General features: G+C 41.3%; 3 protein-coding genes and 1 long non-coding RNA gene across 4 annotated transcripts in view; 2 read left to right on the top strand and 2 right to left on the bottom strand.

Annotated features, from left to right (window-relative positions):
* Positions 1–4,024, bottom strand: part of LOC306927497 (trypsin-like) — a gene marked incomplete at its 3' end in the record, with an annotated part of 22,755 nt that extends 18,731 nt beyond the window's left edge. The window contains exons 1-2 of the mRNA XM_079507258.1: positions 3,914–4,024; positions 879–1,000 (exon numbers count right to left, since the gene is read on the bottom strand). Of these exons, the coding sequence (XP_079363384.1) occupies positions 879–918 (40 nt within the window). The 5' untranslated portion in view covers positions 919–1,000; positions 3,914–4,024. The remainder of the gene's footprint in view (positions 1–878; positions 1,001–3,913) is intronic.
* Positions 4,025–26,094: 22,070 nt separating this feature from the next.
* LOC306927487 (uncharacterized protein) lies at positions 26,095–30,109 on the top strand (the record flags this gene model as incomplete). Its single annotated transcript, XM_079507248.1, has 14 exons — positions 26,095–26,140; positions 26,218–26,301; positions 26,407–26,472; positions 27,984–28,035; positions 28,120–28,170; positions 28,266–28,310; positions 28,394–28,458; positions 28,542–28,620; positions 28,724–28,773; positions 29,071–29,214; positions 29,295–29,352; positions 29,440–29,571; positions 29,661–29,753; positions 30,026–30,109. Exons 2-14 carry the CDS (start codon positions 26,240–26,242, stop codon positions 30,107–30,109), a joined length of 981 nt encoding a protein of 326 aa, XP_079363374.1. The 5' UTR covers positions 26,095–26,140; positions 26,218–26,239.
* Positions 30,110–40,232: 10,123 nt separating this feature from the next.
* LOC306923065 lies at positions 40,233–42,991 on the top strand. Its single transcript, XR_013789998.1, has 3 exons — positions 40,233–40,434; positions 42,066–42,249; positions 42,780–42,991. It is a non-coding gene; the product is annotated as an uncharacterized lncRNA (long non-coding RNA).
* Positions 42,992–51,184: 8,193 nt separating this feature from the next.
* Positions 51,185–61,059, bottom strand: LOC306924082 (PWWP domain-containing DNA repair factor 3A-like). The gene is made up of 8 exons (XM_079502423.1): positions 61,004–61,059; positions 60,738–60,788; positions 59,160–59,204; positions 58,994–59,058; positions 58,681–58,876; positions 52,601–52,801; positions 52,033–52,121; positions 51,185–51,448 (listed from the first exon to the last, which is right to left on the bottom strand). Exons 2-8 carry the CDS (start codon positions 60,744–60,746, stop codon positions 51,361–51,363), a joined length of 693 nt encoding a protein of 230 aa, XP_079358549.1. The 5' UTR covers positions 60,747–60,788; positions 61,004–61,059; the 3' UTR covers positions 51,185–51,360.
* Between the last annotated feature and the right edge of the window lie 11,030 nt (positions 61,060–72,089).

Below are 72,089 nucleotides of genomic sequence, written 5' to 3'. Positions count from 1 at the left end.
CTCTATTCTAATAGAACTATATTCCTATAGAGATAGACACTATTCTAATAGAACTATATTCCTATAGAGATAGACTCTCTATTCAAATAGAACTATATTCCTATAGATAGACACTATTCTAATAGAACTATATTCCTATAGATAGACACTATTATAATAAAACTATATTCCTATAGAGATAGACACTATTCTAATATAACTATATTCCTATAGAGATAGACTCTCTATTCTAATAGAACTATATTCCTATAGATAGACACTATTATAATAGAACTATATTCCTATAGATAGACACTATTATAATAGAACTATATTCCTATAGAGATAGACTCACTATTCTAATAGAACTATATTCCTATAGAGATATACTCTCTATTCTAATAGAACTATATGCAGGATTGCATCTTTCTGGTTTCTCCTTGAGTTTCTCTTGAAATTGTCACTTAAAATTCAGATATAAGACCATTCTTTGATTATTATTTTTTGAACGGTTTAGTTCCTTTTTTCTTGGACTAGGTACTGTCATCTGGTGGGGGTCTGGGTGCCTTACTCATTAAAAATAAATTAATCCACAAATCTAGTGCATGCAACTTTCGTTCAACTTTGACCCCTCTGTCACATGTCCAATATCACTATGCCAGCAGCAGCACAGAAACGTAGACCCTCACCAAATGACCGGAACTACTCAATATTCACCAAAACCAGGGCAGAACTCCCACCACGGGACTCAGGGAATCAATTAATACCTTTGCAACCACTATATTAATGTCAAGTATTTCTTACAGCTTTAAGTCCAAATGTCTGAACCCTTTAAGAAAGCAAACTTTGTACAAAACAACCACATTAGAACCACATTAGAACCACATTAGTAAACGTACCTGTCAGCATAAAGAGTAGTAGAAGAGTGTGAGTCTTCATCGTGGCTTCCCTGAGTGACTGACGACTGCAGCTCTAATATTTAAACCCTTTACTATCTCCACTTTTAACTCTGAAGCAAATACTAGCAGTAGTCCACCAATCACATAGAAGAGCATCATCAGTAGTCGACCAATCACATAGAAGAGAATAATCAAAATATTGCACATGAATAAGGAGGGATCAAGACACTGACGTTATGTGTGCTAATCTAACTTCATTCATTCAAATGCGTTTCCAGGTAGAACAGGCACAGGAAGATAGTAAAATATTCAGTTACTGTTTCTTTATTTCTGTTAAGTGTCTATGTTACCTGTTCTTTATTTATAGAATCTTTATTTTATGTTATTTGAGCCTGTTAACAAGAAACAATAAATGGCTACTAAACACTGCATTTATATAGCGATTTCATCATCATCATCATCATCACCTTTATTTATACTCGGAAATACAGTTGAGGGCAAGCCCTTATTTTCAATGTAGCCGAGGTCATACATTCACGGTGGAGGAAACCATGCAAGGCACCAACCTGCACATAGGGAGCATTTAGGGGTTCAGAGTCTTACTCAAGGACACTTGGACACTAACTCTGGGGGAGCCCACAGGGATCGAACCAGGAACCTTGCGGCCAGGGAGTACTAGAGAGATACAACTGAGGTCGACTAAAGGCCTGTTCATAGTCCAGTTTTCGGTGAATAGGTGGTTCAAAACGGTGGTTAGTAAAAACAGAGAGATGTGTTGTGTGAGCGCTGACCACCGTGGCTCAGTGACATCATGTTGTAGTTTTAGTAAAAACAGAGAGATGTGTTGTGTGAGCGGTGACCACCGCGGCTCAGTGACATCATGTTGTAGTTTTAGTAAAAACAGAGAGATGTGTTGTGTGAGCGCTGACCACCGTAGCTCAGTGACATCATGTTGTAGTTTTAGTAAAACAGAGAGATGTGTTGTGTGAGCGCTGACCACCGCGGCTCAGTGACATCATGTTGTAGTTTTAGTAAAAACAGAGAGATGTGTTGTGTGAGCGCTGACCACCGCGGCTCAGTGACATCATGTTGTAGTTTTAGTAAAAACAGAGAGATGTGTTGTGTGAGCGCTGACCACCGCGGCTCAGTGACATCATGTTGTAGTTTTAGTAAAACAGAGAGATGTGTTGTGTGAGCGCTGACCACCGCGGCTCAGTGACATCATGTTGTAGTTTTAGTAAAAACAGAGAGATGTGTTGTGTGAGCGCCGACCACCGCGGCTCAGTGATGTCATGTTGTAGTTTTAGTAAAAACAGAGATGTGTTGTGTGAGCGCTGACCACCGCGGCTCAGTGACATCATGTTGTAGTTTTCGGTGGTCACCTCTTCAAAGGAAACTGGACTATAAATATACCTTTAAGGTCTGATATATAGCCTTCTAGCATCACTAGCACTGAGCCTTCTAGCATCACTAGCACTGAGCCCAGTCTACAATTTACAATTTACAATTTAGGCATTTAGCAGACGCTCTTAATCCGGGAACTACCCATAGATCCGAAGTCCCGTTAGTCCGAACATGCACTGCTCCCGTGCTTGCGGTTATGTTTAGGTTAGGATTAGAGATAGGGATAGTAATTTCGGAACAAGGAACCTTCTGACTAACGACACGGCACCCTTAATCCAGAGCGATTTACATTAAGCAAGAACAAAAACATGGGAATACATCACATTATGTAAAATGCATTTGTCAAGAAACATGCGTAAGCTAAGAACATACAGTAACTAGAACATATCTATATAATGACACTATAGGCTACATATAAACTATACATATATACTTTGCTGTACATATATACTATGAAGTGCTATGGCTACATACAATGCAATTATTGTGCTGTCTACATGACATGCTATAAGTCTGTTTCAAATGCTATCTAAGTCTAAAAAGTGCTGTCTAAGGGGGTAGGGTAAGTGCTATGGGCCATGATGGAGTCTGAAAAGGTGGGTTTTCAGACTACGGCGGAAGATCGGGAGTGATGCTGCAGTTCTGATTGCAACGGGAAGTGCATTCCACAGTTTTGGGACCAGAAGGGAGAAGAGTTTGGAACGTGTGGAGCGTTGTCCCGGCGTTTTTAGTGAGGGTACTTCCAGCTTCCCTGCGTTGGCTGATCTGAGTGCGCGGGAGGGTTTGTAGGGTTCAATCATGCTGGCAAGATATGGGGGAGCCATACCTTTGGTTGCTTTAAATGCCAGCATCAGAGTTTTGTATTCTGTGCGGGCAGCGAGAATACAAAACTCTGATGCTGGCATTTAAAGCAACCAAAGGTATGGCTCCCCCAGGTTTAGTCTCTGAGTCTCTTCCTCTGTTGTTTACTTAATAAACCTCTTATGTTGGACCTGCTACAAAAGACACTGCTATTTTGTGTCTTGTTTTGGTGAATATGAAGTAGTTATGGTCATTGTGTGGATATGTAGGGGCCTCGCCCTCTGCCTCTGTCCTGCATTGACACCTCTGACTCATTACATGTGTCCATACATGGACATTACTGCTGCCAATAGATAAGCGTTTGTACCTTTTGTGTGTCTCACACTGTATTATATTATTATTTCACTATATTTTTTTGCTTTAATGTCATTACATTACAATTCTAGAACAATTTCCCAACAAAATGTCACTATTAATTTTTACTCCTGCAGTTCCATTGTAAGTTCATTTCTCTCGTATCTGTCATAAAAATGCAAATGTTCGTCCTTCTGTAGAAGTGAACAAAGAGCCTCTGAAAATGTTTCAGTTACATTTCTGTATTATCTCCTTCTTGGTGATAATACAGTGTCAAAGCACGCCAACATGGAAATGCAGTATCAGTATCTATCTCACATGACTGCTGCTGCAGAGAGGAGCAGGCAGACACATGACTCTCCAACGCTGCTTGATGAAGTTTACATGACCGTAAAATGCATCCTGTCTGTTAGTTGAAAGTTATGGGGAATATTTATTATTTTTAGCCAATATAAAAAATACCACAATATCTGTACCATGTATCATCATCAATCTTGTTTGTCTGAAAATCAGAGGCAAGGAGGGAACCAGGTGCATCTTGGTGACTCCACCTCAGGTAGCCTCCATGTTTCTCTGTAAGGGATGTGTTGTGTAAAGCTGTGGTGTTCCTGCAATTCACTGAGCAGAAACACTTGAGGTTTGATAAACTTGAGGCTTGTGGGCAAATCTAGTGCCCACAATTGCCCGTTAAACGCTCTTTTCACGCAGTGCAAGGACTGTCACTATTAGGCTAATCGTCTCTATCTCAGGTTCACATCACTTCTACCATGGTGTGTATTCAACCACCTCACAGAGTGGACCGTCCAGAGAACTCTCCACCAACTCAGGTAACTTTCTTTCTTTGTAAAGGACGTGTTTGTATAAAGGTGAGTGGTGACCATACGACCTCTTTCTCCCGGACATGTCCTAAAATCCTTCAAACGTCCTGGGTTTTGCGTTTGGGCATCGCGTACGGTCTGTGTATCACTGACAGAGCAGCATTGTGTTCACAGATTGCTCATGGTTCATTTGAAGCAATGCACTCTGGGAGGTGGAGTTCCACCAGAATCCCAGAACGTGTATTCATTCATTATAAAGCAGCATGCTGTCAGCCGCGGTGCGCTCCGCCGCTCACACATCAAAACAACGGCTGCACACAGACGTGTCGAGGCGAGCCCTGCATGTCTGTGAGAGAGAGAAATATGTAGAAACGCAAATGCAATTCCACAGAAGAAATGCTGTAAATGTACCCGTGTTTTAGTCCTGGTCGTGACAAATGAGACGCAGATAGTGCACTGTGTCTGCAAAGCTGGAACGTAAAGTCTCATTAGAAATGTATAAAGTTTCCGAAGACCTGCATATCGACAATACTATACAGCACAAGATCGATAGCTGGGTGGGGTGAGATCGCTTCTACTAAATTGTATTTTTTATGACGTTGTACGACCTGGCAAAGCATTTATAAAGTACACGTGTGCATGTGTCCTCTTGTTGGTAATTCGGAATATGGTCGCCCTATACGTAAAGTAAAGGTGTTAAAATGTATTGTGTGATTTGTGCCCTTCTTCTTCTGCCGTATATGTCCTTAGACCGTCGGCTCTGTTGCAGTAAGCCAGTCCAGTGTGTCATTGTCTCTACTGTAGGTCAGTAAAGTTAACACACTATCACCATTTGGTGGCCGGTATACAGTATGTTTAGTTGGTCTGGACTGTTGGTCCAAAATGAATTATACAGCAATAACTACAGTAAACAAACAGGGGAAAACAGAAAAAATACAAACAAACAAAATACAGGAAAAAAAGAAAGAAAAAAATTAGAAAGAGAAAAAGAAGAAAGAGAAGAGAACACAAATTTGATCACTCAGAATTCACAATTGCACATGAAAATAAAGGTTATTCTACAGTTTTAGCATTACTATATCTGAACATAAAGGTTCCCGAGAAATTCCATCGCGTAAACAAGAGAGAACGAGCCTTCTCCATCCGTGCCCCTAAAATTTGGAATACCCTTCCCAAATCCATCCGACAAGCAGATACCATTGCATCTTTTAAATCTCTTCTCAAAACGTATTTGTTCAGATATTTGTCCCTGCCCCGTTAAATGTTTTTCCCTGAACTTTGTCGGTATTATTATCTATTGCATTGTTGTTTTTTATATTGCATCTTATTATGCTTTCTACTGTTGGCCAGCTGACTGTAAGTTGTTGATTTACTATGTTGCATCTATCTTATTTTGTTCGATTTTCCTGCTTTTATTGAATGTGTTGTACAGCACTTTGTGACTCCGTCCAGAAAAGTGCTATAAAATAAAGTTATTATTATTATTATTATTATTATTATTATTATTATAATGAGTATATACTTAATAAGTTATGATTTAAAGGTGGCAAACTATATTGTTAATGTTTTATACGTATCTATTATTTTTGATTTATACATTCTTTTAAATGTATAGATTGAACAGCACGTTTTTAGTACATTGTCCAGGCCGTTCCACAGAGTCACCCCTCTGTCAGTTATACATCTCCCTTTGTTTGTTCTTGCCTTTGTCCCCTTAAAGAGACGGTCACCTCTCCACTCCCTGGATTGGAACAAACTTATGGTGAGTCAACATGTTAATGTAGGATAATGCAAGTTTATTCTTGAAGATTATAAGCTTTAGACATCAGCTGTAGTTTATAATGTGGAGTCATTGTCCATCTTTCTATAATGTGTGTCTATAATGTGGAGTCATTGTCCATCTTTCTATAATGTGTCTCTATAATGTGGAGTCAGTGTCCATCTTTCTATAATGTGTCTCTATAATGTGGAGTCATTGTCCATCTTTCTATAATGTGTGTCTATAATGTGGAGTCATTGTCCATCTTTCTATAATGTGTTTCTATAATGTGGAGTCATTGTCCATCTTTCTATAATGTGTGTCTATAATGTGGAGTCATTGTCCATCTTTCTATAATGTGTCTCTATAATGTGGAGTCATTGTCCATCTTTCTATAATGTGTTTCTATAATGTGGAGTCATTGTCCATCTTTCTATAATGTGTGTCTATAATGTGGAGTCATTGTCCATCTTTCTATAATGTCTTCCACAGATGCATCGTTGCCTGATGCAGAGTCCATCTTCCACCTGCTGTGACTCCTGTGGCTTCAACGTCAGCTGTGGTATCCTGTATGGAAGAACATTCACACTTTGAAAACAAAGTAATGTTGATACTGTTTTACAAAAAGATACTGTTTTAGATACTCTGTTTTGTCTCTGTATTCTAGGCTATTGTCATTACAATGCTGATGGCCTGTGGTGGTAACTTGTCTTTGTCACATTAGAATGTTTGTCTGATGTCTTCAAAACACTATTCCTCCACTAATTAGTCTAATAGGCCTATGATATGATGAATTAGCCTATTATGCTTATTAGAATAACGTTATTGGGCTACATGCAGTGACTCATGTGACATTTTAAATGTCTTAACTATATATTAATAGTTTACATGACTCTTTATTTTAATTTTAGAAAACTGGAACAACTGAGCAATGCTAGAACAATCTCCCAACATCGTTTCACTATTCATTTTTACTCCTGCAGTTCCATTGTAACTGAATTTCTCTCGTATCTGTCATAAATATTCAAATGTTCTTCCTTCTGTGGAAGTGAACAAAGAGAATCTGAAAATGTTTCAGTTACATTTCTGTATTATCTCCTTCTTGGTGATAATACAGTGTGTCAAAGCACGCCAACATGGAAATGCAGTATCAGTATCTATCTCACATGACTACTGCTGCAGAGAGGAGCAGGCACACACACGGCTCTGCAACGCTGCTCGATGAAGTTTACATGACCGCAAAATGCATCCTGTCTGTTAGTTGAAAGTTATGGGGAATATTTATTTTTAGCCAATATAAAAAATACCACAAAATATCTGTAGCCTACCGTTTATCATTTCTGATTGGGTGGAAGAAGGTTTAGAGAAATGTAGACCCACCTGTTTGCCATTAGTGGTGTTAACCCACAGAGTGCTGAATGATGGAGACTGGGTTACTGTTGGTCACAGAAGGAGGAGATAGATAGATGGATGAACTGATATGATGATAGTATAGTTTATACATGTCGGAGGTTTACAGGGATTTGACCCCCCAGATGTCCAGATTAGAACCGGACCTGGATCAATCCGGTGTTAGTCTCGGAGACCGCGGGTGTTTTGTTTTCAAAATAAAATAAGAGTCAGCTGTTGGATAATAAAGCCTCCGGTTGAAACATTATGGAATCCTTACGAAGACTCTAGGCAAGGAGATCATCAATAATACTTTGGTTTCTTGTGCACACATCCGAATCTATTATTAAGATATTGTTATATGTTGTTGGAATGGACCTGTCACATGAGATGTGTCTAAAAACGGTTTTTGGAGCAAAGCAAAAGATTACATTCTGTTTCAAGTCAAAAGGTCAGACAGTCAGACGTGCGTGACGCCCCCTCCCCCCACGCACGTGCATGGGGGGGGGTTGGTGATAAAAGGTCCCCCCACCTTGGTAGCCACAGATACTTCGATGACTCTACCATGGTGTGCATTCAACCACCTCACACAGTCTACCATCCTAGCAGGCAGACGGAGAGCTCTCCATCAACTCAGGTAACCTTTTCTCTTTGTAAAGTAGGGTGACCATAGACCTCTTTTGGTGTCTGTCCGGCCTGTACGGTTTGGGGGGGGTTTCTAAAATCCTTCAAACGTCCTGGGTCCTGCGTTTGGGTAGCGCGTACGGTCTGTGTATCACTGACAGAGCAGCATTGTGTTCACAGAGCGCTCATGGTTCATTTGGCACTCTGGGAGGTGGAGTTCCACCAGAATCCCAGAACGTGTATTCATTCATTATAAAGCAGCATGCTGTTAGCCGCGGTGCGCTCCGCCGCTCACACATCAAAACAACGGCTGCACACAGACGTGTTGAGGCGAGACCTGCATGTCTGTGAGAGAGAGAAATATGTAGAAACGCAAATGCAATTCCACAGAAGAAATGCTGTAAATGTACCCGTGTTTTAGTCCTGGTCGTGACAAGTGAGAAGCAGAGTGAACGCTAGCTGGAACGTAAAGGTCTCTGTGGAAATAAAGTTTCCAACGACCTGCAAGTCCATATCGACGCTACTAAGAACAAGACAGTTGCGCAGGGTGAGATCTCTTCTAAATGTACTGAGTACTTTGTATGACTTTGTACGACCTGGCAAAGCATTTTTAAAGCATGCGTGTGCATGTGTCCTCTTTTTGGGAAATCGGAATATGGTCGCCCTAAAGGTGTTAAAATGTATTGTGTGTACAGAAAGCTTAAAGGAGAATTCCATGCTAGAAGGCTTTCTTACCTTTATTTGTAGTTGTTACGTCCCCAACAAAGACGTCCAGGTGTTAATTGTAGTTGTTACGTCCCCAACAAAGAGGTCCACGTGTTAATTGTAGTTGTTACGTCCCCAACAAAGAGGTCCAGGTGTTATTTGTAGTTGTTACGTCCCCAACAAAGAGGTCCAGGTGTTAATTGTAGTTGTTACGTCCCCAACAAAGAGGTCCACGTGTTAATTGTAGATGTTACGTCCCCAACAAAGAGGTCCAGGTGTTATTTGTAGTTGTTACGTCCCCAACAAAGAGGTCCAGGTGTTATTTTGTGCAAAAGTGCATTATTGGCTATTTCCGCTAATATAAGCCCTCAATGGGAGTTGGGTTTTTGTGCTAATTCGCTTATTTCCATCGAAATAAGTAGTAAAGTGTGCCGCTCGGGATACTATTTACATTATGAAGAGAGGATACAAAAAATATAGATTTTTGAGCGATGGAAATAAGCGAATTAGCATAACACCCCATAGCCCCATTCAATTCAATGCAATTCATTGAGGGCTTATGGTAGGGGAAATAGCCAATAATGCGCTTTTGCACAAAATAACACCTGGACCTCTTTGGTGGGGACGTAACAACTACAAATAAAGGTAAGAAAGCCTTCTAGCATGGAATTCTCTTTTAAAGTATGTGCGTAGTGTCCACGACGTGTCTTGATAAAAGGTTGCTTTTAACAAGTAAAATAAGCTAAGTCATTTGATTTGCAGAGCGTGTGTCACACGTTAATTTTAATAAATAATCTGACGATTCGAATAAACGGTTTCAACAAAGTTTTGTACGGGTCAGTGAAATTAAGTGCTAGGAACATCCCTAGTTTCTGGTAATATTATTGTCCGGTCATTTTGCATGTCCGTGGCAACCTTTTCAGTCAGCATGGCGATGACCCCTGTTTGTGACTGCTATACCTTTTAGTAGGTAGATAGTAAAAGTATATTTTCCTAAATCTGGAGGCAATCCATTATGTAAACTAGAGAAATATTCTCCTGCTCATTACTGTGCACAAAAGTACAAAAGTAATACATCTTCGTTTTTTTTAATCAATTTTGCACATGCGTGCAAAGCTGTGAGTCCTCCACACACAATCACTTGTGTCTAGGGCAGGGGTGCCCAAAAGGTAGATCGTGATCTACCAGTAGATCACACAGGCTGTGCAGGTAGAACACATGACATGGCCCCTAAACATATACAATTAAAAATAAATAATAAACTATTTTTGGCATCTGCCACACATTAAGGTGACTGCACTTGATTGATCGACATCAAAAAGGACAGCGCAAACCCACAATGCAACAGGCCTACCGTGTTTTCAAAAGTGTTCACACAAACATCAATATTACAAAAAAGGAAAAGAAGTGCATTTGTATTTTCAGCAATGGGATAATACATGTATATATTTTTGGTGGGTAGATCTGGTTGAGCTGGTCATTTTGAAAGTAGCTCTCAAGTCTAGAAAGTGTGGGCACCCCTGGTCTAGGGGAACACTGTTGGTGCAAAATTAATTATATAGAAATAAGAACTACTAAATAATCTGTGTCTCTCAGGTACACACGTCTATCAGGGAGAGACCAGAGCCTCCTAGCACAGGAGTGGTGGTCCTCACTCCTTCCCAGGGTCCTCCTAGCACAGGAGTGGTGGTCCTCACTCCTTCCCAGGGTCCTCCTAGCACGAGTGGTGGTCCTCAGGGTCTTTGGGATGAACCACTCCCTGGATTGGAACAAACTGATGGTGAGTCATTGTCCATCTTTCTATAATGTGTCTCTATAATGTGGAGTCAGTGTCCATCTTTCTATAATGTGTCTCTATAATGTGGAGTCATTGTCCATCTTTCTATAATGTGTGTCTATAATGTGGAGTCATTGTCCATCTTTCTATAATGTGTGTCTATAATGTGGAGTCAGTGTCCATCTTTCTATAATGTGTCTCTATAATGTGGAGTCAGTGTCCATCTTTCTATAATGTGTCTCTATAATGTGGAGTCATTGTCCATCTTTCTATAATGTGTGTCTATAATGTGGAGTCATTGTCCATCTTTCTATAATGTGTGTCTATAATGTGGAGTCATTGTCCATCTTTCTATAATGTGTGTATATAATGTGGAGTCATTGTCCATCTTTCTATAATGTCTTCCACAGATGCATCGTTGCCTGATGCAGAGTCCATCTTCCACCTGTGACTCCTGTGGCTTCAACGTCAGCTGTGGTATCCTGTATGGAAGAACATTCACACTTTGAAAACAAAGTAATGTTGATACTGTTTTACAAAAAGATACTGTTTTAGATACTCTGTTTTGTCTCTGTATTCTAGGCTATCGTCATTAAAATGCTGATGGCCTGTGGTGGTAACTTGTCTTTGTCACATTAGAATGTGTGTCTGATGTCTGCAAAACACTATTCCTCCACTAATTAGTCTAATAGGCCTATAAATAATAAAGAACCTTGAACCTATGATGTGATGAATTAGCCTCTATGCTTATTATAATAACGTTATTGGGCTACATGCAGTGACTCCTGTAACATTTAAAATGTCTTAACTATAATTAATAGTTTACGTGACATTATTTAAATTTAGAATAAGTCGAACTGACCAATGCTAGAACAATTCCCCAACATCATGCTCCTGCACTTCTATTGTAACTGAATTTCTCTCGTATCTGTCATAAATATTCAAATGTTCGTCCTTCTGTGGAAGTGAACAAAGAGACTCTGAAAATGTTTCAGTTACATTTCTGTATTATCTCCCTTCTTGGTGATAATACAGTGTGTCAAAGCACGCCAACATGGAAATGCAGTATCAGTATCTATCTCACATGACTGCTGCTGCAGAGAGGAGCAGGCACACACACGGCTCTGCAATGCTGCTCGATGAAGTTTACATGACCGCAAAATGCATCCTGTCTGTTAGTTGAAAGTTATGGGGAATATTTATTTTTAGCGAATCTAAAAAAATTAGATAGTTTATCATTTCTGATTGGGTGGCAGAATATTTAGAGAAATGTAGACCCACCTGAACACTGCTTGCCATCAGTGCCTAACAGGCAGTGCTGAATGATGGATACTGGGTTACTGTTGGTCACAGAAGAAGATAGATGGATGGATGGATAGATGGATGAACTGATATGATTATAGCATAGTTGTCTATGCATTCAGGGGGTTATGAGGATTTGAACCCCAGAAATGTTTTCACCCACACCGGCGCCGCTATGCAGCATTGTGCCTGAAACCCCCCAGATATCAGTCCTGCCCCCCCTAGTGGTCCAGACTAGAACTGGACCTGGATCAATCCGTTGATAAGGTCATTAATGACCTTTAGTCTCGGAGACCGCGGGCGTTTTGTTTTCAAAATAAATGACAAATCAGTTGTTGGATAATAAAGCCTCCGGTTTAATTATGGTTTAATTATGGAATGATTACAAAGATCAAAATGCTTGAGTTTCTTGTGCAAGTTTTTGGAGAGAGGCAAAATATTACATTTGTTTAAGTAAAACAGAGTCAGACAGTCAGACGTGCGTGACAAACCCACCTGCCGTGCATGTGGGGGGGGGGGGGCACATATAGGCTACATAAATGACTCCACCTCAGGTAGCCTCCATGTTTCTCTGTAAGGGATGTGTTGTGTAAAACTGTGGTGTTGTCAATGTATTGGTTTAGATATTGTGTGATTTGTGTTTGTGGCACAAAAATATTTTCTGCAATTTAGGACTGTCACTATTAGGCTACTCTATCTATCTCAGGTTAACACCTGCGATATTATATATTATTAATATTATATTATCCATGGTGTGCATTCAACCACCTCCACCAGTGGATCGTCCTAGCCGGGACACAGAGAACTCTCCACCAACTCAGGTAACTTTCTTTCTTTGTAAAGGACGTGTTTGTATAAAGGTGACCATATACGACCTCTTTCGCTCGGACATGTCCTCTTTTGGGGGTCTGTCCGGCCTGTATGGGTTGGGGGGGGTTCTAAAATCCTTCAAACGTCCTGGGTCCTGCGTTTGGGTAGTGCGTACGGTCTGTGTATCACTGTCAGAGCGAGAGGCACCCAGCTGCAGCCTCGCAGACGAGACGTGCTCCGTGAGCGGGCCGTGCTCCGTGAGGGGGCCGTGCTCCGTGAGCAAGAGCACACGCATGCATGCGCATGCGCAACATTATGCGCGTGCACGCCACGCACTTGCTGGTGTGCGCTTAAATGCCGGTTGGTAGTACCAGCTGTGCTTAATGACTGCTGCTAACTGCTGGAGGTGTGACCGTGTAAGAATGTATGCAACTTTCCTGCAATAAATCTAACTTTTCAGTTTGACGGGACGTTTTAGGGGGAGAGCTGTGTGAGGTGACGAGTGCGGAAGGCGGAGCCATTTGAGACAGCGCGTCTGTGAGAGGACTGAGGAGGAAGCTAAGCGTCTGAATCGTTTGTAGCGGGACAGTTAATTTGAGATTCAATTAGGAGTGAATGTGTGGTTGGATAGTTCAAGTCTAAAGATTATATTAGTGTGGTGGAAAGTAATTTTGGGGGGATAAGGGTACCGACCGTCGACCCTTATAGGTCCGGAGCGGTGCCCGTACATTTTCTTTAATTTTACTTTTTATTTACTCTTTCTCTACCTTTCTTTTCTATTCTTTACATTTAGTGAATAAAGATGACGAGGGGTAAAGCTAAAGGGGGGAAGAAAGGGGAAGCTAAGGAAAAGGATAGAGGGAGAGGGGGTGATGGGGTGGAAGGCAGGGGGAAAGAGGGGCTTGCTAAAGAAGGCAATAAGAGAGCTAGGACAATCAGCTCTAACAGTAATGATACTGAAGACATGCAGAGTGATTCTAGTGGGGGAGAGGAAACTGAGAAAGTGCTTAATCTGGTAGTAAGGTTTGCAGAGGAGGGAGGAGTGGGAAAAATGAACCCAATGCAGCTTACGAAGGAGTTGACAGGAAAATGTGGGGAGGTAAAGTTTGTAAGGGTGTTACGAGATGGCAACTTGCTAATAGGATGTGCAGATGAGCTCCAGTTGGCCCTGGCAAAACAACTCACAACGGTTGGGAAGAATAGAGTGGTGAGGGTGGTTCAAGTTGGAGAGCAGAGTGCTAAACGGTGTAAAGGAGTAATAACGGGAGTCGCTTTGGACATTGAGGAGCCTGAGCTAAAGGAGAACCTAGATGCCAGAGGGTTAGATATAGTAAGTATTAAGAGGATGACGAAGGGACCAGATAGGATAGCAAGTGAAACTGTGTTGTTGGAGTTTGGAGGGGAAAGAATTCCAGATCGGGTGTTCATGGGCTTCATGTGCTTCTACGTGAGAGCGTTTGTTCCCAAGCCGATGAGGTGCTTTAAGTGTCAAACTTTTGGGCACATTGCCAAGTTTTGTAAAGAAAGGAGGAGGTGCCCGCGATGTACAGGGGATCACGATTATGAGGAGTGTGCAGTCGGAGCTAAACTAAAGTGCTGCAGTTGTGGGGGCGCGCATAGTGTCACTTATGGAGGGTGTGCTACAATGAGGAGGGAAGTGGAGGTACAGAAGGTTAAAGTACTGGATAAACTGACATATGCAGATGCAGTGAAGGTGGTTCGCCAGAGGGACGTCAGTGAGATACAGAGAGGAGGGGCAGCGGGGGGAGGTGGTAGGATTGTTCCTAGGGAATCGTCCAGGTTAGAGCCACCAGACCAAGATAAAGTGTGGGTGGATAGGAAACAACTTGTTATCTTTGTAGCTACAGCAATAAATTCAACAATGTCCTCCACGTCCAAGACAACAAATATTCAGGTGATAGTTAGGGCAGCAGAAGAACATTTGGACATGGTGGGGCTAAAATGGGAGGAGATACAATCTAAGATGAGAAGTCTAGGTAGCAGCCAGGAGCCAGCAAGGAAACATCATACACATGTTAATTCTCCAGTGGAATGCTAGGAGCATGGTGGCAAACGGGCAGGAGTTCAAACACCATTTAAGAGAGTTGAAAGAAAAGCCGGATGTTGTATGTCTACAAGAAACATTTCTGAAACCAATTCTAGAGTTTGTGGTATATGGTTATGTAGTGATAAGAAGAGATAGGACTGAAGTTGAGGGGACATGTGGTGGAGGATGTGCAATTTTAGTTAAACAGGATATTGCGTATAGGGTGATAGAAAAAGGTTCAGAGCAGGAGTATATAGTGGTGGAAGTGTGGGAGGAGGGGGAAGAGGTGGTCGTAATAAATTATTACAACCCATGCAAAAGGTTAGAGCTAGATAGGTTAGCAAGAATCAAAGGGATAGACAGGCGTAAATTAATCTGGTGTGGCGATTTTAATGCCCATAATACACTGTGGGGGGGGGGGACACACTGATGCAAATGGCAAGGTAATTGAAGAATTAATGGAGGAGAGGGATTTAGTATGTTTGAATGATGGGAGGGGGACTAGAATAGATGTTAGAACAGGAAATGAGTCAGCATTGGACCTAACTCTAGTGTCAGTTAATTTGGCAGGAATAAGCAAGTGGGAGGTACTGACGGGCACATCACTAGGCAGTGACCATTATTTAGTATTATGTTCAGTGGGAGGAGGATTGGTAGGGAATGCTGGGAATGGGATTCAGAAGTGGGTGTATGGTAAGGCTAAGTGGGACAAATTCAAAAGGGTTAGTGAGGATATAATGGAGTCAGTTGAGTTGGTGGGGGATGTAGATGCAATAAATAACAGGGTCACGTCAGCAATCATTTCAGCAGCTAGTCAAGCTATCCCAAGGAGTAATAGGAGGAGAAACAGAAAATTAGTTCCGTGGTGGACAGAGGAGTGTTCCAAGGCAGTAAAGGCCCGGAATAAAGCATTCAAAGTATTAAAAAGACATCATAACTTGTGTAGTTTGATAGAATATAAGAGAGCTCAGGCAAAGGTGAGGAGAGTGGTTAGGCAAGCTAAGAGGGCAAGTTGGAGACAGTTCTGCAGTGGGATAGGGAGAACAACACCAGTGGGTGATGTGTGGGGCATGATAAGGAAGATGGGAGGAGATAAAAGGGAGTGGGACTACCCAGTAATCACACTAGAGGAGCAAACGGCAACCTGTGATAGAGATAAGGCTGAGCTAATGGCAAAAGCATTTGCAAAGGTGCATAGTGTTGAAAACCTGTCAGAAGAGGGGAAAAGGAGAAGAGAAGTGAATATGAGTCAGTATCCAGGAGTGCTAATTAGGAGGATAGGTGAAGGGCAGGCGATGGATGATAGGTTCACTATGGCAGAGCTTGAGAGAGCAATTAAAAGAGCTAAGCCCTCAGCCCCTGGGGCAGATCAGGTAAGCTATGTAATGTTAAAGAAGTTAGGGGAAGGGGGAATGTCTAAATTGTTGGGACTGTACAATAGAGTATGGGAGGAGGGTAGGTTGCCATGTGTTTGGAGGGAAGCGGTGGTGATTCCTATTAGGAAGCCAGGTAAGGACCCAGGTAAACCTTCTAGCTATAGGCCGATAGCTTTGACATCAAATGTATGTAAAATAATGGAAAGAATGGTAACAGACAGATTGACGTATGAACTTGAGAAGAGAGGAATGTTGGCTAGCTGCCAAAGTGGATTCAGGAAAGGGAGAAACACGATGGATGCAGTGGTTAGGCTAGAAATTGAGATCAGGAAAGCACAAGCTAACAAAGAGTCAGTAGTAGTGGTGTTTTTTGATATAGAAAAAGCTTATGATATGATGTGGAAGGAAGGACTGTTAATAAAGTTGCACAAGATGGGAGTTGGTGGTAGGGTCTTTAACTGGATTAAGAGTTTCTTGTTTGACAGGAAGATTCAAGTGCGAATTGGGTCTGATATGTCTGATAAGTATCTGGTAGGGAATGGTACTCCTCAAGGAAGTGTAATTAGCCCATTACTGTTTATTATTATGATTAATGACGTATTCTCAAAGGTGCCAGCAGATATAGGGAGGTCACTGTTTGCAGATGATGGGGCTTTGTGGAAAAGAGGTAGAAATTTGAAACATATAATCGGGAAAGTACAGGTAGCAATTGATGAGGTGACTGAGTGGGGGTTTGACTGGGGGTGTAGATTCTCAGTGGAAAAAACACAGACTGTATTCTTCACCAGGAAAATAATTGAGGAGGGGATGAAACTAAGGATGTATGGGAAAGAGTTAGAAAGAGTTGGAGCTTTTAAATACCTGGGAGTTGTTTTTGATTCCTGGTTAACATGGGCAGATCATATCAGGAGAATAGGAGATAAATGTAAGAAAGTAATTAATGTAATGAGATGTTTGTCGGGGAGGGATTGGGGAGCTAGCTGTTCATCACTGAGAACAATATATGTGGCCATGATTAGGTCAGTGATAGAATATGGAAGTATAGTCTATGGATCAGCAGCTGTTTCTCAGTTAAAAAAGTTGGATGTCATGCAGGCTCAGGCGTTAAGGGTGTGCAGTGGGGCTTTTAAATCTTCACCAGTGTCTGCCCTACAGGTAGAACTGGGGGAATTGCCTTTGGAACTGAGACGGAATCAGTTAATGTTGAACTATTGGGCTAATTTACAAGGTCATAGGGATTCCCACCCCACAAAAGCAGTGCTGCAGGAGTGCTGGGACTATGGGAAGTGTAAGAGGGATCATTTTGGTCGGGTAGGGAATAAATTAGCAAAAGAGTTTGGAGTGGTTGACATGAAAATATGTCCAACAGTGGTCTATCCGGAGGTGCCGCCATGGAGGTTGGTGTGGCCAGAGGTAGATTGGTTTGTGCTAGAGATAAAGAGGAAAGAGAGAGGAGAGGCTGACCTGGTTGGTGTATTTAACCAGCACGTGCTGAATGAGTATAGTGAATTTGTTCAAATATATATATTGTTTAGACGGATCTAAACAACCTGAGACAGGAGTGACGGGGTTTGGCGTGGCAGTTCCATCAAAGGGAATAGGAATCAATAGAAGGACAACTGATAGGCTAGGGGTGTACACAGTGGAAATGTTGGGGGTGCTGGTGGCATTAAAATGGGTGGAAGCAGCAAGAATGGCTAGGGTTGTAATTTGTACTGATTCGGCAGCAGTCCTAGCAAGTCTGAGATCATCCTATTCAAGTTGCCGTCAAGGTCTATTGTATGAAGTTCTACAGGTAATTACCAAGTTGGTGCAAAAGGGTGGTCAGATCAAATTTGTATGGGTACCAGCGCATGTAGGGGTGATCGGGAATGAGAAAGCAGATAAGTTGGCTAAGAAGGCCTTAGAGAAAGGGGAGGTAGAAATGAATGTAAGCATTAGCAAGGCAGAAGTTAAGTGTATAATTTGGGAGAAAGTTAATCTATTGTGGCAGGAACAGTGGGATAGTGAGGTGAAAGGGAGACATTTATATAATGCTCAAAAGAGTGTCAAAGTTAAAAGAGTGGGAAGTGGACAGAGAAGAGAAGAAGTAGTTTTAACTAGATTAAGGTTAGGGCACAGTGGACTAAATAATACATTGGCATTAATAGGGAAACATCAGTCTGGGTTATGTGAGGAGTGTCAGGAACAGGAGACCGTTGAACATGTTCTTTTGAAATGCAGAGGTTATGGGCCAGAGAGGGAGGCGATGAGGTCTCAGATGAGGGACATAGGGGTGCAGGATATTACATTAGAGGGACTCTTAAGAATGGGGGAAAGAAGACATGTTAAAATTCTATTAGAGTTCTTAAGGGAAACAGGAGTGTTTGACAGGATATAGTTTAGGTAAAGGGGTGTGAGAGAATGAGTGAGTGTGTGTGGGTATATGGGTTGGGAATCGGGAGAGGAGATAGAGGGAAAAGGATTCATAGTACGGTTGATCCAAGAAGATGGATCACTAGATGGCGGTAATGCACCATAATTTGGTTGCCAACTGCCGTAAAACTACAAAAAGAAGAAGAAGAAGCTGTGCTTAATCATAATTACGTGCTCCGTTTGGAAAAGTTTGCAATAGCACCCAGCTGCAGTCTCGCAGATATAGTATAGGAAGTTTATATATATAGTATATAGAAGTTTGATATCGTTTGTTTGAAATAGTTTCATTGAAAGCTTATTAGTTGGTAAGTGTGCATATTTGAAGACATGCAAATCTAACAATAACATTGTGCCCCTTAGCGCAGTTGAATGCAGAATTTAAGCTAACATTGTCAGTACAGCTAGTTTCAATAGACAAACGGTCTCCTGTAGGTAATGTATTGAATGTAGTGGCATAAATTATACCTCTTTACCTAATGATTTACCTAATGCTATTTTGAAGGCAGCGGTGGCCGAACGGATAGCGGCGCGGTCTAGATACCGGAAGGTTCCCAGTTCGAACCAGCCGTCCGACAAGTTAAAATTACCACCGCTGAAATGCCCTTGAACAAGGCATCAACCACTACGATGAAATGTGTTCTATGAGCAGGGCCTGGCTGGAAACAAGTTCTTGAGCTTAGCCCAGATACCCTGGGTAAATATAGATTTCATTTCATTTCATTTCATTTCAAGGCCTGATAATGGACTTCATTATTTATTCTACAAACTCATGTTGTACAACCAACATGTTTTGTTAACTTAATTACCTGCCAACTCATAATAATAATAAAACTATGTATAGCACCTTTCGTGACATGGAATGCAACTCAAAGTGCATTTACAGAGCAATGGAGAAAAAGAGAAGAAGCATAAAACATTAAAATAATAGCAGTAATGCAATACAGTGAGGGCATGAATAACAAGGAATTTAAAAGATCAGTTAAAAGCGAGAGTGTAGAAGTGGGTCTTGAGCTGTGCTTTAAAAGTGTACAGAGGCTGACTGTTGAAGGTATAGTGGGAATTTGTTCACGGACAAGTTGTAATCTGTCAATTTTCTATGGCAGTCCAGAAAAAAGTGCATTGCAGTAATCAAGCTGAGAAAAAAGGCATGGATCAGCAGTATTTGGTCTTACAAGTGGTTTTGGTGGTCTCTATTGTCAAACTTTCAGACTGATGGTTATGACAAATATTGCCTATTTTAACATACTCCTGAATATTGATTTAGCTCTTTTTTTCTTGTCTCATGCCACCATCCTCTCTGGACCCGCTCTCCGTCAAGAGTCCCGTGGACCCGCCCTCTGTCCAGCGCCCCGTGGACCCGCCCTCTGTCCAGCGTCCTGTGGACCCTCCCTCTGTCCAGAGTGCTGTGTACCTGCCCTCTGTCCAGCGTCCTGTGGACCCGCCCTCTGTCCAGCCTCCCGTGGACCCGCCCTCTTTCCAATGTCCTGTGGACCCTCCCTCTGTCCAGCGTCCCATGGACCCGCCCTCTGTCCAGCGCCCCATGGACCCGCCCTCTGTCCAGCGTCCAAATTTACGGTAAGCAAGAACAAAAACATGGTAATACATCAAAATAGTCATGTGAATCATACGTAAGCTAAGAACCTAACAGTGGAATATCTATATAATAATACTGCATATACAATATAGAGTGCTATGTCTCCAAAACAATATTAAACTGACTTAATAAATGTCTGCAACACAGTGTTTAACTATATGATGCTGTTTATTAGCTAGTCTATGGTAGTCTTAGTGATGGTGGTCTCTGTTGTCAAACTTTCAGTGTTCAGACTGATGGTTATGACAAATATTGCCTATTTTAACATACTCCTGAATATTGATTTAGCACTTTTTCTTTCCTTTTCAGAAACACATATCAGTTCTGAATTCTGGCGACCTGCCAGTGATGGAGAAGTGCGGCCAGAAGTACAGCTGCCCATTCTGCCCCACAGAGGTCTTTAAACCTTGCAAGCAAAGTGCTTGCAAGAAGCATCTGTCGTTGCACATCAACAGAGCTGTGTGTCACAAAGGTGTGTTGTATGGGAACAATAAAACAGAAGTTGTATGACAAGCTTACATTGTTTAGACCTGGCCGATTCTAAAAAATGCCTTCTAAATCCTGACCCAAGTTGTCCACTTCAGAAAGACCATTCCAAAACATTACATTTGTTGTTTTTCAGATTTGATCATCTGCAAGTGTGGCTTGAAGTGTCGCCCAACTACACACTTCCACTGTGCATACTGCACTTCAAGTTATGTTCGTCGAGATGACTTCATTAAACATATCAGACAATGTGAAGACCCAGAGCCGTCCTCTCTGCAGCGTCTCGTGGACCCACCCTATGTCCAGTGTCCCGTGGACCTGCCCTCTGTCCAGTGTCCTAAGCCATCCTCTCTGAAGCATCACCAACAGCTGTCTTCTTTGGAGTCTTCCTCTCTGGAGCCTCCACTGAAGCGTTCCTTGCAGCTGTCCTCTCTGGAGCCCTCCTCTGTCCAGTATCTTCTGCCGCTGCCTGTCCAGTGTCCGCCCTCCGATGTCCAGTATCCGCCGCCTGTCCAGTGTCCTCTGGTGCCCTCCGATGTCCAGTATCCGCCGCCTGTCCAGTGTCCTCTGGTGCCCTCCGATGTCCAGTATCCGCCGCCTGTCCAGTGTCCTCTGGTGCCCTCCGATGTCCAGTATCCGCCGCCTGTCCAGTGTCCTTTGGTGCCCTCTGATGTCCAGTATCCGCCGCCTGTCCAGTGTCCTCTGGTGCCCTCCGATGTCCAGTATCCGCCGCCTGTCCAGTGTCCTCTGGTGCCCTCCGATGTCCAGTATCCGCCGCCTGTCCAGTGTCCTCTGCTGCCGCCTGTCCAGTCTCCTCTGGAGCCCTCCTCTGTCCAGTCTCCTCTGCAGCCCCCCAATGTCCAGTCTCCTCTCGAGCCATCTGTCCAGTGTCCCATGCAGCCGTCATCTTTGAAGCGTCGCCATCAGCTGTCCTCCCTGGAGTCTTCCTCTCTGGAGCCTCCACTGAAGCGTTCCATGCAGCTGTCCTCTGTCCAGCCTCTCATGCAGCTGTCTTCTCTTGAACTGTCCTCTATGCAACAGTCTTCATCTTCCTCACATGTGTCATCCTCTGATCAGCCATCTTTGCCAGCCTCATGTGCAAAGGTCCCACAAGTAAGAAGGTCGAAGGTCAAGTTGGTTCGCTGTGGTCAGTGTAGTATGGTATTGAATAAAAAAAATCTCCGAAAACATTTGGAACGAAAACATTCAGTACATAGTGTCAAGGACATCACAGCAACATCCTACCTAAGAAGCGAGTGCATAGATGCCAAAAATGGCATGTTTGTTGTTCTCAAGACACTGCATGGATGCACTATTCCCTTGCATGTGCAACAGAGGTCCTGGGGAGGAGACCACAAGCTTCGTTGCGAGTCCCTCAGCTGTCGGCAGAATCAAGAAGTGGCCTTAAGAAGTGATCTCACAAGCTTCAGATGTGTTCACCTCCGCTCACTTGACTACTGTACAGTGACGGTTACAGCCCCAGAGTTGCTTCAAGACACCTTGCAGTTGATGGTGACGCAGAGATGGTTTGGGGAAGACAAGTTGAGGGAGTGCATGAAAAGAAAAGAGGCTGCCAGTGCACAGCAAGCTCCATTGTCTGTTTGTACCACCCTGATGTTTCCAAAATATTGTGTGTCTGTCTATGAGCCATCAGTCTCTTATTACAGTCGTCTTGGGCGGGTGATGGTCGTCTATAATAAGAAGGAGAACACCTGGCATTGTGGTTGCAACAGCTCTTGCAGGTCATGCGCTCACAAATACATTGCAAAGTGGCACCTCTTTCAGGAACATCGAGACCTCTTCAGGCGGGTGAGATCAACAGAGCATTCATTGCAAATGGAGGAAGAAGTTGGACAACATGGATCTTTGGACGGCAGGAGTGATGAATCGGTATACCCTCCTGAAGGTGAGATTCTGAAAAGGATGGTCGAATACATATTCAACCGAAAGAAGCTTCCAGCTGTACTGCAAGAGGACTTGCGGAAGAGGAAGACTAAGGAGGATTACCCGACACACTTGATTCCTCCCGAGTCCCAGTGCTCCATCTGTCCTGGAAGGGTGCCCCTGAGTGACTGCATTAAAATCACCTCTCATGCTAAAATTGTCACCACTGACGGCATTATTGAAGGTAAGTTTAAATCTAATTTGATTGGCGTAAATCTGATTTAAGTAATATATTAAATTTAAATCTTATTTTAAGAACTAATATACAGTATTATCTTTTAGACATAAGTACATACTGCAAGAGGTGTCCCATGTGTGGCATGTACTATCGGTACCAAGAGTTTGCAGATGGACTACATAACTTCAATGACAGCATACTTCTTAGTCTTCACTTCTGTCTCCATTTGAGGTCTAATCTGCAGGTTTGCATTTTTCTTTAATTATGCTGCAATTATCTACAGTGTAATTTTATTTCTTAATTGAGTTGGTCAACAAAATGGTTAAATATTGTTTCTTCGTTGGAATTTAATCCTAGGTATACATGCATAGGAGGCAGAGTGAATGCCTTACAATGCTTTGATGTTGCCTTCCCTTTCAGACCAACCAGTCTATTGGGAGTGCTATTCTGGCTCTAGAATATCTTACAGAGAAGAAGTTCCCCTTGGCTGATTCACTCCATCACGGGTACCTGCATTTTGAGGCTCTATCTGAGCATGACTACAGTTACAACTGTGTGCGTTGTGGGGACCATCCACCAGTTGTCGTCATGGATCTCCATAGAAAAGCTGTGTTCAACATGTCTGGTAAACATTTTGGCTTTCTCATAATCATAGATGGGGAGGGTGTTTATAGTATAAGGTAACTACTACACAACTTCCCTTCCTAAATTCATTTATTTCTAAATGTGCAGAAAATTATTGCTTTTATGTGATTGTAAGGTTCTCTGTGGTGGTCATAATATTGATACAAGTCTGTTATTTGTAGCCAGTGACCTCAAAATGCCACCTGAGGGCTACAAGGGAGAAGTGAATGTGGAAGAGTTCTGGGATTCTGTTGGCAAGCAAGAGATTGCCAGGGGGTTTCTTACTAGTAAGTACAAAAGATTTGCTGACTTGCACTCAACAATGGAGATGTAAAACTTTATTGAAAAGATTCCTATTGATAAAAGTTTACAGTACACTCTAGTGCATTTCTTTCTTCCATTAAGGTAATAAGGAGAATCCTTTCTCTGTGCCACCATCCTACGAGTACTGGGCTCCTTGGATTGGTCCCAAGACCAGGAAGTCTGCAGTTGTGTTGAACACTGAATTCCACAAAGTTCCTACAGCTAGAGTTTCTGTTAATGAGGCGGAACTGAGTGTAACTGAGAGTCGTCTTATTGATGAGCTCATGAATAAACGGGTATGGAATATTGTGCATGCCTGTTCAGATTTACACAATGGCAATTGCAACAGAAATTCATTACATTTAAAGTCTCTGCATTTATTATTACCCAGGCTGGGGTCATTCGAGACCTATGTAAAGAGTGTGGCCTGGATACTGTTGGCTCCAGAAACGACCTTATTCAGAGACTGAAGACTGAGATGTCATCGAGGGCTGGCTATGACAGGATCTTTGAAAAGATATGGGGTGCATCAGGTATTTCTTACATAATGCATGATTTATTTTCACATTTTGGTAACACTTTATAATAACTAGGTTCATTATAAGTTATAAGTACATAATTAATAAACCGTTAACTATTTAACAAGTCATTAATAACTAACAGTTAAGGACTTATAACGATGACTCATGGATAGTTAACTACTTATGATGGATAGTTATAAAAATGTTTGCTCCATTTATTAATAATTTATCTCTGTCCAGGTGGCTGGGCAGCTATACTTTGCCCATGTGGCATTGTGTACAGCTTGAAGGTTCTACTCAGGGGAGAGAGCCCAAGGGACTACGCAGATCTCCTTCTGTCATGGCAGCACATGCCTAATGTTAGTGTGTATGACTTTGCAAGAGGTTTGGCTAGGCACACCAACTTGAGGTCACCCATCACCTTCAGTCCACATGAGGGGCGGCTGTTGGATCCAACTCCTGAAAACATCAGAGATGCCAGAGAGGGTAGAATTCATGTTGATCTTCCTTGGCTGTCGGAAATGCAGAATCCTTCTGCTGTTGACTGTCATCCATACACAGGCTCCAAAGAGCATTATGCTCTGAGTGACAAATTCCACGAAGGCAATTCCACAGATCCAAAGGATGTTCTGCGACGTGTGGGTTTGGTGCCACAGCTGTCTGGGCTTCTCAACACACAAGTTGTAGAACAGTTCTTCGCACACATGAGGAAAGCTAATTATTTCCTCAACAACACGGCACCAGCAACCTACATCTTCATGTTAAGAAATATGTTGCATCACAGAAACGCCAGGCTGAATAAGGAGACTACAACACGCATTGAAAACACCTTTGGAAAAGCGGTCCAATTCAATGTATACAGCCAGGCAGTCATGGGTACTTATGTTTCTCTTTTTAATTAGAAAGATTTCATGTTAAATGCCTGTTAAATGTTAAATCTTTTTGTAAATGTGCAATTTCCCTCTGGCAGCCTCCTCTGCTGTAGACCCCCTGCCAGTTTCATCTGATGTACAAGACCACCTGCCAGTGTCCTCGGGACAAGACCCCGTGTCGTCTGATGATCTTGTCCAGGGGATTCTGCCAGAGGATCTTGTTCAAGGATCATGGGACATGGATCTGTCTCCACAGGATTCACTGATGGATCAGCCATACCATGCAGAACCAGGTGACAGATGCAGTGGTATTGGGCATGGTATCTCGGCTAATATGACACACTTTTTTTTCTGTAGCTGATGCAGTCCTTTTTGTCTTTCGGTTTTCATCTTGTTCTGTCAGTATGTGACGATGGCTGCCAGGCTCTAACATCACCTGAAAACATCCGGGGAAGAAGAGACTGGGACTTCGCTTTCCATGGGGGACAGCAGACACTGGTACAAAGAGAAAAAAAAGAAAACTGTCAGACTATGTGTTGTGACATTGCTACAATAATGTGTACAATTTCTTTCCTTGACTGTTAAAGCTTGACTATGTGCTGAATGGGCAACGTTCTCCTGAAGAGCACATTATTGATGTCGGCGCAATAACTTTAAAGCGCAAAGATTTCCTGACTTTGGGGTTGGAGAGGGAGGTGGAAGCCACGGTGAGTACTATATCTCTGCTGTCGGGAGGAAACCACCTAACTCCAAAATGTTCATTTTTCAGGAAATTAAAACCTTATATTTTGAAAACGAAGCAATACAGTCTCATCAAAGTTGGTGTTGTGACTTTCTATATTGTCAATGACTTCCATGAGAGGGGTAGAGGTGGTGGAGTCCAATGGCCTTAAGTGGTTTTGTCCAAAGTAATTTTTACTACTTTCCATTGGTTCAATATCTGCAAAACAACACACAGACATAAAGGGTGTTCAATAGCACTGATTTATGCAACAACAAATAAATCTAAAATGGACTTAGGAGGTTTCTTCCCGACAGCAACGATATCATGATCTCAAAAGGCAAAGATCAATTTTCTAAAACTCAACTTATGCTTCATGCAACTTTACAGATTGTCAACTGCTGTCTCACCATGATCTCTGAGATTGCCAGATGTCGAGTAAGTTGTGTTTCTAAGTTTCTTAAGAAATTATTTAAATGTTTTTGGACATATTGAAAGGTAGTATGTATTTACAGGGAAAGGATGTAGTCACCATAGATGCGTATGTGGTGGCGTCATGGAAGGCACCATATGATGACGATCCCTTTCTGTCCCTACCGGTAATTGATCATCAAACTTATCTGATCAATATAAATGAAAGCTCTAACTTCTAAAAACTTTGTATGCCAGTCTACATTAAAACTTTTTTTCCCTTATTCTCGTAGGATGATGCAGCTTCTAAAGACCTCATCCTATGCCCGACATGGAAACCAGGACACTGGATGCTCAGTGTAAGGCTTTTTGCATGTCAACAAATGTAGTCTTTATAACTTTGTAACGGGTGCAGTACTTAGTTTAGACTAGTCATTGGTTAGACCAGTCATTAGTCCTACAACTACAACCTATCTCAAACCCTCACCCTAAAACTAACCTCCCACGGGGCAGCACACCTAAACCTAACCTTAACCAATGTCTAACCAATGACTAGTCTAAACTAAGTATGCACCCCCTGTAACTACTTTAATAGAGTAATGTATACTTCTGTGATCAGTGTCAATATTGTTTTGACAATATTATTTTGGTCATGTAATTGAAAACCACATGTGTGTGTGTGTGTGTGAAGGTGAAGTGAGCGGTGCCTCTTATCATGATGTATGACACAGTAACGTGCTGCTACCGACAAATAGACACACATAGTCACATGCTGGAGTGGTTTGTACCGCTCAAAAATAATTTATTCGATTCAAAGGAGCTTTATTGGCATGAGAAAACAAACGTTTACATTGCCAAAGCAAGTGTCACAAACTCTCAATACAATAAAAACAGTTGAAAATGGAGAAAGTATATACAGTTGGACAGGGTACAGCATTTTGTAAATGGAGCTATGTCACATTGCATCGTTATGTACATGTTATAACGGGTTATAAAGCTTTTTTGAAACTAATAGCAGCACTTCTTTTCAGTCACTTTGGGACAAATGGCAGCATTTTTCTCATGACTATTTAAATGGTATACAGAAAACTCAGATTTAAGATCTGTTTAAAGGTAGCAGCTCTGTTTCACAATTGCTTTTAAAGAAAAATAGAGGTTACACATGATGCTAATTCTTTTTTGCAACTTCTTTACCACTGTTTCTCAGGTCATAAGACCAAAAGACGTCTTGCACTTCTTAGACTCTAAGAACCCCCATGGCTTTGGCAGTCAGGAAAATCTCTCACTTTTCAGGTTATTTTTAATGCAATTTTGGCCCGAGTTCAAAGGTTGGCCCTCGAGTTCAAAAGTTGGCCCTCAAGTTCAAAAGTTGGCCCGACGTTCAAAAGTTGGCCCTTAATTTCAAATGGCCCAATTACCTTCTATGAGTTGTACAGCTGCATGTGTTCTGCTGGCATGACTTGTATTGCTTGGTTGCATGTTTTATGTTGCATGTGTGACTTGTATTGCTTGGTTGCATGTTTTATGTTGCATGTATGACTTGTATTGCTTGGTTGCATGTTTTATGTTGCATGTATGACTTGTATTGCTTGGTTGCATGTGTTCTGCTGCATAACTTCTGTTGCTGTGAAATGCATGCACTCTTGGATGAGTTGGGTATTTCTTTCTGTTCTGTATGGCTTTATAGGAGAGTGAGATCTGGACTGGTTCAAATGTATGACATTTTATATTTCTAACTTACACCCCATCTTAAGCATGGAACTATCAGATGAGTTTAAACGTAACCACAGTAACCGTGCTGATATCATACATTTGACTCAATCCATCAAGTCATGTACTTGTAAATAGTAATTACATGTTTATTTTGCAGTAAAATGGCTATGAAAATGGTGCCTGGGCTTTGGACTGTCATGAAGAATAAGGTAGTAATAAAGAAATGATGTATACTGTATTCATCTACTGTAGGTGTATTATGCGTTAGACTTGAACCATTCTGTTTCTTCCAGAACATCCCCCTACAGATGGATGGACTGTGTTGTGGAGTCTTCATGCTGATGGTAAATTAAATTGACACACAAAGCTGTTATTACTGTACTTATTGCGTACTGGTTATTGAATGAAAATTACATTGTATGCTTGAAATGTGTTGCAGTATGCTCTCCACCTGGTGATTGATGAGCCATTTGACTTCAGTTTTGTGAGTTGAAATTGTACACATTTACACACAAACCTTCATTAAGTCTTCATTTTGAAGTTTGTTGACTCTTGTTTATTTCTTAGGTGGACATACCAAAGATAAGGCTGTGGTGGTGTCTGCTTCTGATGGAGAATTTCACTCTCGGCGGGTAAAAGAGTAAAATAATGGAATGCAATTTATTTTGACATTTTTAAGTCTCTGAATCTAACCTAAACCTTCTTTCTAATATAGTCAAGGAAGGAAATTTGCCCATTGGTCAGATGATGCACTGAAAGTGCGGGAGGACGCAGACAACGACGCAGACAATGAGGCATGTTTCTTAATAGCGCATGAACAAGTTGAAATTTGTATTTGTCTGGTTACACTTATTTTACTGTTCTGTAAATTGACCTGTTCCCTATGTTAAATGTTAGGATCATGACTGTATGGCTGCCTCTATTGATGTCTGCATCTTCCAGAAAAGGTAAGTGATGGGACAAATTGTGAAATTTGCAAATATCACTTAAAGGGGAATACCACTATTGTTGTGTGGAAATAAGAAAGTCCCCCCCATTCTGTGTTGCCTAGAACTGGAGGTCTGAAAAAAAGATGTACTTCATAATGTTACTGATTTTATTTTTTCTTCAGACCTCCAGTTGTAGGCAACACAGAATGGGGGGACATTTGTATTATTTCCACACAACTATAATGTATATTAATGGTAAAATGTTGAAAATGAGTGGTATTCCCCTTTTTAAGCAAAAAGTGCATATGTTATTAGATGGTGGTATCCTGAACACGCAAACCCCCTAATGGTCCAGTGTCAGAGGTGCCAAGGGTGGCTCCACACACACTGCGCTGGAATCGCAGTCCCAGTGGACAGTTTTTGCTGTGGATGTAACAAGCATCCCCATTCACTGGAAAGGTTTGCAATTTGTTTTCTGGGCAGTGTTATAAGCTTGTTGGTAATTATGGGATAACAAAAGGGATTCTATTTCACTACAGGACGTTGGAATTAAGCAGAGCTGGGATTGCTGGGGTGGTAACGGGACCAGAAATCCAGGTAAGAGATTTGCACATTTTCAAACTAAAGTTGTATGTTACTTTGCATATTGAGTTCTTTAGATGTAATTTGCGTCTGCTTTCTCAGGCTCTTCACACAACCCTGACATCAGGACAGCAACTCTCAAGCAGACTGTACCTGTACCAGAACAAGCAGGGATGTTGCAAGCTCCGGGACAGCTTGAGACGGAGGAAGTTCACAGTTTTCATGGAAAATGAGGTATTTTTAATGTTAAGAAGATACAATCTCACTGTATACATGTATACATTATTAGTTGTCAGTTAATTATGTCTATCTCCCCCAATTAGACAAACGAGTTGGTCAGACTCGTAAAAGGAACGCTACAGCTGTCCAATGACCTAGACCATATGGACTTCATCTTGGATGTGATGCTTCCTGAGGTATGCATCATGGACGAATGAATAATGTATAAATTTTTTGGGGCGATAGTTCAATGTTTGTTTTTAAAAACGCCTTAACAATAAAGATAATTTAATGTTCGTTTTGCATCATCATTACATCACCTAATCATAGCCTCCTCGATGTAAGATGATAAGAGCGCCCCTCACTTCACATGGGAGTGATTTTTTTGTATTTTTTTTTAAAACTTTATGTAGTACTGTTAGACATGTTATGCATCAACAATTGATCTTTGTATTTTGTTTCTTTGCAGACCATGATATACATACTGAAGAAGCTGGAGGGGTTTACCAGATTCAGATCAGAACAGGCCCTCGACATTTATTCTTTCACTTAAGATAACATTTAGTCTGTCATAAGTTGTCACCCACCGGAGTTGATTTGGAAAACGGTTCACAGAAAGTTTGCTTTTAAAATAGTTCGCAAATGTCACATGGCCACATGTTGAGATAGGTTGACAATCATAAATTCCCATTTAGGCGGGGGAGATGGTTGAAGGGTGCTCTGTGTGTTTTATCAAACATTATTTGAAAATAACATTATTTGAAAATGTTTGACACAGGCTCTAGTGAGGAATGAGCAAAGCTAAATTTCATCAGCTACACAAACATACTGTAGATTAAATGTAACAGTTGTTTTTTTCAATGTTCTTTTTTCTTTTTAAATAATGTACAAGACGGAATGGAAACATTGTGCCCCCAAGAGCTGAATCTTTGCAAATGTCTGACTCTAGTCACTCTTGGGATGTTGTCACTATGAGGTTTCCAACAGTATTAGTTTTCATTCGGGGGATGATGCTCAGTGACATTGCCAATGTCCAAAGGCTCCAGTGAAATTTGTTCTTTATGTGACTCTTCGCTGTCTCTGCTTCTCTGCATTCATAAGGTTTTGGATGAAAGTGCACATTTAAAAGCCAGGACCTGGAACGGGGGTTGCAAGGCTCTGCAATATAAAGTTGTGACCTATTGAAATAAGTCGAGATGTCTCACAGAGTTTGAGTTAATAAAGTGGTTAACTTTGATCCTGCCTCTGTGCCTGCTTTGAGTGATGTTTGTATTACCTTTTAATTGCCAAATCAAATGTGCTTCAGACTTGATGGCAAATTTATACAAGGTTGCTTTAGTGTATGTTGTGTACAATGTTCAGAATTCAGTCCGTATAGCATTACATTTTTTTTGTAACGGTTAAACCATTTATAAACTTTTAAGCAGTTTGTAGACAAGTAGTGAACGGTTGTTCACATTCGTAAACAAATAAAGTGCTACCAGTTTTCTTGAAACATTGCTTTGCCTTTCTTTAACTGGATAATGTAATAACTTAAGACTATACAGTAGGGCTTATCACACCTGCTAAAAGCACTCATTTGGAAACTGATGTATGATGCTGACCATGATACTGATATATTGCTGACAAGATACTGACTATCCCTAGGTGTTAACACAGGAGATTTTCACCTGGACTATACCATTTTTGTATTATGGTATATCTCAATGTTTCTGATGTCGGTGGGTCTTTTAGTACCTTCATGCTTGCCATGTATTGCTGTACTTCAATATGTTTTGATATAGATTATTTTAAATTGGGTAAAATATAGAGTTTAGTAATGAGATACTGTGTGTGTGTGTGTGTGTGTGTACACTGGACAATTGAAGCACCATTTAAGACACGTGCATGGAACCCCTGGACTAGGGATGAACTATGATTTATGAAATACCTAATTTATCTTTCCCCTTCTACTCCTAACCAATCTGTAAACATGTATTTATTGAATAAACACCTAGATTGGCTTTCCCACAACTTGCTCCTGAGTCTGTGTGTGTGTGTGTATTAGGGCTGTCTCAAATAACTGAGTTAATTAATTTGTGAAATGAATTAGATTAAGATTTATAACACAATTAATGCATGCTTGGATGACCCACCCCATACTCTCATCCACTGCACTATCTATAGCCCTATCTGGATGGGGGGGAAACGTTGGTTATTGCCTTAAATTAAAAGGCTGCCTAATTTACATAGGCTCAAATCACAATCAGAGAGACACCATCCTACCACAGTGGATGTGTTATGTGAGATGAGAGAGATGAGATGTAGCCTACTTTATTATCCCTGCAGGGAAATTGATGCATCAGACACAATGTGAAATAAACAAATCAAACAGACAGACAAAAACACATCAGATACAAATCACAAGGAGAGTGGCCAGATGGGACAGTTCCTCATTTCCAAGACTTTTCAGGCGTCCCACAAATTGAGACCCTGTCCCACATTGTGACTGGCAGGCATCAGTGTTCAAATGCCCTAATGATAACACCACTCATGAACAAAATGAGCATTTTAAAACAAAATGTGAGACACCACAGGGATTTAATGATATGCAATAGGCTATTAGGCCTATATGGTCGAATATGACATCAAGGCATTTAAGTAATAAGTTGCTATAACCCCGTCCCCGTGTCCCACACAAGTGATACTTGTCCAGACCATAGACCACAGACACAGGACCATATGCATTGGGGGACAAAGTTCTTAAGAATGTGTTGTTGCGACTGTAGGCCACTGTTTACTATGAAAACCTGCATTTCCCGTCAGTCAGTCAGTAAGTGTGTCATGTCACGCCTTGTGTCACGCCTCCAAATATGGTCAAGCCTCATGACATCACGTCTCGTGACACGTCACACCACCATATATGGCCGTCTCCATATATGATATAAGATCACGACACTGACCTCATCAAACCTCATCATCTGGAACAGTCTCCCTACAGAAGTAAGAGAGACCTCCAACTATTTGACCTTTAAATTTAACCTGAAGAGGTGGCTAAAAACAAATCAAATCTGTAATCATGAGTAACTATCAGCACTATTTAGCATGTTGATCTGTTCCATGTATTGTACAGTATTGTATTATGTTTTTGTATGGACATAGTGTTGGGTGCTGGCACATATGCACACATGGCATCAACGCATGGTGTTGTGTGCTGGCACACTATACACTCTGTCTTTCTTTTATCTGTATTGTATTGCATTGTATTGTACTGTATGAGTGTATGTGTCATTGTATGTTTAGTTTTACTACCATTTTAAGAGCCTGCTCAGGGACTACAGATGTCAATTAGCTTATGGCTAACTCTGGCACATTTACATGGAAGTGAAAACTGAAATATTGATTAATAAGCACTGTCCCTGTCAAATAAATAAATAAATAAACCCTGGATAGCCATACATGGAGAAGACTGGATCATCACCTAGATCTCCATATATGGAGCTGAGCCGGCCAGCAACTCTACATCTGACCTCAAACCCTTAGATCTCCATATATGGAGCTGACCTGTTCTGACATTCCATATGTTGATCCTCCCCACCCGTCCTTCCTCTTCGATGTCTCCCTTTTGACTGATACCTGTCCATTCAAACTCTAGACGGGCCCGCCCCAAAGTTATTAGTAGAGTTCTCAACAGGCCCAAAAATTAAGGCCCGGCCCTACCTGGGCCCTCATCAAACCCTGTACACTCAAGACACGCTCCATGGCCAGTACAGAATTAAATATGTTGATCTGACCCCCCCATGCCAAAGCACCAGCGCTCGCCCAGCAGTCTGCTGTCACCCAGGCAGATGTGTGCACGTGACCTCGCTTCTCGCCCTCAGGGCGTCTTACTGGTATAGTCTGATGGCGGTTGGCAAGATGGTCTACTGTTATTTATCTTTCTATTCCCACAACAATATAGACTACAGAAAAATATGGCATATTTTGGACATAGTTCGAATGGTCATCATTGATCATGTCTAATTATTTTTTAAGAAATGTAATGTAAAGTAATGTAAAACATTAAAAATGTAATCGTTTGACAGCCCTAATACTATATATTATTATTAGTGTGGTTGCCCAAATATAATAATTTATAATATTATTATGAGGCTAAGGAGTGAACCAAGGATTTCTCACACACACACACACACACACACACACACACACACACACACACATATATATAACCCCCCCAAGGACCGCTGGTGGTTTTGGGGGTGCGACCCTCACGTTTAGCAGTGTTGCTCATTCCACGGACGCGTGGTCATGACAAGCTGTACCTCGTTGTAAAGGTGACTAATCAACGATTCAAATGATATAAAACACAATACCAATTGGTATTATTAAAGTGGAGAAATAATGGACCAAAGTTAAGTTTCCGGTCCCTCACCGATCACCGCTCACTCATCACCTCCCTCACGGAGCACCGCCACTCACGGACCACGACTCGTCTGCGAGACTGCAGCTGGGTGCTATTGGACAGAGCAGCATTGTGTTCACAGAGCGCTCATGGTTCATTTGGCACTCTGGGAGGTGGAGTTCCACCAGAATCCCAGAACGTGTATTCATTATAAACCAGCATGCTGTCAGCCGCGGTGCGCTCCGCCGCTCACACATCAAAACAACGGCTGCACACAGACGTGTTGAGGCGAGGCTCCGTTCTTTTGGCAAATCTAGAACTTCCTGCCAGAGAGCTAGCAAATTTAAGACATCCGGTTGCTTTCAGAATAAAAGCGAAAAATTAAATAATTATTACATTACATTATTAGTATTGTTATTACATTACAGTTATTGTGAAGACACACATTATGTTTCTGTGTAAAAATAAGTAATTAAATAACGTAAAAAAGTTATCTAAATGGATAAATGCCCAAGTCCATTCACTGGAGTGCATGGACTTAATAAAGTGGATGCTGGACAAAATCCCTGCTATGTTTCGACTAGTGTGACATATGCACGCGTCCGGGGAGACCTCCTCTACAACACCACACTGTCCGCTAAGCAGCAGAGGTGTAAAACAAAAATTGGCACCAGGTCAGATGTAAAAATCTTAAAAAAACTTCCCATTTCCAGACTACAGTGGACTAAAGTGGACACTGGACAAAAATCCCTGCTATGTTTCGACTAGTGTGACATATGCACGCGTCCGGGGAGACCTCCTCTACAACACCACACTGTCCGCTAAGCAGCAGAGGTGTAAAACAAAAATTGGCACCAGGTCACAGGTAAAAAAACATAAAAAAACGTCCCATTTCCAGACTACAGTGGACTAAAGTGGACGCTGGACAAAAATCCCTGCTATGTTTCGACTAGTGTGACATATGCACGCGTCCGGGGAGACCTCCTCTACAACACCACACTGTCCGCTAAGCAGCAGAGGTGTAAAACAAAAATTGGCACCAGGTCAGATGTAAAAAAACTTTAAAAAACTTCCCATTTCCAGACTACAGTGGACTAAAGTGGACACTGGACAAAAATCCCTGCTATGTTTCGACTAGTGTGACATACGCACGCGTCCGGGGAGACCTCCTCTACAACACCACACTGTCCGCTAAGCAGCAGAGGTGTAAAACTAAAATTGGCACCAGGTCACAGGTAAAAAAACATAAAAAAACTTCCCATTTCCAGACTACAGTGGACTAAAGTGGACGCTGGACAAAAATCCCTGCTATGTTTCGACTAGTGTGACATATGCACGCGTCCGGGGAGACCTCCTCTACAACACCACACTGTCCGCTAAGCAGCAGAGGTGTAAAACAAAAATTGGCACCAGGTCAGATGTAAAAACCTTAAAAAAACTTCCCATTTCCAGACTACAGTGGACTAAAGTGGACTGTCCGCTAAGCAGCAGTGTGGTGTTGTAGAGGAGGTCTCCCCGGACGCGTGCATATGTCACACTAGTCGAAACATAGCAGGGATTTTTGTCCAGTGTCCACTTTAGTCCACTGTAGTCTGGAAATGGGAAGTTTTTTTATGTTTTTTGACATCTGACCTGGTGCCAATTTTTGTTTTACACCTCTGCTGCTTAGCGGACAGTGTGGTGTTGTAGAGGAGGTCTCCCCGGACGCGTGCATATGTCACACTAGTCGAAACATAGCAGGGATTTTTGTCCAGCGTCCACTTTAGTCCACTGTAGTCTGGAAATGGGAAGTTTTTTTAAGTTTTTTTACATCTGACCTGGTGCCAATTTTTGTTTTACACCTCTGCTGCTTAGCGGACAGTGTGGTGTTGTAGAGGAGGTCTCCCCGGACGCGTGCATATGTCACACTAGTCGAAACATAGCAGGGATTTTTGTCCAGCGTCCACTTTAGTCCACTGTAGTCTGGAAATGGGAAGTTTTTTTAAGTTTTTTTACATCTGACCTGGTGCCAATTTTTGTTTTACACCTCTGCTGCTTAGCGGACAGTGTGGTGTTGTAGAGGAGGTCTCCCCGGACGCGTGCATATTTCACACTAGTCGAAACATAGCAGGGATTTTTGTCCAGCGTCCACTTTAGTCCACTGTAGTCTGGAAATGGGAAGTTTTTTAAGTTTTTTTACATCTGACCTGGTGCCAATTTTTGTTTTACACCTCTGCTGCTTAGGGGACAGTGTGGTGTTGTAGAGGAGGTCTCCCCGGACGCGTGCATATGTCACACTAGTCGAAACATAGCAGGGATTTTTGTCCAGCGTCCACTTTAATCCACTGTAGTCTGGAAATGGGAAGTTTTTTAAAGTTTTTTTACATCTGACCTGGTGCCAATTTTTGTTTTACACCTCTGCTGCTTAGCGGACAGTGTGGTGTTGTAGAGGAGGTCTCCCCGGACGCGTGCGTATGTCACACTAGTCGAAACATAGCAGGGATTTTTGTCCATTGTCCACTTTAGTCCACTGTAGTCTGGAAATGGGAAGTTTTTTTAAGTTTTTTTACATCTGACCTGGTGCCAATTTTTGTTTTACACCTCTGCTGCTTAGCGGACAGTGTGGTGTTGTAGAGGAGGTCTCCCCGGACGCGTGCGTATGTCACACTAGTCGAAACATAGCAGGGATTTTTGTCCAGCGTCCACTTTAGTCCACTGTAGTCTGGAAATGGGACGTTTTTTTAAGTTTTTTTACATCTGACCTGGTGCCAATTTTTGTTTTACACCTCTGCTGCTTAGCGGACAGTGTGGTGTTGTAGAGGAGGTCTCCCCGGACGCGTGCATATGTCACACTAGTCGAAACATAGCAGGGATTTTTGTCCAGCGTCCACTTTAGTCCACTGTAGTCTGGAAATGGGAAGTTTTTTTAAGTTTTTTTACATCTGACCTGGTGCCAATTTTTGTTTTACACCTCTGCTGCTTAGCGGACAGTGTGGTGTTGTAGAGGAGGTCTCCCCGGACGCGTGCATATGTCACACTAGTCGAAACATAGCAGGGATTTTTGTCCAGTGTCCACTTTAGTCCACTGTAGTCTGGAAATGGGAAGTTTTTTTATGTTTTTTTACCTGTGACCTGGTGCCAATTTTTGTTTTACACCTCTGCTGCTTAGCGGACAGTGTGGTGTTGTAGAGGAGGTCTCCCCGGACGCGTGCATATGTCACACTAGTCGAAACATAGCAGGGATTTTTGTCCAGCGTCCACTTTAGTCCACTGTAGTCTGGAAATGGGAAGTTTTTTTAAGTTTTTTGACATCTGACCTGGTGCCAATTTTTGTTTTACACCTCTGCTGCTTAGCGGACAGTGTGGTGTTGTAGAGGAGGTCTCCCCGGACGCGTGCGTATGTCACACTAGTCGAAACATAGCAGGGATTTTTGTCCAGCGTCCACTTTAGTCCACTGTAGTCTGGAAATGGGAAGTTTTTTTAAGGTTTTTACATCTGACCTGGTGCCAATATTTGTTTTACACCTCTGCTGCTTAGCGGACAGTGTGGTGTTGTAGAGGAGGTCTCCCCGGACGCGTGCATATGTCACACTAGTCGAAACATAGCAGGGATTTTTGTCCAGTGTCCACTTTAGTCCACTGTAGTCTGGAAATGGGAAGTTTTTTTAAGTTTTTTTACATCTGACCTGGTGCCAATTTTTGTTTTACACCTCTGCTGCTTAGCGGACAGTGTGGTGTTGTAGAGGAGGTCTCCCCGGACGCGTGCATATGTCACACTAGTCGAAACATAGCAGGGATTTTTGTCCAGCGTCCACTTTAGTCCACTGTAGTCTGGAAATGGGAAGTTTTTTTAAGTTTTTTTACATCTGACCTGGTGCCAATTTTGTTTTACACCTCTGCTGCTTAGCGGACAGTGTGGTGTTGTAGAGGAGGTCTCCCCGGACGCGTGCATATGTCACACTAGTCGAAACATAGCAGGGATTTTTGTCCAGTGTCCACTTTAGTCCACTGTAGTCTGGAAATGGGAAGTTTTTTTATGTTTTTTTACCTGTGACCTGGTGCCAATTTTTGTTTTACACCTCTGCTGCTTAGCGGACAGTGTGGTGTTGTAGAGGAGGTCTCCCCGGACGTGTGCATATGTCACACTAGTCGAAACATAGCAGGGATTTTTTTCCAGTGTCCACTTTAGTCCACTGTAGTCTGGAAATGGGAAGTTTTTTTATGTTTTTTTACCTGTGACCTGGTGCCAATTTTTGTTTTACACCTCTGCTGCTTAGCAGACAGTGTGGTGTTGTAGAGGAGGTCTCCCCGGACGCGTGCATATGTCACACTAGTCGAAACATAGCAGGGGTTTTGTCCAGCGTCCACTTTAATCCACTGTAGTCTGGAAATGGGAAGTTTTTTTAAGTTTTTTTACATCTGACCTGGTGCCAATATTTGTTTTACACCTCTGCTGCTTAGCGGACAGTGTGGTGTTGTAGAGGAGGTCTCCCCGGACGCGTGCATATGTCACACTAGTCGAAACATAGCAGGGATTTTTGTCCAGTGTCCACTTTAGTCCACTGTAGTCTGGAAATGGGAAGTTTTTTTAAGTTTTTTTACATCTGACCTGGTGCCAATTTTTGTTTTACACCTCTGCTGCTTAGCGGACAGTGTGGTGTTGTAGAGGAGGTCTCCCCGGACGCGTGCGTATGTCACACTAGTCGAAACATAGCAGGGATTTTTGTCCAGCGTCCACTTTAGTCCACTGTAGTCCACTGTAGTCTGGAAATGGGAAGTTTTTTTAAGTTTTTTACATCTGACCTGGTGCCAATTTTTGTTTTACACCTCTGCTGCTTAGCGGACAGTGTGGTGTTGTAGAGGAGGTCTCCCCGGACGCGTGCATATGTCACACTAGTCGAAACATAGCAGGGATTTTTGTCCAGCGTCCACTTTAGTCCACTGTAGTCTGGAAATGGGAAGTTTTTTTAAGTTTTTTTACATCTGACCTGGTGCCAATTTTGTTTTACACCTCTGCTGCTTAGCGGACAGTGTGGTGTTGTAGAGGAGGTCTCCCCGGACGCGTGCATATGTCACACTAGTCGAAACATAGCAGGGATTTTTGTCCAGTGTCCACTTTAGTCCACTGTAGTCTGGAAATGGGAAGTTTTTTTATGTTTTTTTACCTGTGACCTGGTGCCAATTTTTGTTTTACACCTCTGCTGCTTAGCGGACAGTGTGGTGTTGTAGAGGAGGTCTCCCCGGACGTGTGCATATGTCACACTAGTCGAAACATAGAAGGGATTTTTGTCCAGTGTCCACTTTAGTCCACTGTAGTCTGGAAATGGGAAGTTTTTTTATGTTTTTTTACCTGTGACCTGGTGCCAATTTTTGTTTTACACCTCTGCTGCTTAGCGGACAGTGTGGTGTTGTAGAGGAGGTCTCCCCGGACGCGTGCATATGTCACACTAGTCGAAACATAGCAGGGATTTTTGTCCAGCGTCCACTTTAATCCACTGTAGTCTGGAAATGGGAAGTTTTTTAAAGTTTTTTTACATCTGACCTGGTGCCAATTTTTGTTTTACACCTCTGCTGCTTAGCGGACAGTGTGGTGTTGTAGAGGAGGTCTCCCCGGACGCGTGCGTATGTCACACTAGTCGAAACATAGCAGGGATTTTTGTCCATTGTCCACTTTAGTCCACTGTAGTCTGGAAATGGGAAGTTTTTTTAAGTTTTTTTACATCTGACCTGGTGCCAATTTTTGTTTTACACCTCTGCTGCTTAGCGGACAGTGTGGTGTTGTAGAGGAGGTCTCCCCGGACGCGTGCGTATGTCACACTAGTCGAAACATAGCAGGGATTTTTGTCCAGCGTCCACTTTAGTCCACTGTAGTCTGGAAATGGGATTTTTTTTTGAAGTTTTTTGACCTGTGACCTGGTGCCAATTTTTGTTTTACACCTCTGCTGCTTAGCGGACAGTGTGGTGTTGTAGAGGAGGTCTCCCCGGACGCGTGCGTATGTCACACTAGTCGAAACATAGCAGGGATTTTTGTCCAGCGTCCACTTTATAAAGTCCATGCTCTCCAGTGAATAGCATTTATCCATTTAGATAACTTTTTCATTACTTATCTTTACACAGAAACATTACTTATTACTTATTTTTACACAGAAACATAATGTGTGTCCTATAGCATCGTTTAAATGCTTAATTTATAGTTTTAATGTGCAAATTAATCTTTTTTTCAATACTCTAGAGTGTACTCTTATTTTGAAGAGATCGTCCCCCGGAAGTCTTATATTTGCTCACTTAGATTTGCCAAAAGAACAGTCCTGCATGTCTGTGAGAGAGAGAAATATGTAGAAACGCAAATGCAATTCCACAGATCAAATGCTGTAAATGTACCCGTGTTTTAGTCCTGGTCGTGACAAGTGAGAAGCAGAGTGAACGCTAGCTGGAACGTAAAGGTCTCTGTGGAAATAAAGTTTCCAACGACCTGCAAGTCCATATCGACGCTACTAAGAACAAGACAGCTGCGCAGGGTGAGATCTCTTCTAAATGTACTGAGTACTTTGTATGACTTTGTACGACCTGGCAAAGCATTTTTAAAGCATGCGTGTGCATGTGTCCTCTTTTTGGGAAATCGGAATATGGTCGCCCTAAAGGTGTTAAAATGTATTGTGTGTACAGAAAGCTTAAAGGAGAATTCCATGCTAGAAGGCTTTCTTACCTTTATTTGTAGTTGTTACGTCCCCAACAAAGAGGTCCAGGTGTTAATTGTAGTTGTTACGTCCCCAACAAAGAGGTCCACGTGTTAATTGTAGTTGTTACGTCCCCAACAAAGAGGTCCAGGTGTTATTTGTAGTTGTTACGTCCCCAACAAAGAGGTCCAGGTGTTATTTTGTGCAAAAGTGCATTATTGGCTATTTCCGCTAATATAAGCCCTCAATGGGAGTTGGGTTTTTGTGCTAATTCGCTTATTTCCATCGAAATAAGTAGTAAAGTGTGCCGCTCGGGATACTATTTACATTATGAAGAGAGGATACAAAAAATATAGATTTTTGAGCGATGGAAATAAGCGAATTAGCATAACACCCCATAGCCCCATTCAATTCAATGCAATTCATTGAGGGCTTATGGTAGGGGAAATAGCCAATAATGCGCTTTTGCACAAAATAACACCTGGACCTCTTTGGTGGGGACGTAACAACTACAAATAAAGGTAAGAAAGCCTTCTAGCATGGAATTCTCTTTTAAAGTATGTGCGTAGTGTCCACGACGTGTCTTGATAAAAGGTTGCTTTTAACAAGTAAAATAAGCTAAGTCATTTGATTTGCAGAGCGTGTGTCACACGTTAATTTTAATAAATAATCTGACGATTCGAATAAACTGTTTCAACAAAGTTTTGTACATGTCAGTGAAATTAAGTGCTAAGAACATCCCTAGTTTCTGGTAATATTATTGTCCGGTCATTTTGCATGTCCGTGGCAACATTTTCAGTCAGCATGGCGATGACCCCTGTTTGTGACTGCTATACCTTTTAGTAGGTAGATAGTAAAAGTATATTTTCCTAAATCTGGAGGCAATCCATTATGTAAACTAGAGAAATATTCTCCTGCTCATTACTGTGCACAAAAGTACAAAAGTAATACATCTTCGTTTTTTTTAATCAATTTTGCACATGCGTGCAAAGCTGTGAGTCCTCCACACACAATCACTTGTGTCTAGGGCAGGGGTGCCCAAAAGGTAGATCGTGATCTACCAGTAGATCACACAGGCTGTGCAGGTAGAACACATGACATGGCCCCTAAACATATACAATTAAAAATAAATAATAAACTATTTTTGGCATCTGCCACACATTAAGGTGACTGCACTTGATTGATCGACATCAAAAAGGACAGCGCAAACCCACAATGCAACAGGCCTACCGTGTTTTCAAAAGTGTTCACACAAACATCAATATTACAAAAAAGGAAAAGAAGTGCATTTGTATTTTCAGCAATGGGATAATACATATATATATTTTTGGTGGGTAGATCTGGTTGAGCTGGTCATTTTGAAAGTAGCTCTCAAGTCTAGAAAGTGTGGGCACCCCTGGTCTAGGGGAACACTGTTGGTGCAAAATTAATTATATAGAAATAAGAACTACTAAATAATCTGTGTCTCTCAGGTACACACGTCTATCAGGGAGAGACCAGAGCCTCCTAGCACAGGAGTGGTGGTCCTCACTCCTTCCCAGGGTCCTCCTAGCACAGGAGTGGTGGTCCTCACTCCTTCCCAGGGTCCTCCTAGCACGAGTGGTGGTCCTCAGGGTCTTTGCGATGAACCACTCCCTGGATTGGAACAAACTGATGGTGAGTCATTGTCCATCTTTCTATAATGTGTCTCTATAATGTGGAGTCAGTGTCCATCTTTCTATAATGTGTCTCTATAATGTGGAGTCATTGTCCATCTTTCTATAATGTGTGTCTATAATGTGGAGTCATTGTCCATCTTTCTATAATGTGTCTCTATAATGTGGAGTCAGTGTCCATCTTTCTATAATGTGTCTCTATAATGTGGAGTCATTGTCCATCTTTCTATAATGTGTGTCTATAATGTGGAGTCATTGTCCATCTTTCTATAATGTGTGTCTATAATGTGGAGTCATTGTCCATCTTTCTATAATGTGTGTCTATAATGTGGAGTCATTGTCCATCTTTCTATAATGTGTGTCTATAATGTGGAGTCATTGTCCATCTTTCTATAATGTGTCTCTATAATGTGGAGTCATTGTCCATCTTTCTATAATGTGTGTCTATAATGTGGAGTCATTGTCCATCTTTCTATAATGTGTGTATATAATGTGGAGTCATTGTCCATCTTTCTATAATGTCTTCCACAGATGCATCGTTGCCTGATGCAGAGTCCATCTTCCACCTGTGACTCCTGTGGCTTCAACGTCAGCTGTGGTATCCTGTATGGAAGAACATTCACACTTTGAAAACAAAGTAATGTTGATACTGTTTTACAAAAATATACTGTTTTAGATACTCTGTTTTGTCTCTGTATTCTAGGCTATCGTCATTAAAATGCTGATGGCCTGTGGTGGTAACTTGTCTTTGTCACATTAGAATGTGTGTCTGATGTCTGCAAAACACTATTCCTCCACTAATTAGTCTAATAGGCCTATAAATAATAAAGAACCTTGAACCTTGAACCTATGATGTGATGAATTAGCCTCTATGCTTATTATAATAACGTTATTGGGCTACATGCAGTGACTCCTGTAACATTTAAAATGTCTTAACTATAATTAATAGTTTACGTGACATTATTTAAATTTAGAATAAGTCGAACTGACCAATGCTAGAACAATTCCCCAACATCATTTCACTATTCATTTTTACTCCTGCACTTCCATTGTAAGTGAATTTCTCTCGTATCTGTCGTAAATATTCAAATGTTCTTCCTCCTGTGGAAGTGAACAAAGAGACTCTGAAAATGTTTCAGTTACATTTCTGTATTATCTCCTTCTTGGTTATAATACAGTGTGTCAAAGCACGCCAACATGGAAATGCAGTATCAGTATCTATCTCACATGACTGCTGCTGCGGAGAGGAGCAGGCAGACACACGGCTCTGCAATGCTGCTCGATGAAGTTTACATGACCGTAAAATGCATCCTGTCTGTTAGTTGAAAGTTATGGGGAATATTTATTTTTAGCGAGTTGGGTTGGAACATTTTTGTCTGTGATAGTAGACACCTTTATGAACACATCTTTGAAGAAAGCTAGTGGTAAGCATTTCTTTTGCAGATTTGCCACAAATTAACTTTAGTATATACCCCAACATTGTTTGTCAGATGTAATTACATCAACATGTCCAATTGAATAGTCAGACAGCAAAGATCTACACCTAGTGATTTGTCTGGTGACATACAAATTCAATGGAAATGTATGGCCTAAAACTGAGTGGAAATAATTTGAAACAAAAAAATGCTTTGCAGGGCCAAGGATTAAATATTAAATATTTCTGAAACCCAATGTTGCATGCATGACATTATTGTGATGATGTCATGATTTAGGACATTTAAATAAATAAGGAAATCCAAGGTTTCTGCCCCAGGCTCTTTTCAAAGCAAGTCCTAGCCTATTCAAAGAATGTATATTTCCCCAGACGTATCAGTAAGCAGACATCTCTTATGTTCCTCCCAAACCTCTAAGTCGATCTGCTTCAGGTGTTTTGTGACTTTTCGCTGCCTGTCTGCAGGGCTAAGGGGTATTGCGGGCTGTATGAGTCCCACTTCAACGACGTTAGGAGTCATATTTTGCAAATTGCAGCATTTAACTCCCATTTCATTTTATATGGTTATAATGTGGTTATATTCATGTAGAAAACAGAAGAAGAAATGCTTATTACAATTAAAGTTAGTAAAATATAGCAGGTTTTTTATGTGTATTATTTTTACTGTACATGCCGAGTACAGTAGTGCATCCCGTGGATGCAGAGGTTGTTGTTTTATTCCATCCCTTAACTATAAACTGCGTTTTGGGACGCAAAATGCACCCTATTTTAATCTCTGGTCTATTCCCATTACACTTTCATGGCATTACAGGTAATACATATTACTATATACATAATGCCAGAGATCTTACCTTTTCCTACCATATCGGGTCTGAAAAATAGGAAAAAGATGCTTAGATTACATGATTGTTTGTATTGATGGTATTACAATACCAAGTATAATTAAGCCATTTCCTCTGTTTAATCACTGAACAGTTACTGTAAATACACTGACTGAACAGTAAAAGGAATAACTAGGGTTTCTTGTTGGTTCAAAATGGAACAAACTCTGTAGTTCAGTGGTTCCCAAAGTGTGGTCCGGGGACCCCCAGGGGTCCTTGAGGGCATTCCGGGGGTCCCCAGCTAAATGATAGTTAGGAACAAAATGGACCCTTACGGGTCTGTAACTCTGAGAGTGTACAAATGGAACCAAATGGACCCTTATGGGTCTGTAACTCTGAGAGTGTACACATGGAACCAAATGGACCCTTATGGGTCTGTAACTCTGAGAGTGTACAAATGGAACCAAATGGACCCTTATGGGTCTATAACTCTGAGAGTGTACAAATGGAACCAAATGGACCCGTTCCATTTGTACACTCTCAGAGTTACATCAACATTGATTTTACAATATAAATTGGGGGTCAGAGATAGACATGCCATTAAATGGGGGTCCGTAGACTGGGGGTCCTTGAAATTAAACAGCTTGAGAATCACTGCTAGAGCCTTCTCTCATGGGGGTCCTTGGCATATCTTTTCAAATGGGGGTCCGCGGGCAAATTAATGTCAATTTGGGGGTCCTTGACATGAAAAAGTTTGGGAACCACTGCTGTAGTTCACTGCAGAAATAACTCTTGTGCATTTTGTACCATTTGTACTCTCAGCATTATGGGGTCTTTGAAATTAAAAGAAGTTTGATTCTGGTTTAGAATCAAACGTTTAGCTTAATTAGCTCACACTACAACAAAACAATGTAAAGCTAAAAATCTTGTGGAAATACATTAGACTACATAGACAAACTACATTCTGACAGTTAACTTAAATTACATCAAACAAATCCAATATTTAACAATAAATGTGTACCTACTGAAAGCCTGGAGACGCGACGTTAAGCAAATAGTTTTGTTCAATCGTTGTATGTTTTACAAACTCAGTGTTGTTTATCGGTTGCTTGCTTCCTGGTGCTGCTCAAGGACTGTCTAAAGAGGACGGGATGCGAAGACCGTACGGGCGACGCCATGTTGCTCCATGGTGCTCCCTGGAAGGAAAGAAACATGCGCAGTTGAGACCAAGGAAGCTGAACGTGGAAGTGTTGGCTGCATATAGCCCATTGCGCATGTTTCTTTCCTTCAATGGAGCACCATGGAGCAACATGGCGTCGCCCGTACGACGCCATGTTGTCTTCGCGTCTCGTCCTCTTTAGACAGTCCTTGGTGCTGCTATCATGATAGGCCACTGCGCTTGCGCAACATCACATTTCCAGCAATTACAATCGTCAGCCCGTTACTATGGGAACTAAAACGGTAAAGCGCGCGTCTACCCGTCTACCATGGTCTAACTGGCATTATTTAGATAATAAATCAGATAACTGTGTATCTTCATGTTATGTACGTGGATTGTGTTGGTTTAATTGTGATGCGATACCATTTGGGACGTAAATGCGACATTTGCTCACTTCAACAATGGGATCATCCCTGCGGAGTATGGGAGCGTTGCTAATAGCAACCTCGGTGCACTATATTTTATTTAAGACATAGTAAAAATCGCTAATCAACAAATCATAGGCTACTACTGTAGCTACTACTGCTATTCTTAGTAATAATGAATGTTTATATCCTAAGTTTAATACCAACATGTTGTATAAATTAACCTATATTTTAGCCTATATTAGCCTAAATGTAAGACATCCTAGTAAAACAAATCGCACTAATATCGGTCATAGCCTACTAGTGATTGAAATTATTATTAATTATGAATGTTCATAGTTTAATATAATATAATAATACCGAAATTCTGTATAGGCCTAAATGGTAAATGGTGCATTTATATAGCGCCTTTATCTAAATAAATCTAAATCTATCTAAATCTATCTAATCTAAATCCTGGTATAAAAAGCTTGTTTCATGGTAGGCCTACAATGTCTTATAACAATGGAATCAGCATGATATAACATAATAATGGAAAATACCATACAGACCCATATGACATCAATAGTCCAATAATAATAATAATAATAATAATAATAAAGTTGTGCAATTACTAATACTATAGTCTGGCAACCAGATTATTGCCCACTTAAGCACTCACAATATGCATGTTGCGTATTGAGATAAACACACGCACGCACGCACGCACGCACGCACGCACGCACGCACGCACGCACGCACGCACGCACGCACGCACGCACGCACGCACGCACGCACGCACGCACGCACGCACGCACGCACGCACACACACACACACACACACACACACACACACACACACCAGCTGTGCCTATTGTAGAGCAGCTGTAATCAAGGTGAGTTACTGTACCAGTGCCAGTGTCTGTTTACTATGACAAATGACAGACACTAGTCTGTCTGTATACACTATGTGAGATATGATCACATCATGCTACATGCTGGTCACCTAGTTAAACCCCTGAACAGATGCTGTATACAGATCTTTAATGTATAGGGCAATTACAATATGGAACACATTATCAACTGTGATCACTGAACTACCCATGAGACAAGTTTTAATAAACTCCTTAAAAGACACATAATCAATAACCCTAATGTTAATTAATTGATCTGAATAAACCTCAATGGAATGTGATATAATGGATTGTACTGTATACTTTTATTGTCTTCAAATGTTTTTAATGAGACTGTACATTTTTTGATTGTGTTGTGTTATGAATACAAGGGACCTCAGACATTTTGGGATGACTGGAACCTTGATGAGTACCTTCTAATTCTAACCTTCAATATGATTTAATTTATAGCACTCTGAGAGACCCTGTGAGTGACAAGTGCAATACAAATAAAATATGAACAACAAATGACCTCTTATAGTGACTTATGTACTCACTGTATAGTGAACTGCGTAGAACTGTGTTATATATGCATTTCATGATGCATTTATACTTGGCCTTATAATGATTTATAACACATTGGCTGGATGGCAACAATGTTCCCAGTTCCAACCCGGGCTAGAGTTAGGGTCGAAGTGTCCTGTCCTTGAGCAAAACGTTGGTGCCTTGCAGTTGAATTCCTCATGTGTGAATGGGTGAATGTAATGCACAATCTATGTAAAGAGCCTTGGATAAAGGCGTTCTATAATTGCACCATTTTACCTCCTCATAGATGATTCAGGATAGTGATTTTTCATATAGAAATCACATTTATTATTGAGGGTTAAATGCCTTGCTCAAGGGAACCTATTTGGTAATTGCTGAGGGAGTGTACGGCATTTCTCATTTACCTTCCCAACCAGGACTTTCCCAGCCAGTATGGGTTTTGAACCACAGACCTCCCCCAACTTGGTGTCACTTATGGTATATCATCATGTCACTAGGGTTTAAGAACTCCAAGCCCACAGCACATTTTTCACATATTCTTAGATTTAACAACAGTATAGGCCCTTTATACATTGTAATGAAATGTATCAGGCCCGTCTGCCTGATAAAGTAAAACGCATCTATACTCGTACTGTTTATTATAAATATGCACTTATCGATGGCAATATTCTATCTAGAATGTTATGATCTTCTTGATTGATGATTCTTCTACACCAAAACAGCTGAGCTTGCTTAGCAAATTTGGATCATAAGAACAAATTCCATAGACATTGGGATTGAGACATTTTAATCTTTAAACTGTACATATTGTGTAAATGGTAAATGGTGCATTTCTATAGTGCCTTTATCCAAGGCGCTTTACATTACATTCACACATTCATACACCGATTGTGGCGGAAGCCATGCAAGGTACCAACCAGCACATCGGGAGCAATTTGGGGTTCAGTGTCTTGCCCAAGGACACTTCGACATGTAGACAGGAGGAGCCGGGATTCGAACTGCCGACCCATGGATCATTGGACGACCTGCTCTACCTCCTGAGCCAGTCGCAAAAATAATAACATTTAAGTGGACATCAGCCTACTTTCTGTTCTGCTGTGCTTTCTGTTCTGCTGTGACATCAGCCTACTTTCTGTTCTGCTGTGCTTGCCAGTTGTTCATTACTGTACATGTGTTTGACAAAAGCTTATGAAAGTACACCCAGGTTTAAAGAGCTTGTGAAAACAAACACTGTTGAGAGTTAAGAGGGTCCACTTCTCTGTTTGCTTACTTCTGTTAGCATCCATTAGTGGGATATCACAGTAAAATACAGTTAATATCCAATAGCTTTGTATGTCTAGCTTTGAGTGTACAGGGTTTGATGAGGTCAGATCAACATATGGAATGTCAGAACAGGTGAGCTCCATACAGTATATGGAGATCGGTAGCGGGGACATTCTCTTGAGTGTACAGGGTTTAATGAGGGCCCAGGTAGGGCCGGGCCTTCATTTTCGGGCCTGTTGAGAACCTTAGTTTTCACCGGCTGCCGGGCGCGGCTGCACTACTAACTTTGGGGCAGGCCCGTCTATAGAGTTTGTAATTTGAATGGACAGGTATAAGTCAAAAGGGAGACATCAAAGAGGAAGGGATGGATGGGGAAGGATCAACATATGGATATATGTCAGAACATGTTCTGACATATATCCATATGTGGAGATCTAAGGGATGACATCAGGGGCCTCCTGGACAACTGCGACAGCAGGTCGCATTTACTATGACATCAGGTTCCTAACAGATTCCTAACAGCAACCTTCGGTTGCAATGACCCTAATGTTACCCTAGTGTTAACTGATCTGAATTACTTCAATGGAATGTAATATAATGGATTGTATACTTTTACTGTCTTCAAATGTTTTAATAAGACTGTACAGGTTTTTATTGTGTTGTGTTGTGAATACAAGATAGGTGGGCACATCACCTTTTTTGGGACGACTGGAACCTGGACGAGTACCCTCTGTGATTGACCATTATAAACCTAATTTTAACCTTCTATGATTTAACTGTGTAGCACTCCCTGTGAGTGACAATTGCAATACAAATACAATATGAATCAACAAATTACCTCTTGTGCAGTGACTTATTATGTACTTAGTGTATAATGGATTGTAATGCATTTTAAGAGTGACTATAAAGCATTATAAAATGATTGCAATGTCTTACAAACAGCTATGAAAATGTACAGTAACATACTGTATGATACAAAGAAAGTGTCATTATACAATTGTTTGTGTTATATGCACTTATGAGTGTGTATAACTGTAATTATAGTGTTATATGCATTTCATGATGCATTTATACTTGGCCTTAATAACAGTAACACATGTCATGAAGAATTTTAGAATGACTTAGTAAACTATGGTTATAATGCATTAGACATGTGAGGCATAGTGCACTACTTTCTGATCCTGCATCCTTCTATGTCTACATTATATTGATGTGGACCTTTGTGCTCAATACCCAGAATTCCACAGCACCAGCTCCTTATGGGAGCTCATTTGGCACATTTCTCACTTCTACCTCCTCATGATAATCAGGACAGTGACTGAATTTACATGCAGTGCATAAATTGGTTGCAGACATTCAGAACTTGCCTTTGTCATTTTCACATGCTTGTACCTCCAAAACGCCAATGTACTTAAGGTGACAATATTCAGAAAAATGCTACAAGGTCAGTAGTTGAAATTGTGTTGTATTATATGGAAAATTGCAATACCCGAAATATACCCCACTTGGTCTGTTAGGACAGTGGTTCCCCCAAACATTTTCATGTCAAGGAGCCCCAAATTGACACCAATTAGCCCACAGACCCCCATTTGAAGAGATATGCCAGGGACCCCCATAAGAGAAGATTTTTACAGCTCTATAAGCAGTGATCCATAAGGGTCCATTTGGTTCCGAACTATAATTTAGCTGGGGACCCCCTGGAACTGCCTCAGGGATCCTGGACCCCACTTTGGAAACCACTGCTTTAGGACTTATTGGTCATTAATTGGTTAATTACACTTATTAAACCAATAAGCCTATCTCACAGAATTTCCCCGCCCCCTTAATACGCCCCCCTTTCGGGGTTAGTGGTGATAGCGTGACGTCACTCCATAGACGCTACATGTTAACAGAGGTAATTTAAGAAGTCTACAACTTTTGTTTTCTCAAGGTAAGGTTTGTTCTATCTGTTCGAGCTGATTTACCATCTTGTTTGCTTCATAATAATATTGGTCTGTCACATTTTTACATTAGAAAATGTACTTAGATTCTCCAGAGAAAAAAACGTGTAAATGCAAATGTTAAATGACACCACTATTTACCGGAAGTGGGCGTGGAAAGCGGGCTGTGAGATAGGCCTATTGCTCTCAACAAAGTTCATTTTCATACACTAGGCCTATAGATTATACATCAATAAAGTGAATAGAAACATCTCTTATAATAGACACATGTGGTCACATATAACCCCATATAGAAAACCTCAATGCTGACAGTTTCACTGCAGGTGCTACACCAAATGTCCCACTGCACCCCACTATATACAGTATATAGAATAAATGAATCAAGTCTCAAGGGCATTTATCATATATAGAAATATTTTATTTGTCGCTTTTCTCATTGGGGGGTGGAGGGGGTCACATCAACATATATAATTAATTCTGTACTGGCCATATAGAGAGTGCATCTTGAGTGTACAGGGTTTGATGAGGGCCCAGGTACCGTGCCTCTATTTCAACACAATATTATTTTATGTAGTGACATATGTATGTAGTGATTTATGTAGTGCAGTGACAACTTAAAGGAGACATCGAGAGGAAGAAATGGGGATCAACATATCATTTCCAGAGCTTTTGGCGCTTCACTGGTGGATTCCCTTCCTGTTTCAGCTGCCTCCCAATTCCCTCCATGAAGTCATCTACCTCACTGATAGGGAGAAGGAAAAAATAAATAAATGGTACAATACCTCAAAAAGAGAAACATGAATTCTGTATAGAAACAGGTTGTGCAGGCACAATAGTGAAATGGTTGAATCTTTTTTTCTTTTTGAAGATTCAACCATTTTCAATTCAAATCCAGGGGACCTTTATAAAAGACATGTGAATCCTATAGAGGGTATGCGCATGCATAAAGTGAATGACAAATAAGGAAAAGTGAACGTTTAATGTAATAATATAGTTTTTCTGTTTGGATGTATGTCAAGGCCAGAAAGTCGTTTGCCACTCTGTAGGCATTCCCGCATAACTTCCGGGTATGATGATTATGTCATGCGCATACCCTCTATACAAAACAAACCTTTATAAATGTTCCTGCGACATACTAGCGTCATGTCCAAGGGGTGTACTTGTACATCAAGCTGACTCACACTACAGAAACAGGAGATAGGCCCCTATGCTCAGCAAGGCCTACTTACTTTCTAAACATAAGATAACATGAAATATTACTTGGATTATGTAATTAAGGTAAACGTGAAGTGTCTCACTGAAAATCATGTTGTGTATTTATTGTACCTTTGATGCAAGCCTGGGCCATCAAGGAACAGACGCTCTGCGTCGTCGAGGTCAACATTGTGTACTTGTGCAAGTGCACATATAGTGGCCTGTCGGGTAGAAGAAAAAGAAAAAAACAGAAAAAAAACAGACATTAGTTTCCAATCCGTCTCCTTCCATCTCAAGCATGGTGAAGCTGTTTTTTTTGCCAGATCTCAAGCTTTCAACATGTTACCCATGAACCATCTATCCACGTAGTGGCAGCGGTGGCCGAACGGATAGCGGCGCGGTCTTGATACCGGAAGGTTCCTAGTTCGAATCAGCCGTCCGACACGTTAAAATTACCACCGCTGAAGTGCTCTTGAACAAGGCATTGAACCACTACGATGAAATGTGTTCTATGAGCAGGGCCTGGCTGGAAACAAGTTCTTGAGCTTAGCCCAGATACCCTGGGTAAATATAGATTTCATTTCATTTCATTTCATTTCACCCCAGAAGGATTCATTGGTTACCAGTAACAAGGATGTCCAATTGAAACATCAAGGTTTTAGTGTATGCTCTCATGTATGGTGAGTGGAGAGGAACTCACTTCTGGATACAGCACGTTGAGGAAGAACTCAATGCGACTTGGTCCATGGTGTTGGGTAGGTGAGGTGTCGAAGAGACGGGACATGTGTTCGTACAACGTTGCAGACTGCTGTTCATCCCTAAAATAATAAGGAGCCTGGAATCTTTTGTCACCGTTGAATTTCTCTAACCACTTTGATGGCTCTTCACCAGTGAGGACAGCCTGTGCACAGAAAATGTGTTATTGCACACAAATGCTTCTGACACAAATCAGAAGCTTCTTTCTACTGCTTCGAACACGACGTCAAATCTATCGAAACATCTGAAGTCTAAACATGAGAACACAAAGTTGGTTGCAAGAGATCCGCAGAGCAGCGTTGAGTCTCAGTCGACCGACCCTGAAGGTCCGAATACGAGACATCTCACCCCGGTGAGTTGTCTTCACTTTTTGACATGTCGGGGTGAGTTGTCCGGACAGCTCACCCCGGACAGCTCACCCCGGAAAGTGAAGACAGCTCACCCCGGAAAGTGAAGACATCTCACCCCGGTGAGATGTCTTTACTTTCCGGGGTGAGCTGTCTTCACTTTCTGACATTGCGGGGTGAGTTGTCTGTACTTTCCGTGGCACCCATTACAGTAGGCATAATTAAATTTCGGATCTAACTATCGGTTCCTACAGACGTGCGCAGTCACGGCTAATTATTTATTTATTTAACAGTAAAATCCGGTGAAACACTTAAGGAGTAGAGCGTCTCTCTCTCTCTCTCTCTCTTTCTCTCTATGCAGCATTGAGGGGGGGGGGGGGTCGTTTGTGGATAATGTTTGCGCTTCAAAGGCAGAGTCTGACGGCTGTACAAAGTTGCTAATTAGGTCACATTCTCACCTAATACTTCTGTAGACTCAAATGCGTATGGGCGGAGAATTTGGATTCTTGCATATTTAATTTGATGCGGTTTGCCTTCACACTGGCTGTGTCAGGCGCAGCAAGGAAACGTAGCAGGGAATTTTATCAATGTGTTCAGAAGCCGATGTTAAAAAATAGACTTTTCACGTAAAGTGAGAGTAACGGATGCAGTGTGTCGTCGGAGACTTACTGTGTGTGTGTGTGTGTGTGTGTGTGTGTGTGTGTGTGTGTGTGCGCGCGCCACTGTTCTTTTTTTTGGGCACATGAACGAGGCACAGTGTTGGGCACAGCGGAGACGGGAGCGCAAAATGATCCGAAGTTTACAATAGTATAGATAGCCTACTCCCAGAGTCCCATTGATGATCCGATCACAATTATTATGCATATTCCATGTTAGCTATACAGTTTATAGATCATGCTGAGCTAAACATGTGTTTTAATTTTGAAGTATTTATATTTAAACAAGATGAAGAAAGTCTCCACTCGGATCCCCACACAGTGACAGACAGACACGCACGACAGAAAGACAGAATATTCTGTACACTGCAGTGTTTTTTATGTGTTTCCTTAAGCAATAGATTAATGTGCTCGTCCTCATATTTCGATGAGGGCTTAATTCGGTCTCCTTATTTGACCACGTCACATGATAACGGGACATCTTTGCACTGCGTAAAATGAATATCCCTTGTCCGTATTAGGATTCGAATGAGCCTTCACACCTGCCAAACGAAGCGAACTTTCGGACAATGATCTTGCTACTGCTAGTTACATTAGCATGTGAGAAAAGTGACAGCCATCTGGACTCTTCTGGAGTAACCAAATTGAGAGGGGTTCAGTTCACATTTCTTCAGAAGTTTGCACACACACACACACACACACACACACACACACACACACACACACACACACACACACACACACACACACACACACACACACACACACACACACACACACACACACACACACACAAGCCTTGAATTCATGGTGATCTTTTGTTTAAAGACATTTTCAACAATTTAAGATCTCCATTTTGGCAGGAATATGCTTGGAAGATGGAAACAATGTTGCACATTCATCTAATCATATGGGTAGGCTACTGGGTAGCCTACATACAAACAATAATGTTTGTATTTGTAAGGTTTATTATGCATTTCACCTTGACATACTTAAAGGCGAATTCGACATTTTACTGTGTCATAAATATATTTACATCTGTAGCCTGTAGTTTCTATATTTAAATAAACTACATTACATTTGACCGTACATTTAACTCTTGTGTTATATTCTTGTGAAATATTCAGTAAAGTATAGCTCAAAGGCTACATATTCAGTCAGACTTTTGGTGAGAAACGTGAAGACATCTCACCCCGAAAGTGGCCAAAAGTGAAGACATCTCACCCCGGAAAGTGAAGACATCTCACCCCTAAAAAAGCAGGGGTGAGATGTCTTCACGTTTAGGGGTGAGTTGTCTGGACAACTCACCAAAAGTGGCTTTAGGGGTGAGTTGTCTTGTTACCGAAGGTCCGACTCCAAGCAAGCAGCGAAAGATTGATTTTGAAAAACAGAAGGGAACCTCCAAATCGGAGGTAAACAGCCTTGTTGCCTCGTACATAATAGAGGAAATGTTGCCAATTTCAACGGTTGAATCTCCGTCTTTCCGTAAAATACTGTGCAAAATACCCATATTGGGGAGCGGTCAGCCGACAACAGACAGGAAAACGTTTACAACATATTTGGACAATTGTTACAAGACCATGGAAAGTGAGCTAAAGCGGAAATTTGATAGCGTTGAATATGTGTCAACCACCGCTGATATTTGGTCGGCCCACAATAAAAGCTTCATGGGAATGACTGCCCATTGGATTAACCCAAGCGATTTCTCTCGTCAGAAAGCAGCTATTGCCTGCAAACGAATCAAAGGACGTCACACATACGATGTTGTGACTAGTGAAATTGAACAGATTCATTCAGCGTTTGGATTGTCACACAAAGTCACTGCAACAGTCACAGACAACGGGTCGAACTTTGTCAAGGCTTTCAGAATATATGAGACTCAGCCTGCAGCAGATTCGGAGGAGGAGGGAGAGGAAGAGCAGGGTCGAGAAGATGAAGAGGTGACATTCACAGATGTTGGTGAAGTGCTGTCCTCCGACGAACAAGGACAGTTTACTCTCCCCCCACGTGAGATGTGCCTCGCATACCCTTAACCTCATTTCAACAAATGATATTGAAAAATGGCTGACCTCACACGCAGAGTCCAAAGCAGTCTACAGAAGCGCCACCGCCAAGTGTTCTGCTCTATGGACTAAGGCCAGCCGTTCTACCGTGGCTTCTGAGATCGTTGACAGTCTGTGTGGAAAAAAGCTCATCGTGCCAACAGCAACTAGATGGAACTCGTTCCATGATGCAATATCTCGCATCACTGAGATTCCCATGCCAAGATTGACCACTCTCTGCACTCAACTAGGTATTAAAGCCATCGCTGAACGGGAGTATCAATTCCTCACGGAATATTGCACAGTCACAAAACCACTCACCGTAGCTTTGGACAAGTTGCAAGGTGAAGATAACTGCTACTATGGCTGTCTCCTACCAACACTGCAGTCTCTGATGTCTAAGACACTGGCAAAGCGGCCTGGGCTCTCCCGGATGACAGCAGGTCTGCCTGATGCCATAGTACAGGTATTTATAAATGATTTTATTATTGTTATTATTGAAACGTCAATCAGCCCAACATCTAGTCTAAGGTTAGTGGGACTCATTGAAATGACCACCAGTGTAGTGTGATTTATTTGATATGAAAGCCTATTGTGTGTGAGAGTGTGACTGACTGTGACTGTGTGTGAGTGATGTTGTGATCATGTGAAATAAATCAGATGCACATCCCTTCCTAACATGAAGCTTGCACTGAGTTAATGCACTTCCACCCATAAGTCCTATCGCAGTATTTTACATTTTGCCCTAAATTAAGCTGTGAATGTAAGATTTATTTAATGGAGCTGTGCTTCTGAAAATATAGTCAATTTTGTAAGGGCATGACTCCTCTCTGCCTGTTGCACCATTCACCTGTCAACTCCTTCCAGAGAGATGCATGCTTTGTAGACTACTCTATAAGATAAACTATATTTATATCTAATTTCTAAATTGTTTTATATCGCAGGCCGTCAAGACACGATTTGCCTCTGTGATGGACAGCAGAGATGCTCTCCTTGCTGCTGTCACTTTGCCAAAGTTTAAGGTGCGGTGGCTGAGAGAAGAGGACAAGAAAGACGCCCTGAGGACACTGCTGAAAGAAGAGTGTCGCGCTTCCCCCATGGATGAGCAGGAGGTTAGGCCTCAGCAGCAAACCCTCACTTCCAACAGCAGTGATGAAGAATTCTTTGAGTTAGAGGATGTGGATACAGCATCCTTCGACCCAGATAAGGAGGTCATTGACTATTTGAAGTCTGGGACTGAGATTGGGAGCCTGGGCAGGTTCCCTACAATAAAGAAAATATCCTTGAAATACAACACGGCGACACCTTCTAGTGCCCCGGTGGAGAGGCTGTTTAGCCTGGGCAGCCTTGTGCTGACTCCAAGGAGGAACAGGCTGTCAGACAAGCAATTTGAGAGACTCCTGCTTATGAGGTACAACCGCTGCTGTAGTGAGAATTGAGAAACCAGTCAAATAAGATGAACTGTAGTACTCTAGAAGAAGTGCAGTAGTCTATAAAGCCATGGTTTGGTAAGGGAACAACATGTTTTGTTTCCCATTTCAAGTCTGTCAACATCATCCAGTGATGTTAGGAAGGCCATTCTCTTATTTTATGAATGGATATATATATAGTTTTATTTTGAGGCAAACTACTGCTTTAACTTGTTCAACAACCTACCTCTCCTCTGAGTGTGTTACTTGGGAAGTAAAATAAGCAGTGTTTGCACTAAAGTTGTTGGGAAGTCCAGTTTGTTCTTTTCTTTTTTTCTGGATATATTATTGTTTATTATATGAATCAGTTGATTTTTGCACTGAAGTTGTTGGGTTATTGATTGATTGATATGTAGCCTATTAACAGTTTGCAGAATTACAGTACATTTCAAGCACAAACTCAATACAAAGACTGTTAACTGTGAGTGGACGACCCAATTAAGCATTACACATGTTTACAATAGGGTCCACCTTGTTCAATTAATCAAAACATTGGGTAGGCAGTCTGTTTTTTTCTTTTCTTTTTTCCTGGATATATTATTATATGAACCAGTCTGTTACTTTAGCAGTTCATATTTGCACTAGACTGTTATTATTTGCACTATTATTTTATTTGAATATATTTTGGGAAAGTTAATATTTGCCTACCTATGGTGCAGTGGTTTTCAACCCTTTTCATATCAAGGCACATTATGTATTGTGCATTTGAGCCATCCCATCCCATGGACCACCATTTGATGAGATTTGGCCTCACAGACCCAAAACTAAATAGGATAAGATTTGGTCCACAATTCCATTCTGTATTGATGTTCATCGTTTGTATCATTAGGTGAGACAACAGGCAAAATAACAATTATTCTACATTCTCTAATTTGGTTTCATTTTACACTATCAAGAGTTAAATATATATGAGTTAAATATCTAGTAAGCGTCCATTTGGTTACTTACCATTACCAACTCCATCATTTTGCTGGGGACCACCTGGAACACCCTCAAGGCTAACTGGTGTTGTAGTGGTCCACAGAGTACCACTGGTTGAAAACCACTGCTGTCAGTGTCACTGTGTTACATAACACGTACATGTAGTAGGTGCTACTTGAGCCCCCTCTTGTGGTTTGATTGAATACTTTATTAGAAGGTTGCATAGAAAAAGTTTTACAAGGTCAAGAAGAGAACTACTGCACTAGACCGTTTTGTTTTATTCCTTCACAACCTGGCATTAAAGAGCATAAAGAAAGATCTTGTGTATGTCCTCCTTATTAGGATTATAACGATTTGTTAAGTGGCAATAACAATTTGTTAAGTGGCAAATTATTTGACTGCATCTCAGGCGATTTTATGGAGTAACGCAAAAGTAATGTAACGAGTAGTGTAACTAAGTTACTTTCTCCAGGGAGTAATCAAGTAAAGTAAGGCATTACCTTTTTCAAAAGTAATGTGTAATATGTAGTGTATTACTTTTTTGAGTAACGGACCCCAACTACTGTGGCTAGTGCATTTTCCAACCTACTTTGAGGCGTTGATCCGTCCTTCCTGCCGTAATGACATCTACGATCTCATCTGCCGACCTCTTCCTCTTCTGTGCTTCAAGGACATGTTGGGGGATGTCTCTGCTCAGTCCTCTTTTGACGCGGTAGATGGGCTTCAGGTTTCCAGCAAGGAGTTTGCCTGCCTGGTCAGTCCAGTGGGCAAATCTCTTGCCTTCCCTTTTCAATTAAGGAGATGTTAGAAGTTAGTTATCAGGCAACACCAAGCAATACAGTAATGTTTTGCAGCTGGCAACTATCCCTTTATCAAAGTCAAATCAGTTAGGGACATCATACCCCTCCGTTTCGAAGCGCTCCATAAGACGGCTACACCACCACCTTCTAATGCGAGGCATGTCCTCCTAAAACATTAAAGGCACAGGTATAAGCTTTGGGATATTTTACTAAAGAGAAAGCCATGCCACATTTGATACACATTCTGTTCATACAGATGTTACCTCACCTCCTTGAAGTTGAATGGGACATCCGTTGCAAGACAATGTGTGTACTGAAACAGGAGACGATAAAGAAAATAGCATTAATTCAAAACCTGGTGGGAGCATACTGTGGATATCGCCAACACCAAGTTTTACAATTTTACATTAAAAATGAAAACCATTTCCCTTTCTGACTCATTGTTTAAAGTGTGGCATAGAAATGGTATTCACTCCTTCAAAGATCTTTATATTGATGGGTTATTTCCGACCTTTGAACAAATACGACGCAAATTTAATTTACCCCAATCACATTTTTTTAGATTTCTACAGATACGACATTTTTTAACACAGCACACTGCTTCATTTCCAAACATACCTACCAACTTATCAATGGAATCTATATTTCTACCTGACCCATTGGTCAAAGGAGGTGTTTCTATTATTTATAATTCTCTCTCATGTTTAGATAGTAATGCCTCCTTGGATTATTTAAAAACTGCTTGGGAAAATGATTTAGGAATATCTATCACTGACGAGCAATGGTCTACATCTCAAAAATTAGTGCACTCTTCTTCAGTATGCGCCAGGCATGGTCTTCTACAATTTAAAATATTACACAGGTTACATTTGTCAAAGGAAAAACTCAACAGAATGTATCCAAATGTGAATCCAGCCTGCGACAGATGTGGCCAGTCGCCGGCCACTCTAGCTCATATGTTCTGGCACTGCACTAAACTAACATCATATTGGCAAAGTATATTTAAATCACTGTCAGACATTGTTGGAAAACCTTTTGACCCGGATCCACTGACAGCAGTTCTAGGAGTTAAAAGCCCCGGGGTCAAATTGTCTACTTTCCAATATAACATGGTAAAATATGTGACTCTACTGGCTCGCAGACTGATACTGTTGAACTGGAAGCAAGCACAGGTTCCGACTCACACTACACTTATGAAAGATGTTATGCACTATTTGCAATTGGAAAAGATAAAGTTTGAATTGAGAGGGAGTGAAGATAGATTTTACCAGACATGGCAACCCTTCATTGACTATTTCAATAAGTGCACGCTAACCCCTCCTACACAATAGATAACAAAATCAAAAAGAAAGTGTTTTTTCTTATTTTATTTTCTCATTTAAAAAGAAAAATGTCGTGTTGGGAAAGTTTGAGAGCAAGAGTGTCGGTCCTGTTGTCTTTATTTTGTTTGTCTGTTCACATTTGTCACTGTTTAACTGTTTTTTCTTGTTTATCACATTTATGTACCTTTTTTATTATGTATTGTATGTCACTTAATTACTCATTATCTGTCAATGATATTCTGAAGTTATGTCATAATACAAAATGCCTAATAAAAACAGTATTAAAAAAAAAAAAAAATGAAAACCATATGAGCAACCTGCTCATTGTCAGATCTAGGTATGCAACCCTAGACCTAATTAAGAGCCAGTGGCTCGAATGGTTGTTAAAAAAAGAAAAAAACTAAAATAAATTAGTAAACTACTGGGAGCTATCACCAATGTTGCGAGTCTCCCTGAATCTTATGAAGAGTCTTTTCTGACTCATCACCAGGAAGGGTAGCACACGCTACCTTAAGACATCTTACCATGAGCATAAAAACCCCACAATCATTCCCGAACCACTGGCAGGGCAAGTCCTAAAAAAAAAGAATATAAACATTTTAAATTACTTTTACAACTTTGCTGTTAATGTAAATTCTTCCTATAGCTCTGGAAAAAAATGACGTGCATGTCTACTGTACACCATGTCTACTGTACACCATGTTGGCACAGCTTTAAAAAAAACACTGATAGACAGTTTACTGTAAGCCTATATACTGTATACACATTTTGTAAGTAAATTATGAGTCACCGTAAAATCATGTCCGGTCTTCTCAGTCCATGCACCAGGGCATATTTGCTGTGCAATCCGCCTAATAGTAAACATATACAAAAATAAATAAATATATACACACTGTATATATTTTTTTTTAAACCATCCTGCTGCAGCTTAACACCCATGTGAAAATGGACCATATCTCGATCCAAACACCCATCACCCAGGCAGGGCCAGTACCTGGGCTCTTGCAACAGATATACAAAAGTGTCGATTAGAATTTGGATAACTGGATGTGATGTTATAGTCACATTGAAAGGTGAGAACATGGGGGGGGGGGGGACTCTGTTGCAAGTGCTCGCAGAGTACTTGCAAAAACCTTTTCACCCGAGTGCAAACAGAAACATGCAACCTGGCAGTTGGAACATAACCATACCGTTTTTGTGATCTGAGAAATACAATTTCCTGAACAATCTTACGCTCCGATCCGTAACCTCTTGGGCCGCTTCAGGACTTCCTTGGGTACCAGGTCGTCTCGCCCCTTTTCCAACTCGCCCCCGCGAAAAGTGAAGACGGCTCGCCACAGAATTTCGAAAAGTGAAGACGGCTCGCCACAGAATTTCGAAAAGTGATGACGGCTCGCCCCGAGCCGTGGAGACAGGTGGATTTTTTAAAATGACTCAAATCATGAAGGCAGCGTGCAATTTACGTGGAATCTTTCGGCTACTATTGTGAATCAGTGGACCATGACAGCTTAAACACAACTCTTCTTTACTTTCAAAACTCAGAGTCAATAATAAGGCAAAGCAACATCACAAGTAAGACGCGCGAACGCGGGAAGCGAACGCAGCTCGTGAATTGCAAAAACAACAATTAGAATAAATTACGTAATTTTTTAAGGTTTTTTTAAGTTCTCTTTTTTGTGTTTAAGATTTTTCTTAAGTTAAGTTTTTTTTTAAGTTAAGTTTTTTTTAAGTTTTTCCTTAAAGCTTTTCCTTTAAGTTTTTTTTTTTTTTTTTAAGTTAAGTTTTTTTTTAAGTTAAGTTTTTTTAAGTTTTTCCTTAAAGCTTTTCCTTTTTAAGTTTTTTTTTTTTTTTTAAGTTAAGTTTTTTTTTAAGTTAAGTTTTTTGTGTGTGCGTTTTTCCTTTTTACGTTTTTTTTTAAGTTAAGTTTTTTTTTAAGTTAAGTTTTTTGTGTGTGCGTTTTTCCTTTTTAAGTTTTTTTTTTAAGTTACGTTTTTTTTAAGTTAAGTTTTTTTTTAAGTTAAGTTTTTTGTGTGTGTGTGTGTGTGTGCGTGCGTGCGTGCGTGTGTGTGTGTGTGTGCGTGCGTGCATGTGTGTGTGTGTTGTTGTGTGTGATACAGCTGCGCCCTCTGGTGGTGGGCGGGTGGTGTTACAGCGTGACACACAGACACACACACAGACACACACACACACAGACGTGATCTGCTGGGTCTCATAGTAAATGCTCACTGCGTTCGCAATCACACATCATGTTGTATGTATGTCAAGACTGAAGGGGCGACCGCTCTTCCCGTTGGGGCGACCGCTCTTCCCGTTGAGGCGACCGATCTTCGCCGATTTTGGCGAGTTGGAAAAGGGGCGAGCCGTCTCGTATTCATAGTGATGGGGTTCATACCAGAGTAGACTACTGCTACAGAGCGGTATATGGTGTTCCACAGACTTTTGGGGAGGCTATGAGGTCAGCTAACTCAAAAGAGTGGGTAAAAGCCATGGATGAGGAGGTCCACTCATTAAATGAGAACAAGACATTTACCCTGACAACCCTACCAATAGGCAAGAAAACAGTGGGGGGTAAATGGGTTTACGCTATCAAGAGTGATGTGGGCGGAAGAGACAAGTACAAAGCACGGTTTGTGGCCAAGGGTTACAGCCAGGTAATGGAAATAGACTATGCGGAGACGTTTTCACCCACAGCAAACCTGACGAGTGTAAGGGTGGTTGTGGTGGCTGATAATAATTCCCTTTGAATTACTCATGCCGGCAGGCTAAACCTGGGAGCTAAAACAATATGTAACGCGCCACAAACAATGATAAAATGATTCATGTCCAAACAAGCTCATAAGTTTAAAATGTTTATAGTTCAGTGCACCAAATATTACAATACAATTTCAATAAATAAATATATGTAATAAATATGTGCAAAGAATCCAAATCTAAACAGTGAGCAAACAAAAGTGAATGAACCAAAATATCAATAAAGTGCGAGTGCAGTCAACAAAACCTGTATTTGTGACCTGTCTGGTGGCCACCCACAGAGGCGCTCCTACCAATAATGGAGCGTCAATGTGGTGCCCACACCCATCACCGACACCAACTAAGTGAGAATAACAATAGGCTAAGCACTCTTTGGCTCCTACAGTGGTGTTACAGAAAGCAGCGCATGAGGACCTGCTCCGCTCCCATAGATTATGACATATACATCAATCCACCAGAGGGTTATGAAGAGAAGGATGATGGTCTGGTGTATAAGCTAGAAAAATCACTTTATGGTCTCAAACAATCAGGGCGAAATTGGAATAGAGTCTTGCACGATTGTTTAACTGAAAACGGGTTCACACAAAACCCAGCCGACCACTGTGTTTATGCCAAAGAGTCAAAAGATTGACTTGATAATTGCAGCCAGCAATGAGGAGATTTTGAGAGAGGTGAAAGAGATGCTTGCAGGAAAGTTTAAAATGAAAGATCTAGGCAGACTCAAACATTTTCTGGGTATCGATTTCAGCCAATCTGATGGATGTGTAACCATGTCACAGTAAAAGTACACTAACAAGATACTACAGCGTTTTAATATGGAAAATTGTAGAACCAGAGAAACGCCCTGTGATCAGAAACTAGAATATTCTGAAGATGCAGTCAAAATGAATGATGTCAGGATGTACAGGGAGGCTGTATGAAGCCTTATATACCTAACCACTTGTACCAGACCAGATTTAAGCTTTGTGGTGAGCAGGTTATCACAGTATTTTGCGGAGCCTACAGAAGAGCATTGGGTTACTGTGAAACATGTTCTAAGATATCTCAAAGGTACTTCTGAGAAAGGGTTAAGTTTCAAACGAAACAACAGTGAGAAGCTAGGTATACATGCCTACAGGCGCAGTACCCCAGGGTAGCCTACTGTGTGAGTCTTAGCAAAAGAAAGATAGCCGACGAAAAACAGAGGATTTAACAGTTCGTGGACAGATGCTTTTGCCTTCACAGCCAATGCAGATTGGCTGCCTGTATGTTTAATCTGCAGTGAGAAGCTATCAAACAACAACAAAAGTAACGTTGAAAGACATTTCCAGGGAAAGCATGCTAAATTCTGCTAGTTTCGTTGCAACCCGGGAGATAATAAAGCTTGGCAAGCCGCATTATAATGCGTACATTTTCTTTGCGGCTCCAGATAGATTTTGAATTTATTTTTGGTCGAAAATGGCTCTTTCAACAACTTGGGTTGCCGACCCCTGGTCTATACCTAGAGCAGTTACTAGAAGGAATAGATAACTACAAGTACACACAAACTGTAGTAGGGCCTACATGAGGATAATCAGGGAACGATTGCTCTCGCCAAAAACCCTGTAAACAGACAGAGGAGTAAGCACGTGGACATAAAGTACCACTTTATCAGGTCCACTGTGAGTGAGGGGAGAGTCATTCTGATGGATGATATGGTTCCTGATATAATGATGCCTCAATGAACCTGTAACTAAATTGAAATTGAAGAAGTTTGGTGCTATTATTTTTGGAGTCTGAAATGTGTAAAGACAGGGGTTCACATTCAATCTGTATGTTTTTGTTTTGTTAAGATTACAACAACCCGAGTACAAGTGGGGGTGTTAAGATTTGATGGAATAAATGTCCTCATTTGTATGCAATACTGTTATACATATAATGTGTAATGTTATGATTGTGCCACTGTGAGGCATCAAGACACAAGCTATAGGATGCATACCGCCTCCTATGTCCTAATCACATCCATATGAATACCACCTGTATGTGTAACTTCACTTCACTTCAGTAGAGGCTGTCACCGTGAGACAGATGAGTGCAGCCTTTCTAATAATATACGCCAGGCTTGGCTAAATGGATTCTTATCGCCATGTTTTCTCCGAATGCAACGTATAGCTGCAGAACTACAGCATAATTTAACATGGTGCTTCAGGATTATTATCACACAGAACAGAGCCCGTGTGTTAAGACCAACGTGACTCGTCTTCATGGATATAAACTCACAAAACAACACCACGCAACAGCATAGACTGCAGGACTCCTTCACCATTTACCACGCTATCGTCCGCTACGTTAGTTGACAGAGTAAATTGTTTAAACAGCCAACGCTGGCCACGGCTAATATCGCTAGCCAAGCACCAGAGCGCGCTCACTGTACACCACGCGTCGCTCGCTTAATAATCATTCATTTCTGTATCAATGCGGACATAACGTGGTAAATGTTCATAAGCACACAATTGTACAAAATGATTTTTACACTTGACTTTATCTCCAGAGTCCTCGGCCCTGCAGCCCCACAATGCCATATGCCAGTCTAGCCTTAAAATCTACATTATATACATGTAGATATTCAATATATTAGGCTACTTTACCACAAAATATAGGCTTGAAACCAAGCCCCCATTCAAAAGTTAAGTAAGTAATGTTATTTATAAAGCACCTTTCGAAACAAAGTTAGGTGCTGAACAATTTGCACAGTAGGCTATAAACAATAGAAGAAAATTAAAAACAAGGAATATCACACAGTTAGTGACAATATAGCAGAACAAAAACAAACGAGGCAGAACAGCAACATAGGACTATAAAAATGAATGTAGGCTGTCTGTCATTGTATTTTCTGTGAATTAACTCAGTTTAATCCAGTGATCCTCTAGCCTGGCTAATAAGCCAGACTCAAATCACACTGTCGTGTGGTATTTGAGGCAATTTTGTTTTTGCCAACGGCTGATTCGGTCTGGCTTATTAGCCAGGCTAGTGATCCTCAGCCATTTTAATTTCAAGGACCCCCAAATTAAATGTATATGAATTAGCCTAGGGTGACAGGGTCCTAGGCCATTTCATTATGATTTTCATCTCTGCACTGGGACCCCATGTTTACAATATTTTACAACAGTAGCTACTTATATTTTGTTATTTAAAGCTGTGATTATTTATTTAAGAAGCACTGTTCTGAACCAATGTTCGCCTTTAAATAAATAAAAATGTAATCATCCTTAACCTTTAAGCTAAAATAATGATGACCGGGGACATAAAATCATTGTTTTAATTGATGGCCTTCATGCCCTGGCACTTGGCCTTGTGCCCTCAAAAAGTTGACCACACTAAAGGCCAAGTGGCCTTGCCCCTAAAAGGATGAAATTCCAGGCCTGAGTGGTTCCCAAACTTTTCCATATCAAGGACCCCCAAATTGACACTAATTAGCCAGCGGACACCTATTTGAAAAGATATGCCAGGGACCCCCCATAAGAGAAGATTTGTACGGCTCTATCACAGATGTTATTTTGATTTGTAAAGCATGATACAAAAAAACAGAGCACATAACACACACCAAGACTATGCACACCATCCACCCACAGCCAAACATGGACGTGAATTATCCAAATAATAGTACATAACTCAATGTTGACCAGCATGTTTAGATTTGTATTAAATTGTTATGACACTTCTGCACAGCATAACTTACTTCCTTTGGATCCCCCTTATATTTTCTCCTGTAGAGATTCGTCCAGCTGACGTTTCTGGGGTTTTTCCCCATCCGGAACGCAGTCTCGCTCTTTTTTTAAATTAATGGTGTTTCTGAAGAAAACAGAGAAATGTAACACAACAGCACTGCATGACAACAAGTAACTTATGACCAGATGCATGTGCACGCAAGCGGTTGAAGATGGATGGACATGTGGACGCCATTTCAATAACAATGGTTACTTAATACAATGTTGTGGAATACATTACAGGACGGTTTACGTTAGAGACGTGGTGGGGTGAGGGCGACGGAGGGTTTGAAATGCAGTCGGCAGAGGATGATTCTGATATAGTCTAGAGGCCGAGACAGATTTTGGTACCACCTAAGGTGACCGTAAAATGTTTGTATTCCTACATGTCTCTAGTTTATATTTTGGTATAACTCTTCCAATTCAGTGGGATGCACACTAAGATTAGCCACACCAACAGTCCCACATGCTCTGCAGGTTGAACATGCGCTGCTCCCCTTCTTGCGGTAGTATTTAGGTTAGGGTAACGGGTTTGAGAAGGTTGTCGATGTCTGTCTGCCAGTTATATGTGACCACATCATAGACAACCTACAGTCTATAAGGCAACATTTTCCAAATTTCATTATGCTTTAAGTAGCATGCGACTTGTCAAACTAGGGGGTTTTCATGAATCAGAATCCATTCCAAGCATTAGTTTTGCACGAAAAACACTCCTTGGCCTAAATTCGTCCATAGCCACTTGCCCAAATGTGATGCCCTCATCACATTTGTGATGACGGCATCACAGGAATGGGATCAAACAATTCAGAAAGTGATACATTGTTGGGATAAGAGAGGAGATGCAGGTCGACGGCATTTTCAATGATCAGCATGCTCTGGGAAAGTTTGTTGACATAAAAGTGGGAAGAATCAAATCCTTGAAGATTACTAGGCGTGGACTGGTGATTTGTTAGTGTGATAACGCTGATCAGGTTGATGATGCTATGAAAAGTTATAAATATGGGAAGTATCATGTGAGTACCTTCCACCTTGAAGGAAAACAGAGCAAGGGAGTTATAAGTGGAGTGTCATTGTCAGTAAAGTCACAAGCATTTGTGAATATTGTTGGAGTTTGTGAGGCAAAAAGAAAGTACAGATCTAGAGAAGGGAAACGAGTGGGTCAGTTTGTCGACGTTTTCAGGAGATGTGCTACCCCAGAGATTGTACCCCAGTTACATGTGTTGTAGGGTTAGGCCATATGAAAGAGCAGGAGATGTGCTACCCCAGAGATTGTACCCCAGTTACATGTGTTGTAGGGTTAGGCCATATGAAAGAGCAGGAGATGTGCTACCCCAGAGATTGTACCCCAGTTACATGTGTTGTAGGGTTAGGCCATATGAAAGAGCAGGAGATGTGCTACCCCAGAGATTGTACCCCAGTTACATGTGTTGTAGGGTTAGGCCATATGAAAGAGCAGGAGATGTGCTACCCCAGAGATTGTACCCCAGTTACATGTGTTGTAGGGTCTTATTGCAATAATTAGCAAATGGACACATCTTAATTTAGTACTTAATGGGAAAGGATTAACAGCCGAACACAGGGGTTGACACACGTGGTCTCAGAGGCACTTGCCCATCAAGCATGTACTGTACGTCATGTAAAAGTAAATCGTCCATTATAACATAAGTCAAATGTACTACCACTACTGTATTACTGTTCAATTTAATACTTTGTTTTTTTACTTTGAGGCTGTGCAATAAGAAAATGCCTCAATTTGTATGCCAAATACCTACATAGCTATGAATATGGTTCACACTTGTTATTTTACATTGTGTGTACAAGAGTGAAAACAGCACATTATAGGTAAACAGTGCTCTTATTTTACATTCCACAGACATGTTCAGGTTTTTAGACAGATATCTCGTGTTGCGTTTCTCAAACGAGTACTTGCCCGGTTGGGCAGCCTGAAAGCATACTCCACCTCCCTGAAGGTTAATTTACCTGCCAGGGGCAGGTGGGCTCCCTTAGTGTCAACCCCTGCAGACATCAACCAATGGAACATACATTTTAATAGTCACTGTCACACAAAGTAGTTCCACTTCCACAATTTTATTCACAACAAAAACAGCTTATAGCGTGTTCCTCCAACATGAGGTGCATTCAAACACATACAAAAAAACAAGAGAAACTACTGTTCAGTAAAAAAACAAACATAAGAGAAAAACAAACTGCCAAGTAAAAAAATAAACAACACACGACAACACTCCTGAAGGTTAGCCTCGAGCTTCAGATCATGTAACTTACTTCCTTGGGATCCCCCTTATATTTTCCAGCTGACGTTTCTGGGGTTTTTCCCGATCGGGAACGCGGTCTCGTTCTTTTAAATTAAATGTTTATGAAGAAAACAGAGAAATGTTACCGCAACAGCACTGCATGACAACAAGTAACTTATGAACAGATGCATGTGCACGCAAGCGGTTGAAGATGGGACTCCACCATTACCAACACAATTGAATTAAGTCAACACAAATGTGTGAATTAAATACCAACGCCATCCCGAACAGTCAACTAGGGGGGGTCGTGATGGTTCTGCAGTGAGTGGTGGGGGAGGGGGGTGAGGGACTCCACCTCCATTTTTAACTAATTTTTTGTTAATTAAATACCAACGCCATCCCGAACAGTCAACTAGGGGGGGTCGTGGTGGTTCTGCAGTGAGTGGTGTGGGCGAGGGTTGAGGGACTCCACCTCCTCTTGATGGTTCCGCAGTGAGTGTTGAGGGACTCCACCGTCACCACCTCTTGATGGTTCTGTAGTGTGGGCGGGGGGGGAGGGGGTTGAGGGGGGGATTGAGGGCTGTAAAAAAAAAAAAGGAGTGGAACAAAACATGGAAAGTTGATTAATACAAATACTCACAGGTTAGTGTTATGGATAACAAGTTAAAACACACAGCCATCCGAAGCCTTTCGACTACATCGGCACCCCTCACTTCACACAGGTGTGATTTGTTTTAATGTAGGATATATTAATCTGTGGCATTAGCACTGTGAGAAATACAGTAGTGGGCAAAGGACCTTTGCCCACTACTGTATGGTTGATTTAACATAGCTCTGACCTATCCAAATACAGTAGGCTATATAATTATTAAATCACTGAAACAAAACCAAGAACAGACTCTTCAAATGAGCATATTTATTTTTTTATTTTTATCCCACGATTTTGCAACCCATTTTTCCACCCAGTGTCAATTATCTATGTAATGATAATCCTAGTAAAAAACAAATGTACTACTACTCCAACACTGGACTCTAGCCTCAGTGGGCTGTGCTGCCGAGGGCAGGGCAGGCACGGGGAGCAGCTGACGTCACACTCAGGGAAGAGAAAGGGAGTACTTGATTTGTTAAAAATGCCTACCTTCTCACTGCTGCTGCCTCTAGACCTTCTTCTCCCTCCTTGCCGCCTTGTCCTTTGCAATGGCTTGCAATCTCCTGGAAAATAGAGAATGACAGCGGTAAAACACACAGCTCCACAGTAGGTAGAGCATACATATATATATATATATACACATAGCCTACCCACGACATGTTCAAAATATAGACCTGAATGAACAAAGCCAGTCAGGATCTATTATTGAGAATTCCACTCTTTAAAGTCGGCGCTCGTAGCCTCAATGCAGATCTAACAGCCTAAACAATAATGTAACTCTTGAGCGTAAAATTAAACCAAATGGACCCATAACGGGTTCATTTGGTTTCATTAGACACTCTCAAATGAAAAGGGTTGAAAACCACTGCTCAAGCTGAAGGTTAGTTGATCATTATGTGTTTGTGCTACTCCTATACCTTCAGCTGAGCGTCTGCAGCGATCTGGACATTCTTCTCCATGATCTGGGCGGTTTCATCTGAGCTGAAAATGTGTAGTCCCAGTGTGTCTCTAGGCGTTCATGTTCCAAAAAAGATAAAACATTGAAAACATTCACAATACAAATCTTACCTGATGGCCTCCTGTTCCTGTAGGCCCGACCTCTGCAAGCGCTTCTCCATGGGATGGAGAAGGGGCTGCTTTGTCTTCCTCTGCTTTCCTGGACCCCGTCAGGAAAATATTTGATAGACATTACCATTCAAGAATGTTGACACTAATTAGCCAGCGGACACCCATTTGAAAAGATATGCCAGGGACCCCCCATAAGAGAAGATTTTTACGGCTCTAGCACAGATGTTATTTTGATTTGTAAAGCATGATAAAAAGAATTGAGCACATAACACACCAAAACTATGCACACCATCCACCCACAGCCAAACGGACAAAATGGACGTGAATTATCCAAATAATAGTACATAACTCAATGTTGACCAGCATGTTTAGATTTGTATTCAATTGTTGTGACACTTTGTGGAAAATATATAAGCTGCACAGCATGTAACTTACTTCCTTCCTGTCGCCCTTGTTCTTCCTCCTGTACAGTTTTGTCCAGTTGACCTTTTGGGGGTTGACTCTCTTCAGGGATATATTATACTAACAATATGTTGTAGACTTTCCTCCAATTTCTGAGGTACGAGCTGGTTAGGTTTCTGGTTTAAGGACTTCAGTGTTTTGTACCAAACTATTGTATGAGTACCGAACAAAGAATGTTTGCTTTCGCCATCTTGGTTGAAGAAGAGTCTGGGCAATTAAGTTTTAGTCTTAAAAATTTTCTCAATCTTATATTTAGTTTTAGTCCGGCTTAATCTAGTCGTATACCTCTGAGGTCAACGATTAAAGTGTTGATTGATGATTCAACCTTGATGCTTAAACCTTTGAGGGGATTAAGTCCACCCATCAAGCCCATTATTGTCAACCTCAGACCAAGATGGTCTGATTTTGAATCTGAATGGCTTTGTGTTACTGCTATTGTCCTGGCTCTGCTCTAATTAAGAGCCATTTAGGAGTTTAGCATTTAAGGGTTTGTTTACTATCCTGTTCCCTGTAGGCCTATTGGATTGGTATTGTTTAAGCCGTGTGGAAATTTGGTGTTTAATTTTAAAATCCACTGCTTCTCTGCATATCTCCTTTCCCCCTCTGTCCAGGTTTGATTAGATTCTAATCCACAAACCTCCAAGGCACTAATCCCATGGGTCATGAAATGTTGAACAATTAATAAAGTTGTTTCTTTTGCATTATTTATATTATATCTATGTTGGTTTAGTCTATCTGCTATTGTGTTTCTAGTTTCACCCACATATTGTAGGTTGCATTTGTTGCATGTAATTAGATAGACACAGTTACTAGTATTAGCCTGTATGATTTGATTTATTCCCACCATTCTCATTGTGGTTCTATTTTTCACTTGTTGTTTAGGTCTGAAGTAATCCGGTTTCTTGCGTATCGGTCTGTCTGTCTCCTTTAGTTTGCTATGTACAAGGTAATCTTTCAAGTTTTTGTTCT

This window comes from Electrona antarctica (genome assembly GCF_951216825.1).
Source record: "Electrona antarctica genome assembly, chromosome: 1".
NCBI classification, from domain to species: domain Eukaryota; kingdom Metazoa; phylum Chordata; class Actinopteri; order Myctophiformes; family Myctophidae; genus Electrona; species Electrona antarctica.
Note: the sequence above shows the minus strand (reverse complement) of the source record. Positions and strands in the feature narration are given on the sequence as shown.

Bases quoted from the DNA above. Each gene is read 5' to 3' on its own strand.
- LOC306924082 (XM_079502423.1), bottom strand. The intron at 59,059-59,159 runs GTGAGGTAACAT...TTAATGTTTTAG, and splicing joins TCCCATTCAACTTCAAGGAG to GAGGACATGCCTCGCATTAG. The intron at 51,449-52,032 runs GTACAATAAATA...TCTCCCTATCAG, and splicing joins GGCCCAGGCTTGCATCAAAG to TGAGGTAGATGACTTCATGG.